We start from the raw sequence: 72,089 nt of genomic DNA on the forward strand, positions 1-72,089 counted from the left end.
CCGCACGGCGCCATCTATACACAGCAGGGGGCCGCACGGCGCCATCTATACATAGTGGGAGGCCGCACGGCGCCCCCCCCGAGAAAGCAGGAGGCAGCACGGCACCAACTATACTCAGCAGGAGGCCGCACGGTGCCATCTATACACAGCAGGAGGCTGCACGGCGGCATCTATACACAGCAGGAGGCCGCACGGTGCCATGTATACACAGCAGCGGGCCGCACGGCGCCATCTATACTCAGCAGGAGGACGCACGACGCCATCTATACACAGCAGGAGGCCGCACGGCGCAATCTATACACAGCAGAAGGCCGCACGGTGCCATCTATATACAGCCGGAGGCCGCATGGCACCATCTATACACAGCAGGAGGCCACACGGCGCCATCTATACACAGGAGGGGGCCGCACGGCGCCCCCTATACACAGCAGAGGGCCGCACGGCGCCATCTATACACAGCAGGGGGCCGCACGGCGCCATCTATACATAGTGGGAGGCCGCACGGCGCCCCCCCCGAGAAAGCAGGAGGCAGCACGGCACCAACTATACTCAGCAGGAGGCCGCACGGTGCCATCTATACACAGCAGGAGGCTGCACGGCGGCATCTATACACAGCAGGAGGCCGCACGGTGCCATGTATACACAGCAGCGGGCCGCACGGCGCCATCTATACTCAGCAGGAGGACGCACGACGCCATCTATACACAGCAGGAGGCCGCACGGCACCATCTATACACTGCAGGAGGCCGCACCGCACCATCTATACACAGCAGTATGCCGCACAGCGCCATCTATACACAGCAGGAGGCCGCACGGAGCCATCTATACACAGCAGGGGGCCGCACGGCGCCATCTATACACAGCAGGGGGCCACACTGCACCTCGATATACAGCAGGGGGCCGCACGGCGCCCTCTATACACAGCAGAGGGCCGCACGGCGCCATCTCTACACAGCAGGGGGCCGCACGGCGCCCCCCCCCAGAGACAGCAGGAGGCTGCACGGCGCCAACTATACTCAGCAGGAGGCCGCACGGCGCCATCTATACACAGCAGGAGGCCGCACGGCGGCATCTATACACAGCAGGAGGCCGCACGGTGCCATGTATACACAGCCGGGGGCCGCACGGCGCCATCTATACTCAGCAGGAGGCCGCACGACGCCATCTATACACAGCAGGAGGCCGCTACGGCAGCATCTATACACTGCAGGAGGCCGCACAGCACCATCTATACACAGCAGTAGGCCGCTTGGCGCCATCTATACACAGCAGGAGGCCGCACGGAGCCATCTATACACAGCAGGGGGCCGCACGGCGCCATCTATACACAGCAGGGGGCCACACTGCACCCTCGATACACAGCAGGGGGCCGCACGGCGCCCTCTATACACAGCAGAGGGCCGCACAGCGCCATCTATACACAGCAGGGGGCCGCACAGCGCCCCCCCCCAGAGACAGCAGGAGGCCGCACGGCGCCAACTATACTCAGCAGGAGGCCACACGCAGTCACGCATGCAGTCACGCACACAGAAAAACATATACAGACATATACATACACGCATAAACACATTTGAAACACAAAAATACATATAAACAGACATCACACAATGATATCTGCCTACACATACACACACACATACACACACACACACATACATACACACACACACACACACACACACATACATACATACACACACACACACACACACACACTCACTCACCATCCCCTGGCTCCATTCCTCCTGCCTGCTCTGACTTCTCCGTTGCAGCACTGCAGGCCGGGTGTGCACTGCGTGACATCACAGCTAGGAGACACAGCCGCGCACAGGCCGTGTCTCCTAGCAGTGACGCGGCCGGGCCAGCAGATGGAAGTTAACTGCTGCAGTGCTGGCCCGGCCAATGAAGAAGTAGCGGCGGCCGCTGCTGGGGGAGCGGTCCGGGGCCCCCCCTCCCGCCACTGCTACCGGTATGTGCCACGGCAGCCCGCACATATAATGAGTGCAATCCGGCATTAGACACCCCGCCCGAAGCCGCGGGCCCCCTGCAGGCTCGGGGCCCCGGGCAGTAGCCCGGATTGCCCTCATTATAATCCGCCTATGCTCATGACACTCCACAAACAAATCTCTCCTAAAGTTTCTAGGCACAAACAACCTCACATGGGGAGTGTTAGATGGGGCATCATCTTGAGCTTTCAGAATCCCATCTTCCAAAACGGAGTCCAATGCCGCCACCACAACTCCTTTCTGTAAAATGCTCTCCTCCTCCTCGGCACCCACCGTAGGAGAAAAGCTGCGAGATAAAGCATCGGCTTTAACATTCTTAGTACCAGGGATATAAGTAACAGAAAAATGAAACCGAGAAAAAAAAAGTGCCCACCTAGCTTGACAGGCATTCAAGCGCTTGACAGCATCCAGATAGATCAAATTCTTATGATCTGTGAAAACCTGAATAGGAAATCTAGCACCTTCCAAGAAATGACGCCAATGTTCAAATGCGAGTTTATTAGCCAGCAACTCCCGATTTCCAACATCATAATTGAGTTCGGTTTCCGAAATTTTTTTCGAAAAAAAAGCACAAGGATGTACTCCATCTCTGTTCTCCTGAGGTAAAACTGCACCGATCCCCACCGATGAAGCATCGACCTCGACCAAAAAAGGCTTGGTCTCATCAGGCTGCATAAGGATAGGGGCAGAACTGAACCTCTCCTTGAGATACACAAATGCTTCAATGGCCTCAGTAGTCTACTGGACCGTATTCGCACCTTTCCTGGTGAGTTCGGTCAGAGGCTTAACAATTATAGAAAAATTCTTAATGAATTTCCTGTAATAATTGGCGAAACCCAAAAATCTCTGTATAGATTTCAAACCAATAGGCCTAGGCCATTCCTGCACAGCCTGAACCTTCACCACGTCCATCTCAAAGCCCTCGCTGGAGACATTGCAGCCCAAAAAACTCTTGGCATTCTCTTGATGAGCTTCAAGAGGTAGTCACCGGAAATGGTCTTCCAACAATCTTGAAGGAGTTCCCAGAGATGCTTAGCACTTGTTGGCACTTTTGCCTTTACTCTGCGGTCCAGCTCACCCCAAACCGTCTCGATTGGGTTCAGGTCTCGTGACTGTGGAGGCCAGGTCATCAGACGTAGCACCCCATCACTCTCCTTCTAGGTCAAATAGCCCTTACACAGCCTGGAGGTGTGTTTGGGGTCATTGTCCTGTTGAAAAATAAATGATGGTCCAACTAAATGCAAACCGGATGGAATATCATGCCCCTGCAAGATGCTGTAGTAGCCATGCTGGTTCAGTATGCCTTCAATTTTGAATAAATCTCCAACAGTGTCACCAGCAAAGCACCCCCACACCATCACACCTCCTCCTCCATGTTTCACGGTGGGAACCAGGCATGTAGAGTCCATCCGTTCACCTTTTCTGCGTCGCACAAAGACACGGTGGTTGGAACCGAAGATCTCAAATTTGGACTCATCAGACCAAAGCAAAGATTTCCACTGGTCTAATGTCCATTCCTTGTGTTCTTTAGCCCAAACAAGTCTCTTCTGCTTGTTGCCCGTCCTTAGCAATGGTTTCCTAGCAGCTATTTTACCATGAAGGCCTGCTGCACAAAGTCTCCTCTTAACAGTTGTTGTAGAGATTTGTCTGCTGCTAGAAATCTGTGTGGCATTGACCTGGTCTCTAATCTGAGCTGCTGTTAACCTGCGATTTTTGAGGCTGGTGACTCGGATAAACTTTACCTTAGAAGCAAAGGTGAGTCTTGGTCTTCCTTTCCTGGGGCGGTCCTCATGTGAGCCAGTTTCTTTTTAGCGCTTGATGGTTTTTGCAACTGCACTTGGGGACACGTTCAAAGTTTGCCCAATTTTTCACACTGACTGACCTTCATTTCTTAAAGTAATGATGGCCAATAGTTTTTCTTTACTTAGCTGCTTTTTCTTGCCATAATACAAATTCAAACAGTTTATTCAGTAGGACTATCAGCTGTGTATTCACCTGACTTCTGCACAACACAACTGATGGTCGCAACCCCTTTTATAAGGCAAGAAATCCCACTTATTAAACCTGACAGGTCACACCTGTGAAGTGAAAACCATTTCCGGTGACTACCTCTTTAAGCTCATCAAGAGAATGACAAGAGTGTGCAAAGCAGTCATCAAAGCAAAAGGTGGCTACTTTGAAGAACCTAGAATATAAGACATATTTTTAGTTGTTTCACACTTTTTTTGTTAAGTATATAATTCCACATGTGTTAATTCATAGTTTTGATGCCTTCAGTGTGAATGTATAATTTTCATAGTCGTGAAAATACAGAAAAATCTTTAAATGAGAAGGTGTGCCCACACTTTTGGTCTGTACTGTAATATATATATATATATATATATATATATATATATATATATATTGTAATGCAGCGGCTTGCGGCATTACTGTAGTGGTCCAGGGAGTGTGTTTTGACTGACCATGTACCTCCCCCTCAGGTGACTGATCACATGACTGTGACATCATCACAGGTCATGTGTGCACAGAAGGATATATAAATCCTGCTGGTTTGAAACAGAGCAGAGTGTGAGGCCTAGTGTGGCCTGAAGAGAGAGCCAGGCCTGGTGAAGCCTGGTGAAGCCTTGTGTAGTCCTGGAGGGCAAAGGCTGGATCCCTTGGTGTGTGTGGGATGCCAGTAGCCTTGGACGGAGTGAGGCCTGGTGAGGCAAGAAGCCTTGTCCCTGTGTAAGGGACTCTACTAGCCTGAAGGCGAAGGCTGGATCCCTGGGTTTGAGGATACCAGGAGCCTTGGAAGGCAAGAAGCAGCTGACACCCGACAAAGGTAAAGCGGTGTGTTATATGGACATTTGTGGTGCGCTGCTACACATTGGTGCCACAGATCCCAGAGGGGTGCATGTACAGATTTCTCCACAAGAGGCCCTTACAGCATACACACACCTCCATCCTACCACCTCAGACCACCAGAGGGAGCCCTGATAGGGATATATATACGGAGGGTGGAGTTAGGCAGCTCAGAACAGAGTTCCTGCTCAGAGTCAGAGAGAGACAGCTCTCAGTTTCTAGTTCAGACTCAGTGAACTCAGAAAGCTCAGAATAGTAAGCCTAAGGCGTGCCGACGCCGTAAGAGCGGTGAAGAAGCAGATAGCCAGCTGCTAGTGTGTAGCCTAGTGAGGGCCCCGAGTAGGCCGAAGGCTAGTAGAGTGAGTAGCATTGGGGGCAGAGGAGCTTTACCAGCTCACCCCAGAAAACATATACCGGACACCGGGTCCGCGTCTACAGGGCCATATATTCCCCTGTAGAGACAACCGGAATCCCCTGGAAGACTTCAGGTCCCAGGATCACCCAAGAGCTGATACGTACCAGAGCCAGGAGACACGAAGGCCCCGCAAGCAGGGAGTGTGGACTCCAAGAGAAGGCCCTACAACAAGGTCAGCCGGTGCAGGACAGAGAACAAGTTAGGCCTATCTCCAGGCAGGTCAGAAACTTACCAAGCAAAGGCAAGAGACAGGTGGCCCTACACCCGCTCACTGGGGAGAGTCCTGATATGCACCCCTCACCCTACAGTGCTCCAGATTGTGCCTTGAATACCACCAGTAAAAGGTACTGAAGTGACTATTGTGTGTGTCCCTGTTCTTACTCTGACCCGGCTGGGTCCCCTCTGTCCTGCAACCCCTGCTTCCACGCTGCACTGAGGCCCTGCTCCACCTGTGGGGAGCCATACCATCTTAGCTGCCAGAACACCGGCCTCAGAGGACTGCTGCAGCGCTGGTGGTCCTCACCAGAAACCGCAGGTGGCATCACGAACTTTCATTATCCCCTTTTTTAGAAGAGACCCCAGGGTACGGGCCCGGGAGCCGACTATCGCGACATCCCCTAACACCAGGCATCAAGGCCCTGGCGCCGAGTTGTCCCCATCCCCTGGGTGCTACGTGCTCTTCAAACTGGCGTCATGAACAGGATTGCGTGCCCGCGGCAACGGAGGAAGTTGTGCCCGTTGCCACCGGGTACTGTGCGCCTTTAACAAAAAACTGTATATTGACTGTGGCAAAGATTGCCGCCATTGTTACGTCACCGCGCGAGAAGAAGGGCGTAACCACGGTAAACTTGGAGGCATACCTGGAGAAGCGTGCGAAGCCCGAGACACGCCCCACGCACTGATGCAGCGTCAGGTCCTGGCAGGAAGCCCCAGCGAGCGCTCTGACGGAGGACGTAAAGCGACAAAGGTCCTAGCGAAAGACCGTCACCTGTGGAGCTGCAGCCTACAGAAAAGAAGGTAGGCCACGGTTCGCTACGGGGGCGCCAGGATGTCGCAGCGGCAGTCCGATGCCGGGGCCCAGGCTGACAGCCCCGATAACCCACCCGCGGGCGCCGCCGCGCAAGACGGAGCAGCCGCTCCATCACCAGGGCCTGTAGCCCCTATCGTACTCATGACCCTACCGTACATACCTTGAGCGAAGTGGCTCCCCCAGTGCAGCGGCAAACCAGACACCCTGTCTGAATTCAAGCTGAAAATTTGAAGCATACTGGACATGTACTCTATGACGGGCAAACAAAGAGCCTCTGTTGTTTTGGGACAATTGACTGGTGCTGCGGAGAGGGAAGTAGAGACTTGGTCGACCGCAGACCAGGAGTCAGTGTCCGCCATCTTTAAAAAGCTACAGACTGTCTTTGAGGACCGCACTGAGACAGACCTCCGGATGAGGTACTACAACTGCTCTCAGAAACCGGAGGACAGTGTTCGGGACTATGCCTGCCGTTTACAAGGGGCCCTGCGAGCTCTGAAACAGGTTAGTCCAACCAGCATAACTGATGAAAGTAAAATGCTAAAAGAACAGTTTGTCCGGGGGCTGAGGCCCCAAGAGGAGAGCAGGACTGTGCGTTGGTGGTCCTTGGATCATACAGATGCTACCTTTGACACCCTTAAGAACATGGCTATAAAGGGACTGCAACCCCTGGAAACAGCAGATACTGCTATCCAACGTTACCAGGGTGTGGCCACTCCAACGCCCGTAGCATCCACCTTTTCCCCGCTGGCCACTGAAGCCAATGTGCAAGCAGCACCCCCTAGTGAGCTGGACAGTCTGCGCTCAGAAGTGCGCCAGCTGACTAAAAACCTGGCCACTGTGATGAGAGCCCTGCAGCTACAGATGGAGCCTGAGACGGAGGGAAGGATCCTGCTAACCAACTGCCCTGAGGATGTCCCCTGGATGAGAGGGCGGAGGAGGACGCCGCCGCCCCGAAGGAGGACAATGCCGCCCCGGAGGAGGACAACGCCACCCCGTGGAAGGACCAGCAACCAGCGCCACCCTCAACGAGAGTTTGTCTGCTACCGCTGCCAGAAGGCAGGCCACACAGTGCGCAATTGTCCTTTAAACGAGCAAACCCTGGGTCCGAGGGCCAACACCCAGGAATAGACTCAGCAGGCCCCTCAGACTGGCACAGCAGGTTCGTGGGAGGAAGACCTTTCCTGTCCACAATCCTGGACATCATTGGGATACCTACCCTGCTGGACACTGGCTCTCAGGTAACCATAATGCCTGATGCCCTTTACAAGAGATTCTGGTCCATGGACAATCTCCAACCCCCAGATCCAGATCTCTCCGTTTATGCCTCCAACGGCCTCCCTCTTAACCAAGTTTGGGTTAAGGATGTGGCAGAAAAGGTGGGGAGAGTGGAGCTGAAGGACCAGGGACTCATTGTAGTAGAGACTATCTCTGATGAGAATGGACTGTATATGGTACTAGGCACTAACATTGTTGGTAACTGTTTGGAGGAAGTGTTGTTTTTGCTCCAACAGCTCGTTAACGCTGCCAGAACCGGGCTTGAGGAGAGCGATCCAGAAAGAGATCCGAGCCCTGATGTACCAGCAGCAAGTAAAGCTATCCGGTGGTGAAATTGGTAATGTGCGGGTAACAGACCCGATACCCATTGTGATTCCCCCAATGAGTGAAATGCTTATTTGGTGTAGAGCAGCATTAGGTCTCAAAGAACAGAGCTACCAGGCGGTAGTAGAATCCCTTAGCTCAAAGCACAGACCTACACTCTTAACTGCCAGAGGGGTAGTGGATGTACGCAATGGGAGGGTGCCCATCCGTCTTCTCAACTATGGGGAAGACGAGGTCAGATTACCACGTTATGCCACTGTTGCCAAGTTACACGCTGTAAATAACAACTCCATTCCTTAACCTCCCCAGACCAAGTGGAGGATAATGACCCAGCAACCCAGGTGGAGGATTGGTGTCAACAGATCCATGTTGGGACAGACACCACGCCTGCCCACGAGAAACAGGGGGTACACCGGGTGGTACAGGAATACGCACAGGTATTCAGCAAGCACCCACCCATCAAAGAACGTTACAGGCCTATACCTCCAGCACACTACCAGAAAGCCAAGGAGATGTTGCATGACATGAAGAAGGCAGGGGTAGTAAGGGATAGTTGTAGTCCCTGGGCAGCTCCCCTAGTGCTAGTCAGGAAGAAGGACGGAACCATGAGAATGTGTGTAGATTACAGACAAGTAAATCGCGTTACACATAAAGATGCATACTCTTTACCACGTATAGAGGAATCCCTGGCTGCCTTGAAGTCTGCAAATTACTTTTCCACCCTTGACCTCACTAGTGGGTACTGGCAAGTAGCTATGGCTGAGGAGGATCGGGAGAAGACGGCATTTACAACCCCGATGGGACTCTATGAGTTCAACAGTATGCCGTTTGGACTCTGCAATGCCCCCAGGATGTTCCAGAGATTGATGGAGTGCTGCCTGGGACACCGCAACTTCGAGACAGTGTTACTATACCTGGATGACGTGATAGTGTACTCCAAGACGTATAAGGACCACTTGAAGCACCTGGCGGAGGTATTTGAGTCGCTTTCCCGGTATGGGATGAAGCTGAAGCCCTCAAAATGCCACCTGCTCAAGAGAAAGGTACAGTACCTGGGGAACATTGTCAGTCCAGAAGGAGTAGCACCAGACCCGGAGAAGGTCACTGCCATCCAGAAATGGCCGGAGCCAAAGAACCTCAAGGAGGTGCGTCAGTTCCTGGGACTAGTAGGATACTACCGGAGGTTTGTGAAAGATTACACCAAGAAAGCAGCGCCTCTGCAAGACCTCTTGGTAGTACAGTCCCCCAAAGGCAGAAATCCCCCGTTCCACTGGGGTAAAGAGCAAGCTGAATTATTCAAAGAGATGAAGGAGATCCTGACTGGCGAAGAGATCCTAGCCTACCCTGACTACAGCCAACCGTTCCTGCTGTATACTGATGCCAGCAATGAAGGATTAGGAGCTATCTTAAGTCAGAAGTAGAATGGCCAAGAGAAAGTGATCGCATACGCAAGTAGGAAGCTCCGTCCGACTGAGAGGAAGCCAGAGAACTATAGCAGTTTCATGTTAGAGTTCCTGGCCCTGGTCTGGGCTATCACTGAACGGTTCAAGCACTACTTAGCCTCCAGCAAGTTCACTGCCTACACTGACAATAACCCCTTGACCCATCTTGAAACAGCCAAGCTAGGAGCCATGGAGCAACTGTGGATGGCTCGGCTGTCAAACTACCAATTCACAATAAAGTACCGGGCGGGCCGCAAGAATTCCAACGCCGATGCCCTGTCTAGGATGCCTCACCAGTCAGACACTGAAGAAGAAGTGGATGACCTGGAAGAGATTGAACTACCTGCCTTTCACCGCAATGGCATGATCCACGAGCAACGAGCCTCCGTGTGGCAGCATGGAAGACGTTAAACCCTTTGCCTCACCACAGCTGGAAAGAGACCCAGGACAGCGACCCGGTTGTCAGCCGTATTAAGGAGCTGATAACCCAAGAAGGTTCCTCCCTGGAGAAGGATGCATCTCTTAAAGCAAAACAGCTCTGGATCGAGAGGAGCCGGCTGTTTATCTATCGGGAGAAGCTGTGCCGGAGGTATGTCAACCCAAAGACCCATGAGATGGTATGACAGATAGTGGTCCCCAAGACAGACATCTGTGACGCCCTCCCTGAGCGAAGAGGTTACTCGGTACCAGGCCAATGTATGGTGGTGGTGGGATGTCGTCGTGGCCGTGACCCGGTCCATGCCCAGGGCTGTCACATGAACAATGGTCTTATTTGAGTGTTAAAGTTTGACTACGACACCTGTGGTGTCTGGTGAAGGCCACCAGTGCTGCAGCAGTCCTCTGAGGTCGGTGTTATGGCAGCGGTGTTGGTATAGCTCCCCACAGGTGGAGCTAGGCCTCAGGGCAGAGTTTGTGGAACAGTGTGGAGGGAATTGTGGGTGCGGTGCCGCTCAATAAAGACAGACAGAGGCAGTAGATGAAGTCATCCCGGTCTTTTACTCACGTTAATGAACGGGGCAGCTGCAAAGCTTCTCTCTGCCTCTTGCAGCGCACTGAGGCCCCCAGGTAGGGGTTCGGCACTCTACGGGTAGATCAGGAGCACCTATCAAGACCCCGCTCCAGAATGTTCCTTTTTGGTAGTAAGTTCTCCCACTGAGTCCTTTGCTGACAGTATGTGGTGTGAACGTGGTGTAAGGCTGGGTCCCACTGGATAAACGCAGGTGGTGAGGGACAGGTGGCGACTCCGCTCCGTCTGTATCCCCCTGGGAAACCTCTCAGCCTCCGGACTTCTCCAACAGTGGCATAAAGTACAAAGTCAGATATCGGGGGCCGGTCACCCCTTTTGCGGCAGGAGTCCCTCTGACTAGGCCAGAGTGAAGAATACAGGTGGCGGCTCCGCTCCATCCGTATCCCCCTGGGATCCTTTCGCTTGTGGAGCCTCTCTCCTCTGCTCCCCTCCAAGCCCTTCTTAGTTCAGGACCCTGACCAGGGTAGGGTGCTCTAGTTACCTCCACCCTGCCCCTCGTCTCAAGGCCAGAGAGTGAGGGCCGTGACTCTTCAGCCAGCTACAGACACTTGCTGAGTCCCAACTGAAGACCTCACAATCAAACACCTTGAACTTAAGATGGCTGGCTATTTTATATGCTCCTATTAAGTGCTTCAGTAAGTGTGTCCTCCACTCTCACCCACTACATGGTTCCCCCTCACTTTGGTTCTCCCCATCTCCACTATCCCGGCCCCGTTCAGCACCCTGGTGCTATATGGCCCCCTACAGAACTGGAGTGGTGTAGTGTTGAATGCGAAGGTGGGGTCCTGTATGATGCTCCATCCTTACCTGTAGGAGGAGATACCACACCTCTTTATGAGGTGCAGTACCTCTGTGGCGACCGAACCCTCAGGGGCGCCACACATCCAGATGGTGTTGGAGGCCTACCACGATCAGGTGGGACACTTTGGCTGGAAAAAGCTAGAGACCCTGCTGAATTGTCGATTCTACTGGGTGGGAATGTGCAGCTCCATGGAGAGGTGGTGCCGAAACTGTGGACCCTGTAGCCTCAGAACAAAAGACTACAGCAGTCAGAAGGCACCCCTACAACCCATCAAGATGACTCGGCCCTTAGAGATTGTGGCCCTGGACCATGTCAAGCTGGCACCCAGCAGGTCAGGGTACTCCTATGCCCTGACCATGGTGGATTACTACTCACGTTTCCTGGTGGTCGCCCCCGTCAAAGACCTGACGGCAGAGACAGCAGCAAAGACGTTCCAAGCATATTTCTGCAGACCCCATGGATACCCTGAGCAGGTGCTGACGGACCAAGGCCCAGCCTTTGAGGCCGAGCTGTTCAAAGAGTTCTGCCATCTGTATGGGTCTAAAAAGATAAGAACTACACCGTACCACCCCCAAGCCAATGGTCTCTGTGAAAAGAAGAACAACATCGTCATCGACCTGCTGAAGACCTTACCACTTGAGGAGAGAAATCAGTGGCCAGACCTACTACCTGACCTGGTAGATCTGTACAATCACATACCTGTAAGTTCCACCAATTGCACTCCAGCTTATCTCATGCGAGCAAGACCAGGAAAGTTGCCCATGGACCTGGAGCTTGGTGTTGAAGAACCAGAAGCAGATGTGACCACTGAGGACTGGGACACGTCCAGACAGGAGCAGTACAGAAGAGTACAAGCCTGTGTCGAATACAGTCTCACTCGGGTGAGAGACAAGCAGGGAGCCCAATACAATAGAGGTGCACCAGCAGAACTCTACACACCTGGAGAGGTAGTGTTAAAAAGAAAGAGAAGAAACCACAAACTTGATGACCAGTGGGAGAGAGAACCCTACACTGTGTTGAATTCAAGATTTGATTATAAAAAGACTTGTCTGATTAGCAAATACGGGAGAAGAACAACTGCAACGGTATCTAGAGACCACCTGAAGTTGTGTCCAGACCTGCTAAAGCCCCAAGAAGAAGTGCCTCTTATCATACCGGAGGAGCCTAAAGAAGCAGTAATACACACTGAATTAGGAGATTTCCCGGCAGATTGGCCTCAACTAGGAGGAGCAGTGATAATACCTGTGCTCCACTTCTTCCAACAGCCAGAAGGTCTGTGACGCCTCGCTCCCTGGCCCTACCCTGAGAGATGGGGGTACTCGGAACCGGGCCTCCTGGTGTACGGTGGACGCAGTCGTGGCCTAGGCCCGGTCCAAGCCCAGGGTCGTCACAGTAAAAGTAAGGGCCAGGAGGGACGGTGGTAATCGAGTGGATGTAATGACTACGCCACCTGTGGTGCCTGGTGATTCGCCACCAGAGCTGCGGCAGTCTTCTGAGGCGCGATGTCTTGGCAGCAGAAGATGGTACTACTCCCCACAGGCGGAGTTGGGCCTCAGGGCAGAGAAGACGGATCAGGGGGGTCGTAGTGGGTACTGCGGTGTGGTGTCGCGCTGAAATGAGGAACCGGAGGCAATGGATGCAGTCTTCCAAACTTTACTCACGTTGTTAGGTGTCAGCTGCAAGGCTTCTCCTTGCTCCTCACGGCGCGCTGTGGCCACCAGGAAGGGGTTCAGCACACTCCGGGTAGTTCGGGTGCATCAATCAGGACCCCCTGCACCAGAGTGTTCCTAGACCTTCCCACTAGGTTCTCTCCTGTCCGTATGTGGTGCGTGTTACAAGGCTGGGTCTCCCTCTGGCTATACACAGAACAAGGGTATGTGTGGCGACTCCGCTCCGTCCGTTACCCGGCGGGATCCTCTAAGCCTCCGGGCTTTTCTGACTAGGACATGAAGTAGCAAAGCCAGATATCGGGGGCCGGTACCCCTTTTGCTGCAGGAGTCCCTCTGACTAGGCCAGAATAGTGAGGACAGGTGGCATATGCCGCTCCGTCTGCATCCCCCTAGGATCCTTTTGCCTGTCGAGCTTGTCTCCTCTGCTCCCCTCCAGGCCTTCTTAGGTAGGGACCTTGACCGGGTAGAGACAGCCGTTAACTCTGGCCCACTTCTCGCCTCAAGGCCAGAGAACGAGGACCATGTATCTTCAATCAGCTGCAGGTTCCACCGGAAAGCCACGTTCAGTGACGAAGACCACAATCAAAGGACCATGAACCTAAGATGGCCGTTGATTAAATATGATTGAATGAATGTAACCTAAAGTGCGTCCTCCACCCTCACCCACTACATGGTTCCACCTATCTTTTGGTTCCCCCCATCTCCTCTATCCTGGCTGGGGCAGCACTATGGTGTCTTAAAGCCCCCCTCAGGACGGGAGTGGTGTAGTGTTGAATGGATGGCTGAGTCCTGAGAGGTGCTCCACCCTTACCTCGGAAAGGACATACCACACCTCAGTCTGAGGTGCAGTACCCCTGTGGCGACTGAACCCTCGGGGGCGCCACATTCCCCCCTGGTGAAACACAGCACGTCCGCGGGCTGAAAAGAGAGCAAAGCATTGGTACAGACTTTTTAAATTTTTGCATAACAGTAAAACCATCTTCCCTTTATGGGAGGCTCAATTCTTGAACGTTGCAATAATATATATACAATATAAATATAGAAAAATATTAAGTGACATTATGCATGTATAAAAGACATTATGCACACATGGGAGACATTCAAGAGACATTATGCAAGTAGACAGTTCTGTAGAAAACATTGTAGAAAAGAGTCAGTTCAGCAGCATGAGCGACCTGTCCCAAACCCTCAACGTAGGCCCTGGGGTGGCTGTAGGGCATGGAGATCCTGGGTTGGACCTCCAGGAGAGCCACTGCAGACAGGTTTTGCTTCCGAGGTCTGAGGTAGTAGTAGAGCGGTTTTGCATAAAACCAATAGGGAGCACCTAAAGAGATGCAGAGCTATTTACAAAGTGAGTCTGTCTACTGCTTAGCGTCTGCAGGGACAAATGTCTCTTTAAATCAGGAGGAAAAACAACATAACAACTTAAAACAGTAACTTAGTCAACAGGGAAGTACATCCTCCGGGGCTGCTCAGAAACGGTATCCCCACTTAGGAAAAGGCTCATTCTTGAAACCTGAGCCTGACCGGTCCTCTGTGGGCAGGGGAGTGGGGGCATCCCCTTTGAACACCCTGTGGACGTCCAGGGCATACCACCCATGCTCCCTGTGGTGGCGGGTGTAGGACACCAAGTCGCCCGGGTACAGGTTCCAGTCAGGGTGGCCTTGCTCCAGTTGCGGCTCGACGTCCCGCCGATTCACGAAAATGTGCCGGTGGAACTGGGAGCTGCGAATGAAGCCCCATCCGGCCTCCTAGTGGAATTTGACTATCAGGCCTTCCTCCCGGGGGCTTGGACGGGCGACCTCTGCCTGGCGGGCCTGTGACTTTGAGGCCTTGGTCCGCACGTCCAGACGCTCACAGCGGACCTCCGTTTGGCGTCACTCTTTATCAAATTGGAGGAGCTGCCTTCTGCACATCTCCTCCCTCCTCCGCGCTGCAGCCCGGGTCTCCTGGGGGAAGCCCATCAGGTCCCCCCCTGGTTGTCCCAGGCCATCTCTTCCGCCGCCGGGCAGGTGACCAGGGGCGCGGGTAGCGGCGTCAGCAGGGGTTGCTGCTGGTCCTTGACCAGTACGGACCAGTCCGGCTTGGAGCTGGGAGTCTCCTCAGTAAGGGCAGGAGGTTGGCCGGGAGTCGGGAGACACAGCAGGCCTCCGGTGGTGGCGGTAACTTGGGCCTCCAGCTCCGGAGCTAGAAGCTGCTCCCACTGGATGGCGCCCGGGGACAGGGGTGTCGGCAGGATACTCAGGAGAGGTACAGTACGCCCTGCGCCTGGGACGGGGATTTCTTGCTTACCCGCTCCTGGGCTGCACGAGGCCTCCTGGGTTTCCTCTGTCTGGGCTACGGTTCCGCTGGAAAGGCTCGCAGAGCTCTGGTGGTGGGCCCAAATCTTGCGGAGCACCTCCTCTCGCCACTCCCCAGAGACCAATCGTTGCGCCTCTGCGATCCTCCTAGTGAGGTCCTGCGCTTCGTCGCGGAGGAACTCGGCTTCATCCGGGGTCAAGTGGATTCCTCCCATGCCACGGAAGGTAGCAGCTTGTGGGCCAGCACTGGAGGTTTCGGGAGAACTCTCCTCGGCCGCGTCCATCACTGCTGCAGGGTGCGACGAGTCTTGGATTGTTGCGGCCACACCTCGCTGTTGCCTTCGTCTCCTCCTCTTTTCGGGGTGGCTGGCTGACAGGCACTCCCAGGGACATCCCATCCGCTTTGATGGACATTACCTTGCGGAGTGTCTCCACTGCAGGGGGCGGTCTGCACTTTTGGCGCCATGAGGGAGCCAGGCCCACGATGGACGGTGCTGGGTTGCTGTCCTTTCTGCACATAATGGCGTCCGTTCTTCTTGGGCGGACGCAACATGGAATGTGAAACGACAGTCTTTCTGTAAAGGCGCACAGTACCCGGTAGCAATGGGGACAACCTCTTCCGTTGCTGCGGGTACGCAATCCTGCCGACTACGCCAGGTCTGTGATGCCTCGCTCCCGCTCGCTGGCCCTACCCTGAGAGATGGGGGTACTCAGAACCGGGCCTCCTGGTGTACGGTGGATGCAGTCGTGGCCTAGGCCCGGCCCGTGCCCAGGGTCGTCACAGTAAAAAGAAGGTCCAGGAGGGACGGTGGTAATCGAGTGGATGTAATGACTACGCCACATGTGGTGCCTGGTGATTCGCCACCAACGCTGCAGCAGTCCTCTAAGGCGGGATGTCGTGGCAGCAGAAGATGGTACTACTCCCCACAGGCGCAGCAGGGCCTCAGGGAAGAGAAGACGGATCAGTGGGGTCGTAGTGGGTAGTGCGGTGTGGTGTCGCGCTGAAATGAGGAACGGAGGCAATGGATGCAGTCTTCCAAACTTTACTCACATTGTTAGGTGTCAGCTGAAAGGCTTCTCCTTGCTCCTCACGGCACGCTGCGGCCACCAGGAAGGGGTTCAGCACACTCCGGGTAGTTCGGGTGCATCAATCAGGACCCCCTGCACCAGAGTGTTCCTAGACCTTCCCACTAGGTCCTCTCCTGTCCGTATGTGGTGCGTGTTACAAGGCTGGGTCTCCCTCTGGCTATACACAGAACAAGGGTACGGGTGGCGACTCCGCTCCGTCCGTTACTCGGTGGGATCCTCTAAGCCTCCGGGCTTTTCTGACTAGGACATGAAGTAGCAAAGCCAGATATCGGGGGCCGGTACACCTTTTGCAGCAGGAGTCCCTCTGACTAGGCCAGAATAGTGAAGACAGGTGGCATATGCCGGTCCGTCTGCATCCCCCTGGGATCCTTTTACCTGTGGAGATTGTCTCCTCTGCTCCCCTCCAGGCCTTCTTAGGTAGGGACCTTGACCGGGTAGAGACAGCCGTTAACTCTAGCCCGCTCCTCGCCTCAAGGCCAGAGAACGAGGACCGTGTATCTTCAATCAGCTGCAGGTTCCACTGGAAAGCCACGTTCAGTGATGAAGACCACAATCAAAGGACCATGAACCTAAGATGGCCGTTGATTAAATATGATTGAATGAGTGTAACCTAAAGTGCGTCCTCCACCCTCAACCACTACATGGTTCCCCCTATCTTTTGGTTCCCCCCATCTCCTCTATCCCAGCAGAGGCAGCACTATGGTGCCTTAAAGCCCCCCTCAGGACAGGAGTGGTGTAATGTTGAATGGATGGCTGAGTCCTGAGAGGTGCTCCACCCTTACCTCAGAGAGGAGATACCACACCTCAGTCTGAGGTGCAGTACCCCTGTGGCGACTGAACCCTCAGGGGCGCCACAGACCCTCCACAGCAAGTTGAACCTTTAAGTGCTGCAGAAGAGCCAGCCCCAGAAGAATCCCCGGACGAAGGATCCCCGGCAGGAGAAGAGCAAGAAGGACCAGCCAATGGTACACTTGCCAGGCCCAGAGAGAGGTTAAGGCAGATTTACAATTCCCTCACATGTAGAGCCAACCGGGTAGCTGAAAATACAGATACCACACAGGCCACTGCACTACGCAGATCAACACGTAACACGAGAGGTCAACCCCCTGTCAGATATACTGAATAGTTAAACTTCTGACAAGTGTAGATAGTTACCCCTGGGGTATTGTATAATATTGTATTATATTATATTGTGTGTCATATTGTGTCTTTTCCTATGTATGCATATTGACTTATATTTTTCCCTAATGGACAATTCAAGTGATATGGACACTTACCCCATTTACTTCCCATTACCCGTATGGGTACTTAAGAACTCTGTGGCTGAGGACTTTGTACAGCTCGAAAACCTTTGGCCTGTAAATATTTGCACTCCCTGGAGTGCCCCTTTGAGCAACCTCTCCGGAAGAGACTTGGACTTTCAAGGTTGCTTATTGCACTGTATATATCTATTTATTACTTACCTATGTTTATATGCAACGTTTAAAAACTGAGCCTCCCATAAAGGGAAGAATTGTTATGGTTATTGTTATTGTTTATAAAATTTACTTCAGCCCGGGAGTGCTGAGCTTTGCTTGGGGGGGAATGTGGCGCCCTGCTGCGCATTGGTGCCACAGATCCCAGAGGGGTGCATGGACGGATTTCTCCACAAGAGGCCTTTACAGCATACACACACCTCCACCCTACCACCTCAGACCACCAGAGGGAGCCCGGATAGGGATATATATACGGAGGGTGGAGTTAGGCATCTCAGAACAGAGTTCCTGCTCAGAGTCAGAGAGGGACAGTTCTCAGTCAGTTTCTGGTTCAGACTCAGTGAACTCAGAAAGCTCAGAATAGTGAGCCTAAGGCGTGCCGACGCCGTAAGAGCGGTGAAGAATCAGTCAGCCAGCTGCTAGTGTGTAGCCTAGTGAGGGCCCAGAGTAGGCCGGAGGCTAGTAGAGTGAGTAGCACTGGGGGCAGAGGAGCTTTACCAGCTCACCCCAGAAAATATATACCGGACACCGGGTCCGCATCTACAGGGCCATATATTCCCCTGTAGAGACAACCGGAATCCCCTGGAAGACTTCAGGTCCCAGGATCACCCAAGAGCTGATACGTACCAGAGCCAGGAGATACGGAGGCCCCGCAAGCAGGGAGTGTGGACTCCAAGAGAAGGCCCTACAACAAGGTCAGCCGGTGCAGGACAGAGAACAAGTTAGGCCTAGCTCCAGGCAGGTCAGAAACTTACAAAGCAAAGGCAAGAGACAGGAGGCCCTACACCCGCTCACTGGGGAGAGTCCTGATATGCACCCCTCACCCTACTGTGCTCCGGATTGTGCCTTTAATACCACCAGTAAAAGGTACTGAAGTGACTATCGTGTGTGTGCCTGTTCTTACTCTGACCCGGCTGGGTCCCCTCTGTACTGCAACCCCTGCTTCCACGCTGCCCTGAGGCCATGCTCCACGTGTGGGGAGCCATACCATCTTAGCTGCCAGAACACCGGCCTCAGAGGACTGCTGCAGCGCTGGTGGTCCTCACCAGAAACCACAGGTGGCGTCACAAACTTTCATTATCCCCTTTTTTAGAAGAGACCCCAGGGTAAGGGCCCGGGATCCGACTACCGCGACATCCCCTAACACCAGGCATCAAGGCACGGGCGCCGAGTCGTCCCCATCCCCTGGGTGCTACGTGCTCTTCAAACTGATATAGTTACTTTGCTGAAGGCTGTAACTTGAGCCAAGTGGGCATGTCTGCCACTGGAAAGGTCTCCTGGATGTTATGTGTATAACCATGCCGGTGAGCCACTCTGTTATATGCAGTTATGAAGTGTAATAAACTGCTGGATGTCATGTTACCGGAAAACGTGGCATGTATGCTTTAATTGACTCGGTGAAGCGAGTGTCCCCCAGCGGGATGAATAGCGCTACCTTACATGAGATTATATATATATAATCTCATGTAAGGTAGCGCTATTCATCCCCCAGTAGCCTTGGACGGAGTGAGGCCTGGTGAGGCAAGAAGCCTCGTCCCTGTGTATGGGACTCTACTAGCCTGAAGGCGAAGGCTGGATCCCTTATATACATACAAATATACCATACACATGAAAAAAATAATAAGGCATACTCATCATATAATTATATGCATACTCATACTCACTTAGGGCTTGTCAAAAAAACACTCCTAAAGTGAGCTTTCACTCAATAAAAAAGACTGAAGTTTGTAGTGCATTTAATATTTAACTTTTGTCTTTTAGGTTACAGATGAAAAAATGCAGAAAAAAATGTTAAATAAGAAAACTTGCTGGTTGATGTCCACTATGCTGATAGCGCATTGTCACAGCATGGGTTGCAAGCACCAGGACAAGACAAGTATGTCCCCCCCTAACTATGAACCATCAGCACTCCTTGAGTCCTTTCCAAAAGCCCAGTATTGCACATGTATTGCAATTTAAGGAAAATACTGATTTAATTATACTTTGCATTTTCATCTCTTAATTTTTTTCTACTTTTTGCGGAAATCAGATATCAAATTTTAAAAATATAAAACTTTATACATTATTTTATTTGATTGCTTTTTATTTTCTTATTATATTTTTTATGTAACAATTTTATTACATTAGCCTTATTCCTAACCCTAACCATAATCCTAATCCTATCCTTAACCCTATTCTTAACTTGATCCCTAACCCCAGCATTAAGCCTAGCTCTAGCCCTAACCATAAGCCTAATCCTAAACCAGTCCCTTGCCTTACTTGTAACACAAGTTCGGGTGAGAAAACATATAAAACTATAAACGCAGCTCTAAGTAATAAATGAAGACAGTATTGAGCGGCAAAGCGAATGCCCAACCAACACTACTTATGCAGAGCACAGAAGAAGAGATGAGTTTGCCATGAGCGGCTGCTGCTCTCTACATAAGCAAAGATGGAAATTACAATGCTTAGTATAATGAAATGAGGTTTGTCATATAAATTTCTGCCTATGCAGAGCACAACAGCCTATGGCAAACTCATCTCGAGTGCTTCACTCTACATAGGCAGAGACTGAGACAACAGAAACTCAGTAGCGAATGAATGAACATTGGTTATATGCACAGCACATGATTATAGTGTAGCACCCTGAGGATTCGGCTGCTACAGGGGTATTGCACCTCAACCCAGAGGTGTGATATTCCACTCCCGGGTAAGGATGGAGTGTGGAACTGAGCTCAGTAGGCTGCATGCACTACATACATCCCATTTCCGAGGAACAGGCCGACGGTACTCCCACTTAGAAATGTGCAGGTACGACCGAGTCTGTTCCTGGCTGGAGTGGGAGGGGGGTGGTACATCCCAAGTAGTGTAGGGGCAGATAGGGGGAGCAGCCTGGGTAAAGATAGGAGCTCATTGGGTGCTGGTCACCTGAGCTCACACATAGAGGGTGTATATAAGGTGGGCACCAACTAAGAACAGGGTCAGTCTGTCAGAGTAAGAAGCAGAGGAGCAGAGCAGCCCCAGAGAGAGAGAGAGGAGAAAGCAAGAGAGACCCAGAGGGGGAAACAGAAGAGAGGACTCTGAGACCCCAAATCCAATCCACGGGTGAAGAGTCGGCATCAGGGTACCGGAACCCAAGCTGGTGGGGGCAAAAACACACCCCAGCCAGAGACCGGAGGCCGTGGGCAGCGTCTGCCACGGCCACCCACCACATCCACCACGAAGGCATACCACGTGGAGGGTCAGGGAACCCAAGGCCAAGGGTCTCCCAACAGAAGGCCCGAGGGAGCTGGACCTGGGTGGATCACTAGTGGGGACGGCCAGAGAAAGGACAGAAGGAGAGCTCAGGGTCACGCTCCGGACTTGCTTGGGGGTTGGCTGGATCCAGGACCTGGTGGATGCAGCACGGCTCGGGAGGTCACTTGAAGCTGGAGTGACCGGAACATCAGCAGTGAGTAAATACCCTAAACTGCATAACCCGACTCTGTCTTCATTTAACACCTATGCTGCACCACCACAACCCCCATCCTCTGCACCTGACCCCCTGAGGCTATACCCCACCCGTTGGGGGTTATACCATCAAAAGCTGCACCTACACCATCAGCCTCAGCGGACCCTGCTGCAGCGGCGGCCATAGTGACCGCAATACAACGGGTGGCGTAGTCGACATTAAGAACTTATTAACATCTGTAGGACTGCCACATACAACTGAGTTTGACACCCTGGGCACGGACCGGGTCACAGCCACTCGGAAGACTACAACTCCCATCTGATCCGGCTCCGGATATTCCCCCTAAAGAATATGGCCCAGGGGGCGCGTCAACTTTGGCGTAGTCGGCAGGATTACGTGCCCGCAACAACCGGGTACTGCGTGCCTGAAGAAAAGAACGAGTTTACCTCAAAAAGAAGTCTCCTGCCGGTTCCGGAGGGTCCCCGCCATCGGACTCCATCACCAGTCGATTCCAGCCGGTTGTCCGCCATTAACAACTTTTTCCCGCCATCTGCAGAGTTTCCCGCCACTGGGAAGCGATTCCCGCCATTTCTAAAGGTTTCCCGCCTTGGAAGAGCGGACGCCATTATGGGCGTGCCAGAGGGTGGCGGGAGGCCACCTCCCATCGTGGGCCAGGACCGAAAATGGCGCCAAAAGTGGAAACCGCCCCCACCAACAGAGACTGTGATGCTAGAGGTGTCTGTCAGCGTGAAAGAACTGCCCCTGGAGCTGACAGTCACCAAGTGGCCCCGGGACCGCCCTCGAGGGGGGAGGAGACGAAAGGAGAGAACAAAGATGGGTGCCGCCTGGAGCAGTCTAGAGCGAGCGCACCCGGAGGCAAGAAGCCTGAAGAGTATCGGAGGAGCTTACCCGGAGATGGCGAGAAAGCAGAGCAGCACCGGCCCGCTGGCCAGGAGCCTGCTGGAGACGACTGTAGGAGAGCAGAGCAGCACCGACCCGTTGGTCAGGAGCCTGCTGGAAACAACGACCCCACTAGGCCTAGTGGAGGTCCTAGCACAGCTCCCCCGAGACCGGAAGTGTGCACAGACCGCTCTGGAGGGCCTCGCAAGGAGGATGGCCCGGGTGCAGCGAGAGACGTTGGCGGAGTGGAGCCGTAAGATGGCCCAGCAGACCGAGACCTGTCAGCGGAGCACGCCACCTGAGACGAGGAGACAGACCGCCTCTGAGGATGGCGCGGGAGGACTGAAGGCCGGAGACGGCGCCGAGAAGGGAGCCGAACGAGTGGAGGCAGGTAAAGGGGACGTCTATACCCCAGACCGGGAAACCGCGTACCTGCCCCAGCTCCCCGTCGCAGAGCCCGAAGTCTATCCTGCCGTGCCCGTCGCTGCAACGTCACCGCCGCAGACTAGGCCTCAAACGGGAGCCGCGACCCCTGTGACGTCACACGCCTCGACCCCGAGCGTGACCAAGCAGGAAGTACCACCAGCCTGGTCGCAAGGCCTAGTACCCCCGGGCGCCGCAATACCAACAGCGCCCCCTACCTCCGCGGAGCCCCCGGCCTGGTCGCAGGGCCAAGTAGCCCAGGGCGCCGCCGTCCTTACGGTGCCCTTTACCTTCCAGATACCCCAGGCCTGGCCGCAAGGCCCGGGCAACCCGGGCGCCACCACCACCGCGCTCATAAGACCAAGAGTGCCGCATCTGGGAGAGGACCTGTACGCCCAGCATACGTGCCCGGATGGGCAGCCATTTATATGGCCACCGGAGTTCCGGAGAGAGAGACCCCTGGATGAACCCCTGATCCCGGCTCCAAAGCCCGTAAAGAGGATCTCGCCCCCGCTAGCGGAAGCACAGTTTGAGTGGGACCCCACCGGAGAAGATCTTATGGGGTTCACTCAAGAGACTCGGGCAGCTGCAGCGGAGCGTGCTGAGTGCTGCCGCCAACAGCTCGAGGACTTCGAGAGGGAGCGGAGAGAGAGGCGGGTCCGGGAACAGCTAGCTCAAGTAAAGAGCGCGGAGCAGAAGAGCCGGGCCAGGAGAGACCCCCGTGCAGCGCATAGTCCCCGCACCAACGGGACTGTGATAAAGTTTAACCTGCAGCATGGGTGGGGCTTCATCCGAGACCACCACACCCTAGGCGACGTCTTCGTAACCAGGAGAGACGTTGAGTCCCACCTACCGGAGGGACACAGAGGTCGTGACCTTTACATCGGGGACGAGGTCACCTTCACCCGGCACAAGTGTGCCAAAGGTCCCTACGCCCTCCATGTGCATCGCCTGACGGAGGAAGAGCTGCGGTGTGAGGAGGAAGAGCAAGAGGACCCGGACGGGTCTGAAGCCAAAGGTAACCATAAAGCAAGAGCAGGAGGACGCCGTCGCTAAGGACAGCGAAGCAGAAGCTGTATATAGTTGCCCGTCGGGGCACCGTGAACTGAAACCGTGAACTGAAACCGTGAACTGAAACTGAGTACTGAAACTGAAACTGTTGTTGTTGCTAATATAGTCCCCGTTGGGACCAGCAAGTGTGAACTGTTTACCCGTATTTCCCTTAATCCCACTGACCGAGGACTGAGAGCGGTCATTCCTCCCTAATACCTGGCCGAGGACTGAGAGCGGCCATATCCTTGTATATAGTTGCGCGTCCTAAAGCGCCCCCTACCGGTTTTTATAGGAAAACCAGTTTTCCAGAGAGACTGTCGCACTTTACCCGGTCACACGTTGCACAGTGACCGGAGGAGGAGCCAGAGGCGACGAGAAATGTTTTAAATTGAGATATATATATATAATGTTTTATATGCTTTATATGTTTTATATGTTTATGCAAAAATTTGTATGTTTTGGTGTTATTTATGTCTTACAGCCCGAGGACGTGCTGTGATTTACCAGGGGGGAATGTAGCACCCTGAGGATTCGGCTGCTACAGGGGTATTGCACCTCAACCCAGAGGTGTGATATTCCACTCCCGGGTAAGGATGGAGTGTGGAACTGAGCTCGGTAGGCTGCATGCACTACATACATCCCATTTCCGAGGAACAGGCCGACGGTACTCCCACTTAGAAATGTGCAGGTACGACCGAGTCTGTTCCTGGCTGGAGTGGGAGGGGGGTGGTACATCCCAAGTAGTGTAGGGGCAGATAGGGGGAGCAGCCTGGGTAAAGATAGGAGCTCATTGGGTGCTGGTCACCTGAGCTCACACATAGAGGGTGTATATAAGGTGGGCACCAACTAAGAACAGGGTCAGTCTGTCAGAGTAAGAAGCAGAGGAGCAGAGCAGCCCCAGAGAGAGAGAGAGGAGAAAGCAAGAGAGACCCAGAGGGGGAAACAGAAGAGAGGACTCTGAGACCCCAAATCCAATCCACGGGTGAAGAGTCGGCATCAGGGTACCGGAACCCTAGCTGGTGGGGGCAAAAACACACCCCAGCCAGAGACCGGAGGCCGTGGGCAGCGTCTGCCACGGCCACCCACCACATCCACCACGAAGGCATACCACGTGGAGGGTCAGGGAACCCAAGGCCAAGGGTCTCCCAACAGAAGGCCCGAGGGAGCTGGACCTGGGTGGATCACTAGTGGGGACGGCCAGAGAAAGGACAGAAGGAGAGCTCAGGGTCACGCTCCGGACTTGCTTGGGGGTTGGCTGGATCCAGGACCTGGTGGATGCAGCACGGCTCGGGAGGTCACTTGAAGCTGGAGTGACCGGAACATCAGCAGTGAGTAAATACCCTAAACTGCATAACCCGACTCTGTCTTCATTTAACACCTATGCTGCACCACCACAACCCCCATCCTCTGCACCTGACCCCCTGAGGCTATACCCCACCCGTTGGGGGTTATACCATCAAAAGCTGCACCTACACCATCAGCCTCAGCGGACCCTGCTGCAGCGGCGGCCATAGTGACCGCAATACAACGGGTGGCGTAGTCGACATTAAGAACTTATTAACATCTGTAGGACTGCCACATACAACTGAGTTTGACACCCTGGGCACGGACCGGGTCACAGCCACTCGGAAGACTACAACTCCCATCTGATCCGGCTCCGGATATTCCCCCTAAAGAATATGGCCCAGGGGGCGCGTCAATAGCTGTCTCCAATAATTAGCTGCTCATTTCCTTTCATCTTGATCACTGCTTATACATAGCACTGAAGTCGAAATGAGTTTATCATAGACTTTTGCGCTCTGCATAGGCAGCAATCAAAACAAACATTATTGCACTTAGCTTTATCATTTCAGCCGCTGCATAAGTTGAGTACAGGAGTGGATTAGAAACTCATTTTGCTTGCTTTGTTCGCAGCCACTCGATGCAAATAAAGTAGAGCTCTCAACTCTTTCTCAATAAATACAATGGTCAGATATTTAGTTCATTGATTTTCATGTGGATAAATAATACAGCATATTGTTAAAATGGGCCGTAAAATCCTAAAATTATCTGTGAGATAATACTGAAGTGATGGAAAATAGAAAAAATAAAGTTTAAATCAACTAATTAAATATAGTAGAACAGAAACAGATTTAATTTTATTACAACCCTTGTATCAAACTGATACAGTCCAATACTTATACTGTAGCATACACCTTGGAATCTTATTGGTCAGTTACTGATCACATGACCAGTGCCATCCAGGTGCCCGTGCGCTCAGTTGACAGTTGAGGAAAGTGACAGTTGAGGAGTTGACTGGTGATAGTGAAGAAGCTGTCTAGGATTGTGAGCAAAACGTTAATATGGAGAAAGAGGAGGTTGAAGGGAGGAAGAGAGTGAGGAAAAGAAGACATTTGGACTCATCGGCAGATGAGGAGTCTTCAATCAAAAAACCCCAAATGAAGGGAAATAAGAGGAAGAAACCAGACTCAGGACGGAAGATGTCTCCCACCCCAGAAATGGAGCGAGTGGATGAAGACGTCATTGCCCAGAGTGAAGAACTGAAGAAGAGAAGACATTTGGACTCATCGGCTGATGAGAAGTCTTCAATCAAGAAGCCCAAAATGAAGGGAAAAAAGAGGAAGAAACCAGACTCAGGACGGAAGATGTCTCCCACCCCAGAGATGGAGCGAGTGGATGAAGACGTCATTGCCCAGAGTAAAGGACTGAAGAACAGAAGAATCAGCCTGGACTGTTCAGAGGAAGGAAAGACACCATCAATCCAGGCTAATAGCCAGAAGAAAGAAGACGTGGGAGGCTCAGGTAAGTAGAGAAATGTAACTAATAATTATAAGGAACATTATTGTACATGTTTATACCTCCACATGTAATCCAGGGATAAAGTCAGCAAAATGATTCCAAATCTACCTTTATAATGAAAAATTATCAAAATCAGTTTTATATTAGAGCAGATGATTACAGGGGTTGTAGGCAGTTTACCAAAACAAAGTGGTCAGAGTTATCTGTTCCCAAATCATGGTGAAATGTTCTTATCATTGTGTAATGTCCAGGTTCAGTTCTGCTGAGATTTACCACAAGACATGGAAACTGCTGACACCTTTTTAAAGGGAATCTGTCAGATGTTTTTTTTACCCTATCTGAGAACAGCATGAAATAGGGACCGAGACTACTCATTGGGCTACATGGTATAATTTTGATAAAATCACAGTTTTATCTGCTACCGATTTACCAGTTCTCTGAATGCTGAGCTCTGCATAACCCTGCTAACAACACTGATCGGAAGCTTTGTGTATGTGTACCCCATGCATAGGCAGAAAGCTCCCGATCAGTGGTGGGGGGTGGGTTATACATAACTCATGAATATGGATGACTACCTGACAGCAGTCCTCTAGAGATAATCTCCTGCTGATAAAGCTGTGATTTTATCAAAGCTTCAGCAAGCAGCCCAATAAGTGACACATTTATCTCTATATATTATATATCTATACAGTATATCTCTATATACTGTATATTATAGCTCAGATTACTTGTCAAAACCTTGGAGACATAGTCCCTATAAATGCTACAGTGCCTGAAATAAAATAAAAACACATACCTCCTGGACAGTGATGCCAAATTACTTTTTATTTTTTCTGGACAGCTTATCAAACAATCATGGACGGACAATATTTTGACAGACACATTGGAAAACCATAATAAATCATTACGATTATAAGCGACACATGTCTACAGCCCATAATTCTGATAATAACATCAGCTGCTTTATCTGTACACTGTAAAATAATGACAATTACAGTCAAAATCATCTGTATAAGTTTCTTCAAAAAAATCACGGGCACCTTACTTTTTTTTACGAACAGGTCTAAAAAAGTGTCCTATTTTTTAAGGACTGTCCTGGAATTTCTGGACGGTTGGCAAGTCTGCTCCTGCAATGGCGCTATTCCAACGTTGTTGGCGCTGAGGAAAATATGAAGTGTTTTTACTTTATTTGTTGCACTCTAGCATTTCAGAGGAGGTTGATCAGTAGTGGAAAACCCCTTAAGTGACTTTCTCTGCAGAAAACTGTCCCAAAAGTTACCAAATTTGTGCAAATGTTAGAATATTGCAATCTCCTTCTCTACTCCCCTCTTATCTCCTCTTCCCACAATCGCATACAAGATTTCTCCCGTGCATCCCCCCTACTCTGGAACGCTCTACCCCAACATATCAGACTGTCGCCTACCAGGAAACCTTCAAAGGAACCTGAAGACCCTCCTCTACTGACAAGCCTACAACCTGCAGTAACCCTCGCTCCACCATACTGCTGCATGACCAGCTGTACCCTCACCTACTGTATCCTCACCCACCCCTTGTAGACTGTGAGCCCTCGCGGGCAGGGTCTTCTCTCCTCCTGGACCAGTCGCCGACTTGTATTATTCAAGATTATTGTACTTGTCTTTACTATGTATACACCTTCTTACATGTAAAGTGCCATGGATTCAATGGCGCTATAATAATAAATAATAATAATAATCCTAGTGATAATTGTAGAGGATTGTCCATCTCTTAGGAGGTTTATTTCATGAGCATTGCAGTTTCTCCTCAGCACCATACGCCGTACATCTAGAAATTCTTGTGTACCTGCTGTAGCGGATGTGCCATGTCTGCGTTATCCGCCATATTGAGGTCTTCTCCTATATGGTTCCTGTAATGCAGACCACATCATCCATATTGCTAGATTCTCATCAATTGTCCTTGATCCCATCTCCTGACAGCAGTGGTAGATCAGTGACATAGAGCTGCAGTCCCCTGATGTGTAATGCAGGGTCTCAGAGCCTCATTTATCAAACTGTTCATTACATTGTCTTTGTTGCCCATAGCAACCAACCAGAGCTCAGCTTTCATTTCTCAACCTGCTTTGGTAAAAGGAAAGCTGATCTCTGATTGGTTGTTATGGGCAAAATACACACTCCTACTGTAAGGCTGTGTGCACACGTTGTGTTTTTGCTGCGTTTCTTTTCAGTGCAGATTTGTCACAAAACCTGAAGAGTTTCCTGATGCCAGCAAAATGAATGAGAATCCTGAAGTCTCATGCACCCGTTGCTTCTTTGTGACGTAACCCCTTCACGTCGCAGATAATTTCCGTTTTTGTGATTCTATTTTTCCTCCCTTTCTTCCCAGAGCCATAACTATTTTTCTGTCCACACTCACGTATAAGGGCTTGTTTTTTGTGGGACTAGTTTTACTTCTGAATGAGACCATTCATTTTACCACTAGTGTACTCGAAAATGGGAAACAATTCCAAATGTGGTGAAATTGTGGAAAAAAACGCAATTTGGACATTGCTTTTTGGGAATTGTTTTCATGGTGTACATTTTGCAGTAAAAATTTCCTTGCAGTATTATTCTCCTCATCAATGCAATTACAGCGATACCCAACACATCCAATTTTTTTAGGGGTGAAAAAAAAAAATCAGAAGTCCCCCCCCCCAAAAAAAAATAAAAATTATGGGTTGTCGTCATTTTCCGAGACCACTAACATTTTGATTTTTCAGTCGATGGAGCTGTCTGATGACTTTTTTTGCGATGTAAGAAGACATTGTTATTAATACCATTTTGTGATCAATGTCACTTTTTGATCGCTTGTTACAGCATTTTTGTGGAATTGCAGAGACTAAAAAAATGAAACCACATATGTGTATTTTTTATTTTAATCTCTTTACTTTCAATGGGGGAAAAGAGGTGATTTGAATTTTTATTTTATTTTTTTTTTATTTGACCAACTAATAGCATATCAAACAAAGGGTGAATAAATATTATTTGCATATAAAACCCTTAAAATGTAACCTTAATTAAAAATAATTACAATTATCCATAGAAACAAATATCCCGAAGATCAAAGTGAAAAATAATAAATGTGCAAAACTAGTGATATAAAAATACAAAAGTATGTGGATGATACACAATATACTGTATCAATGGGAACTAGTCTGCTCCTTTTTTCACCTATGATGACCCTTCCTGACCGCAAGGCTTGGCACCCGAAAATATAGTACGACAATGACGCCCCACTCACAAGTCGTCTATCCCTCAAAGTACCTATAAGTGTAATCAACAGTGAGCAATAGATAAGGGCACCTCGGCGTCAGAGACACTTAGGACAGGTGAGTACATGGATTTTATTATTTTATTCTTATTTTTACACAGGGACACTGCGGAAGCCGACTACTACTACCCTCATCATTTTCCCTGCCGGGGCTGATCACAGCGCCGGCAGGGAACCAGGATGAGGGCAGCTTTCAGCACCTGGTGCTTGGGAACAGCGCTAACTGTACCGCTGATTCACAGGCGCATGTAATCCTGATGCGGCACATGGGTGCCACACGTGTGACACACACGGGACACGGATATATCCGGTACCGGTAATATATATGGACGTGTGAAACCGGCCTAATAGTGAGCAATATATTAGGGCTAATATGATAATATAAACCTAGAAAACTATATCCATAAATTAGGCAACAAGAGTATATTGTAAAATATGTATCTCTTTATTAAATCAATTAAAAACACAAAACATAAATGAATGTAATAAAAAATAATGAGGAGAGGAAAGAACGAGGTGAAAAGGAATAAAATGATGTTATAGGGGGAGGGGATGAGTATGCACTCCATGCTACATACAGAGAATACCAATTACAAAATGTCCATATATGATAAATTGCATAAAATAATATTATACATTATATGATTAAATTTAAAGTGCATATACGAAATCTTAATGTCATAACTTCATTGACCCCACTGAATAATATCAATATCATTTTATTTTTAATAAATATAGACCAAAAAAAAGATATATTGCACAAACAAGTATTATATTAAGTCTAAAGATTTAATGCTTAGATTATATATACCTATGTGCAAAAAAACTGTTGTTCATCCAATGGATATAACCCAAGAAATATGCATAATGCATGTTATATATATGTCTGCATGTCCAAACGTAATTCCACTGTTAATGCACAAAAATCTGCTATTTATAAAATGGATTTTATCCAAAAAGTGCATTGTGCATGTTATATATATGCATGTGCATATCCAAATATATTTAAATTATTTACGCAAAAATACAAATGTATGTATGTAAGGAACTATACATATCCAAACCACATGGTGAACAGTAAAAGTGATCACCATGTAATATCAAATGTCATAATGCAAAAAATAATCAAAGAGCAATAAGATCATAGTAAGTTTCATTTGTGCATATGAATAGGTACTGACCAGAGGCACATCATCACCCTCTCAACCTGCTCCAACGCACGTTTCGCTACCGCTTCGTCAGGGAGTGAGGTGGAGGAGGAAGGGGCGATGTTTTATAGGGGGATTACAGCTGTGGTTACTTACAAATCAAGGGTGCCATGTTATCAGGCGCCATTACTGTCCCTCGCGTCCGGATAGCTGTCCTGTCTGCGACCGGATGTGCATCACCGAAGCGCGACCAAAGGTCGCAGTTCAATGACCAGACCCCAGTATCGGACGCGAGAGCACACCGGAGCATGCGCAGTGTGGCGCACAGCAACCCTGCAGCCATAGTAGAAAAGGCCAAAAGTGTGGTTCAACATCAAAGCCGAAATATAATTAGAACAGCAAAATAGAACTGTATGACATACAGAAAAAGATCTCTATATAACATAGTTAATGTGCGCGCACACAATATAATGCCATATATAATGTGTATATGTCAAAGTGAATAAACACACTATAAACTCTCACCATGTATATGATACAGGTGAATAATTTGCTTAAATACTCTGTGCAGCACATGCGTAATATAACACACAGCGCCAGCGCAGCCAGTTTAAATCAGAGCAAAGATGGAGACAAACCAACCATAATATAGTATGACTGTATGTATTAAAATGTTGATTCTTGTACAATCCCACAAAAATATGACATCTACAAATGAATATATCTAATTACCTTGTGTATGTATAGAGGTGAATGAATATACTAGCAGCTATTTATATGTGATAATTTAATATCCTTAATTCAATGTATAAGTGTATGTAAGTGATAGTTATATATGTGTATATACGAAAATTAAAAAAGCATAAAATATAATAAGAATATATATATGAAAAAGAGACGTGATCATGATAGAGAGGATAATACAAAAAATATATATCCAATGTTATACTTAGTGACGGAATTCATGTGAAACTGTATGGCTGTTTGGTCGATGATGATGATGATACAAAGAGTCCTCCAGTCTGAAAGAGATAATAAAAATTAGTATCCACATATGTCCCATAAAAATACCTCCACAAACTCATAAACCACCATTTATATATACAATAAAACCAATAATACATGTATATATTATATTATTCAATCAAATCCACTATGACTATATAGATTATATGATTCGATTGATAATAAGGACAAGACACTGAAAATGAGAATATACCAAAAAATCCAAGTGTATACTTAAAGAAAACTCGAAAAACCCCACTGTTCGTTTAAACCTCTGAGGGTCATACTTCTTCGAGTGGTGATCCATTTACATTCAATCTGGGCCAGTTTTTTGGCTAGATTTTCCCTCCTATTCCCAGGATACAGATGGTCAATCCCTTTGACACGTAAGAGATGCCATTGATGAGGGTGGCAACCCCGAAAGTGTCTCGCCAAAGGTTTAAGTTTAGAAATAGCACCCACCTCATCTTGAGAAATTTTCTCGCTGCTCTAATATGTTTGATGTGTTACAAAGTATGTACCCTCAGCTCCTGAGTTAACATATCAATATACAAGAGTCCACAGGAACATGTGGCTTGGTAGATGACCATAGATGTTCTACAATTGATGAAATGCAGGATCTTGTAAATCTGCTCACACATCGAATCCTGAAAGGTATCCGTTTTTTCAATATATCTGCCCACTTTGCAGTTGCCACACTTCCATGTGCCCCATTTGGGGCCCTTTGAGGCAAAGATATATGAAGACGTATCATGTACATGATGATTATGAACCAATATATCACGTAGTGTCTTATTACGTTTAGCCGTAATTAATGGACGATTTGATAGAAAAGGAATTATTGTCTGATCCTGTTGGAGAATTGGCCAAAATTTGGAGATGATATTGGTCATCTCCTTCCACCTTGAATGATAATTCTTGATTGATCGAACATGCCCATAAGATTCCTTTTTCCTTTTAGTAATGAGAAGAGATTGTCTATTGGTGTGTTTGGCCCGATAGTAGGCCTGTTAACTATTTTACATTTCGTTCCCACGATGTAATATCACATGCCTGCTCTTCAAAAGCTTTGTCTTGGTCACAAATACGATGTGCCCTAATAAATTGTCGGTCGGTATTGCCCGTATTACATGTGCCAGATGTGATTTGGCATGCAAGAAAGCATTGACACTAGTTTTCTTGCAATAAATATTTGTATGCAACTGTCCATGGTCATCAACACGAATATCCAAATCCAGAAAATCACTTTTCTTTAGCTCAATGTGATGGGTTAGTTTAATATTCCATGCATTTGTCATTGAGATGTTTTAAGAATTTTTCAAGTTCCTCACAGGAGCCCTGCCAAATAAACAACACATCGTCTATGAATCTCATCCAAGATATCACTGATGCCAATGACTTATGTTCAATGTTTGGGATGTATTCACGCTCCCAAAATCTCAAGAAGAGATTGACGTAAGACAGAGGCATATCTAGGTGTGGCGCAGTCGGTTCGATGTGTCTTCTTTGCCGGCGGCTGCGTTCTGCCACCCCCCAGACTGGGAGTCGGCAGTTCTCTGAGCAGAGACCGCGCTCAGAGTAGCTGCATTGTGCCGGCTCCCAGTGCTGAAGCTCTGACCTCAGGTCATGTGATCACGCTGCTGATGTCGCTCACCGGTGGGCAGCTGCAGAGGCGGCCATTGGTGAAACCTGCTCTGTGCTTCAGAGCTGAAGACACCGAAGATGGAATAGAGGTGAAGATTAATTGTGGGGGGTGATTTATAGTATGGCTGAGGGCTGATTTGCTGTGGGGGGTGATTTATGCTATGGCTGGAGGGGTGATTTACTATAGGGGGTGATTTATGGTATGGCTGGGGGGTGATTTATGGTATGGTTAGGGAGTGATTTACTATTGGGGGTGATTTATACTATGGCTAGGGAGTGACATACTATGGGGGTTGATTTATGGTGTTGCTGGGGGGTGATTTACTATGGGGGGTGATTTATGCTATGGCTGGGGGGTGATTTACAATTGGGGTTGATTTATGCTATGGCTGGGGGTGATTTATGGTATGGCTGGGGGTGATTTACTATGGGGGGTGATTTATGGGATGGCGGGTGATTTACTATGGGGGGTGATTTATGGTATGGCTGGGGGGTGATTTACAATTGGGGGTGATTTATGCTATGGCTGGGGGTGATTTATGGTATGGCTGGGGGGTGATTTATGGTATGGCTGGGGGGTGATTTACTATGGGGGGTGATTTACTATGGGGGGTGATTTATGGCATGGCGGGTGATTTACTATGGGGGGTGATTTATGGTATGGCTGGGGGGTGATTTACTATGGGGGTGATTTAGGGTATGCTGGGGGGTGATTTATGGTATGGCTGGGGGGTGATTTACTATGGGGGTGATTTAGGGTATGCTGGCGGGTGATTTATGGTATGCTGGCGGGTGATTTATGGTATGGCTGGGGGGTGATTTACTATGGTGGTGACATAGGGTATGCTGGAGGTTGATTTATGGTATGGCTGGGGGGTAATTTACTATGGGGGGTGATTTATGGTATGGCTGGGGGGTGATTTATGATATGGCAGGGGGGTGATTTACTATGGGGTTAATATATGGTATGGCTGGGGAGTGATTTATGGTATGGCTGGGGGGTGATTTATGGTATTGCTGGGGAGTGATTTATGGTATGGTTGGGCAGGATTTATGGTATAGGGGTTATTTATGGAATGACTGGGAGGTGATTTATGGTATGGCTGAGGGTTAATTTATGGTATGGCAGGGGGGTGATTTACTATGGGAGGTGATTTGTGGTACAGCTGTGGAGTGATTTATGGTATGGCTGAGGGTAATTTACTATGGGGGTGATTTATGGTTTGGCTGGGGGTGATTTACTATAGGGGGTGATTTATGCTATGGCTGGGGAGGTGATTTACTATAGGGGGTAATTTATGCTATGGCTGGAGGGGTGATTAACTATATGGGGTGATTTATGGTATGACTGGGGGGTAATTTATGGTATGGCTTGGGGGTGACTTACTATGGTGGGTGATTTATTGTATGGCTGGGGGGTGATTAACTATGAGGGGTGATATATGGTATGGCTGGGGAGGTGATTTACTATAGGGGGTGATTTATGCTATGGCTGGGGGGTGATTTACTAGAGGGGGTTATTTATGGTATGACTGGGGCGTAATTTATGGTATGGCTGGGGCTGATTTATGGTTTGTCAGGGGAGGATTTACTATGGGGGTGATTTTTGGTATGGCTGGGAGTGATTTATGGAAAGGCTGGGGGTGATTTATGGTATTGCTGGGGGGTGATTTACTATAGGGGATGATTTATGGTATGGCTGGGGGGTGATTTACTATGGGGCTAATTTAAGGTATGGATGGAGGGTGATTTATTGTATGGCTTGGGGGTGATTTACTATGGTTGGTGATTTATGGAATGGCTAGGGGTGATTTACTAAGGGGGTGATTTATGATATGGCTGGGGGTGATTTACTATGGGGATGATTTATGGTATGGCTGGGAATGATTTATTGAAAGGCTGGGGGGTGATTTATGGTATTGCTGGGAAGTGATTTACTATAGGGGATGATTTATGGTATGGCTGGGGTGTGATTTACTATGGGGGTAATTTAAAGTATGGCTGGGGGGTGATTTATGGTATGGCTAGGGGGTGATTTACTATGGAAGGTGATTTATAGTATGGCTGGGCAGTGATTTATGGAATGGCTAGGGGTGATTTACTAAGGGGGTGATTTATGATATGGCTGGGGGTGATTTACTGTGGGGGTGATTTATGGTATGGCTGGGGGTGATTTACTAAAGGGGATGATTTATGGTATGGCTTGGGGATGACTTAATATGGGGGGTGACTTATGGTATGACTGATGGGTGATTTATGGTGTGGTTGGGGGCTAATTTACTAAGGCGATTTATAAAATTGGCTGGAGGTGATTTACTATAGGGGATGATTTATGGTATGGGTGGGGTCATATATGTATGACTAGGGAGTGATTTACTATGGGGCAATTTATGGTATGGCTTGGTTTTGACTTTCTATGGGGGGTGACTTATGCTATGGCTGAGGGGGTGATTTACTATGGGGGCGATTTATGGTATGGCTGGGGGATGATTTACTATGGGGGATTACTTACATTATGGCTGGGCGGGTGATTTACTATGGGGGGGTGATTTATTGTATGGCTGGGGGGTCATTTACTATGTGGGTGATATATGCTATGGCTAGGGGGTGATATACCATTGGGGGTGATTTATGGTGTGTCTGGGGGTGATTTACTATAGTAGGGTGAATATGCTTTGGCTAGGGGGTGATTTACTATGGAGGCTGATTTATGGTACGGCTGGGGGGTCATTTATGGTATGACTAGAGGGTGATTTACTATGGGGGTGATTTATGGTATGGCTGGGGGTGAATTACTATAGAGGGTGATTTGTGATATGGCTAGGGGTGATTTACTATGGGGGTGATTTATGGTATGGCTGGGGAGTGATTTATGGTATGGCTGGGGGGTGATTTATGGTATTGCTGGGGGATGATTTACTATAGGGGATTATTTATGGTATGGCTGGGGAGTGATTTATGGTATGGTTGGGGGGGATTTATGGTATAGGGGTTATTTATGATATGACTGGGGGGTGATTTATGGTATGGCTGAGGGTTAATTTATGGTATGGCTGGGGGGTGATTTACTATGGGAGGTGATTTATGGTACGACTGGGGAGTGATTTATGGTATGGCTGAGGTTGATTTACTATAGGGGTGATTTGTGGAATGGCTGGGGAGGTAATTTACCATAGAGGGTGATTTATGCTATGGCTGGGGGGTGATTTACTATAGGGGGGTTATTTATGGTATGGCTGGGGCGTGATTTATGGTATGTCAGGGGGGGATTTACTATTGGGGTAATTTATGGTATGGCTGGGGGGTGATTTATGGTATGGCTGGGGGTGATTTACTATGGGAGGTGATTTTTGGTAAGGTTGGGGGTGATTTTTAATATGACTGGGGGTAATTTACTATGGGAGGTGATTTATAGTATGGCTGGGGGGTGATTTACTATGGGGGGTGATTTATGGTATGACTGGGGGTGATTTAGTATAGGGGATGATTTATGGTATGATTGGGGGGTGATTTACTAGGGGGGGTGATTTATGCTATGGCTTGGGGGGTGATTTACTATGGGGGGTGATTTATGGTATGGCTGGGGGGTGATTTATGGTATGGCTTGGGGGGTAATTTACTATAGGGGATGATTTATTGTATGGCTACAGCGTAATTTAGTATTGGGGGTGATTTATTGTATGGCTGGGGGGTGATTTGCTATGGGGGAGTGATTTATGGTATGGCTGGGGGTTAATTTACTATGGGGAGTGATTTATGGTATGGATGGGGGGTGATTTACCATGGGGATAATTTACTATACAGGGTGACTAATGGTATGACTAGGGGTTGATTTAGTATGGAGGTGATTTATGGTATGGCTGAGGGGTGATTTAAAATGGGGGGTGATTTATGGTATGGCTGTGGGGTGATTTACTATGGAGGGTGATTTACTATAGGGTAATTTATTGTATTTATGGGGGAGATTTATTGTTTGGCTGGGGGCAATATACCATGATGGGTGATTTATGGCATGGCTGGGGGTTGATTTATGATATGGCTGGGGGAAGATTTACTATGTGGGTAGATTTATGCTATGGCTGGGGGGAGATTTATTGTATGGCTGGGGGAAGATTTATTGTCTGGGTGGGGGGGATTTACAATGGGGGGGGATTTATACTATGGCTGGGTAGGTGATTTACTATGGGAGGTGATTTATGGTATGACTGAGGGGTGATTTATAGTATGGCTGGGGGGTAATTTACTATGGGAGGTGATTTATGGTATGGCTGAGGGGTGATTTATGGTATGGCTGGGGGGTGATTTACTATGGAGGGTGATTTACTATAGGGTAATTTATTGTATTTATGGGGGAGATTTATTGTTTGGCTGGGGGCAATATACCATGATGGGTGATTTATGGCATGACTGGGGGGTGATTTATAATATGGCTGTGGGAAGATTTACTATGGGGGTAGATTTATGCTATGGCTGGGGGGAGATTTATTGTATGGTTATTGAAGATTTACTATGGGGGGAGATTTATTTTATGGCTGGGGGAAGATTTAGTGTGGGGGCGGATTTATTGTATGGGTGGGGTGGATTTACAATGGGGGGTGATTTATGCTATGGCTGGGGAGGTGATTTACTATGGGAGGTGATTTATGGTATGACTGAGGGGTGATTTATGGTATGGCTGGGGGGTGATTTATGGTATGGCTGGGGGATGATTTATGGTATGGCTGGGGGATGATTTACTATGAGGGGTGATTTATGGTATGGCTGGGGGGTGATTTACTATGGGGGTGATTTATGCTATGGCTGCGGAGTGATTTACTATGGGGGTTATTTATGGTATGGCTGGGGGTGATTTATGGTATGGCTAGTGAGTGACTTACTATGGGGGGTGATTTATGCTATGGCTAGGTGGTGATTTACTATGGGGAGTGATTTATGGTATGGCTGGGGGTGATTTATGGTATAGCTGGGGGGGGTGATTTAATATGGGGGGTGATTTATGGTAAGGCTGGGGGGTGATTTATGGTATGACTGGGGGTCATTTACTATAGGGGATGATTTTTGGTATGGCTAGGGCGTAATTTACTATTGGGGTCATTTATGGTATGTCTAGGGGGTGATATACTATGGGGATGATTTATGGTATGGCTTGTGGTGATTTACAATGGGGGTTGATTTATGCTGTTGCTGGGGGTTTGATTTACTATAGGGGTTAATTTATGGTATAGCTGGGGAAGATCTATCTTATAGCTAGGGGGTGATTTACTATGGGTGGTGATTTATGGTATGGCTGGGGTATGATTTACTATAGACAGTGATTTATGGTATAGCAGGGGGTGATTTACTATGTTTTTTTTTATGGTATGGCTGGAGGGTGATTTACTATGTGGGGTGATTTATGCTATGGCTGGGGGTGGTGATTTACTATAAGGGGGTGATTTATGGTATGGCTGGGTGGTAATTTACTATTGGGGGGTGATTTATAATATGACTGGGTGGTGATTTACTATGGGGGTGATTTATGGTATGGCTGGGTGATGATTTACTATGAGGGGTGATTTTCTATGGGGGGTGATTTATGGTATGGCTTGGGAGTGACTTTCTATGGGGGTTGATTTATGATATGGCTGGGGGAAGATTTTCTATGGTTGTAGATTTATGGTATGGCTGGGGAAAGATTTAGTGTGGGGGGTGAATTATGGTATGGGTGGGTGGGATTTACAATGGGGGTGATTTATGGTATGGCTTGGGGGTGACTGTTATGCACACGCCCGGGCTAAGCGGCGTGTGCGTGTGATTAGTAGTGATTCCACTGGACCGTGCCGGAGAGTGAATGCCTGGAGGGGCGTGACTAAGTATTCACCCGATCCGACCAGGGTCGCACGACGGCATACGACGCCAGTGCACCAAGGAGGAACCGAGCAGAGGGACCAGGTGCTACTCCAGGACAGACCCCGGACACGGCTGTTGACCCACACAGGGGAATACAGGAACAGGCTGGTAGGCTGGCACACAGACTGGTGGGTATAGGCAGGCACGACTGGTATGCAGGCAGGCGGGTATGCAGACAGGGAGGCACTAGCAGGTAGGAACACAGGCGGGATAGGACCCAGTACACACCGGGACTCAGGAACAATGCAGGCAGAGGGTTACAGGCAAGCACAGCTAGAGTGCAGACAAGGCTGAGCAGGGAGGACAGGGCTCTGTTCACACGGAACAGACAGGAAGGGAAAGACAGAGCCAGATACTCACACAGTACTTGCAGAGACAACAAGCAGGAGTTAGGTACGAGTTCAGACTCTGCAGAAAAAGGAAGGGAACGGACATAGAGGCAAAACAGGTAAAGGATAGGAGAGAGTTCAGACTGGAACTGAGTGTACGGAGGAGACCGACACTGCAGCAGGATACAGGAGCGGGTCTGGGAATACTGCCCCCAGAGAGGCGGGACGAACAGGCAAGGAGCGTGTTCAGACAGGACAGACAAGATACAGGAGCGGGTCTAGGTAATCGGCCCCTAGAAGGCGGGAGGAACAGGCTAGGAGCGTGTTCAGACAGGACAGACAAGATACACAGAAAGGACTCAGTTAAGACACGGGAACTAATACCGCAAAGCAGGAGACATACAGGACTCAGTTCAGACACGGGAGCTGATACCGCAAAGCAGGAGACATACAGGACACAGTTCAGACACGGGAGCTGATACCGCAAAGCAGGAGACATACAGGACTAAGTTCAGACAGGCCTGGAAATACAGCCTCCAGGAAAGGCAGACAAGGAAACAAAGACGGGACCTGGCACCTTCAGAGTGCAAGCACACACTGAAGGAAACACTATGCTCAGGCAGGGATAGAAGGGAGCTGCTGAGCTATATACCAAGTGACAGACAGCAATAGGCTGAGGACGCACAAGGGGTGTGACCCACAGCAGGTACAAAAGGCAGGAAGTGATCGGGCGCCGCCCTTAAGCAGCAGAAACAGACACAAACAGACAGCATGGAGGGAAGCCAGAGAGACATTCTGGACAGGAGATCAAGTGCGCCCTCTTGCACAGTGGGAGATGGACCACCATGCAAGGACGCCGCCAGGTATGTTACAGTGACTTACTATAGGAGCTGATTTATGGTATTGCTAGGCTGTGATTTACTATGATGGGTGATTTATGGCATGGCTGGGGGGTAATTTACTATGGGGGGAGATTTATTGTATGGCTGGGGGAAATTTTTTTGTATGGGTGGGGGGATTTACAATGGGGGGTGATTTATGGTATGGCTTGGGGTGACTTACTATGGAGGGTGATTTATAGAATGACTAGGGGTGATGGGCGGCACGGTGGCGCAGTGGTTAGCACTGCAGCCTTGCAGCGCTGGGGTCCTGGGTTCAAATCCCACCAAGGACAACATTTGCAAGGAGTTTGTATGTTCTCCCCGTGTTTGCGTGGGTTTCCTCCGGTTTCTCTGGTTTCCTCCCACACTCAAAAGACATACCGATAGGGAATTTAGATTGTGAGCAGTGACAATAATGTACTGTATGTAAAGCGCTGGGGAATATGTTAGCACTATATAAAAATAAAAAGATTTTAAAAAAAGAAGATTATTTACTATGAGGGGGTTGATTTACTATGGGGGTAATTTACTATACAGGGTGATTTATGGTATGGCTGAGGGGTGATTTACTTTGGGGATAATTTATGGTATGGCTTGTGGTGATTTACAATGGGGGGTGATTTATTATAGGGGGTAATATATGATATGGCTAGTGGAAGATCTGTGGTATGGCTAGGGGTGATTTACTATGGGGGATGATTTACTATAGGCAGTGATTTATGGTATGGCTGAGAGTGATTTACTATGAGGGGTGATTTACTACTATGGGGGTGATTTACTATGGGGGGTAATTTATAGTATGGCTGGGGGGTGATTTACTATGGGGGTGATTTATGCTATTGCTGGGGGTGTAACTTACTATAGGAGTGATTTATGGTATGACTTGTGGTGATTTACAATGGGGGGTGATATATGCTGTTGCTGGGGGGTTGATTTACTATAGGGGGTAATTTATGGTATGGTTGGGGGAAGATCTGTGGTATGGCTAGGGGGTGATTTACTATGGTGGATGATTTATGGTATGGCTGGGGGATGATTTACTATAGGCAGTGATTTATGGTATGGCTGGGGGATGATTAACTATAGGCAGTGATTTATGGTATGGCTGGGGGTGATTTACTATTAGGGGTGATTTATGGTATGGATAGGGGGTGATTTTCTATGAGTGTGATTTATGGTATGGCAGGGGGGGGTTATTTACTATGGGAGGTGATTTATGGTATGGCTGGGGGTTGATTTATGGTATGGCTAGGGGATGATTTACTATGAGGGGTGATTTATGGCATGGGTGGGGAATGATTTACAAAGAGGGGTGATTTACTATAGAGGGTGATTTATGGTATGACTAGGGGGTGATTTACTATGGGAGGTGATTTCTAGTATGACTGGGGGGTGATATACTATGGGGGGTGATTTATGGTATGACTGGGGGGTGATTTACTATGGGGTGATTTATGGTATGGCTGGGGGTGATTTACTATGTGGGTGATTTATGCTATGGCTGTGGGGTGATTTACTATGGGGGGTGATTTATGGTATGACTAGGGGGTGATTTATGCTATGGCTAGGGGTGATTTACTATGAGCGGTGATTTACTATAGAGGGTGATTTTTGGTATGGCTAGGGGTGACTTAATATGGGAGGTGATTTATGGTATGGCTGTGGGGTGATTTACCATGGGGGAGTGATTTATGGTATGGCAGGGAGTAATTTACTATAGGGGCTAATTTATAGTATGGCTTGGGGGTGATTTACTATGGGGGTGATTTATAATATGACTGGTGGTGATTTACTATAGGGGGAGATTTATTGTATTTATGGGGGAGATTTATTGTTTGGCTGGGGGCAATTTACTATGATTGCTGATTTATGGTATGGCTGGGGGGTGATTTACTATGGGGGGTGATTTATGGTATGGCTGAGTTGTGATTTACTATAGGGAATGATTTATGCTATGGCTGGAGGTCATTTATGGTATGACTAGTGGTTGATTTACTAAGGGGATGATTTATGTTATGGCTTGGGGGTGACTTATTATGGGGGGTGATTTATGGTATGACTAGGGGGTGATTTACTATGGGGGTGGTGATTTATGCTATGGAGGGGGAGGTGATTTACTATAGGAGGTGATTTATTGTATGGCTAGGGGGTGATTTACTATGGGTGGTGATTTATGGTATGGCTAGTCGGTGATTTACTATGGGTGGTGATTTATGGTATGACTGAGGAGTGATTGATGGAATGGCTTGGGGGTGATTTATGGTATGACTGGGGGGTGATTTATGGTATGGCTGGGGGGTGATTTACTATGGGGTTAATTTACTATTTAAGGTCATTTATGGTATGGCTGGGGGTTGATTTACTATGGTGGGTGATTTATGGTATGGCTGGAGGGTGATTTACTATGAGGGGTGATATATGGTATAGCTGGGGAGGTGATTTACTATAGAGGGTGATTTAAGCTATGGCTGGGGGGTGATTTACTATAGGGGGGTTATTTATGGTATGACTGGGGAGTAATTTATGGTATGGCTGGGGCTGATTTAGGGTGTGTCAGGGGAGGATTTACTATGGGGGTGATTTATGGAATGGCTGGGGGGTGATTTATGGTATGGCTGGCGGTTGATTTACTATAGGGGGTGATTTATGGTATGGCTGGGGGGTGATATACTATAGGGGTGATTTATAATATGACTGGGGGTGATTTACTATAGGGGATGATTTTTGGTATGGCTAGGGCGTAATTTACTATTGGGGGTGATTTATTGTATGGCTGTAGGGTGATTTACTATGGGGGGTGATTTACCATGGGCGTAATTTACTATACAGGGTGATTTATGGTATGGCTGAGGGGTGATTTACTATGGGGGGTGATTTACTATAGGGGGTGATTCATGGTATGGATAGGGGGTGATTTACTTTGGGGATAATTTATGGTATGGCTTGTGGTGATTTACAATGGGAGCTGATTTATGCTGTTGCTGGGGGTTGATTTACTATAGGGGGTAAAATATGGTATGGCTAGTGGAAGATCTGGGGTATGGCTAGGAGTGATTTACTATGGGGGATGATTTATGGTATGGCTGGGGGATGATTTACTACAGGCAGTGATTTATGGTATGGCTGAGAGTGATTTACTATGAGGGGTGATTTATGGTATGGCTGAGGGGTGATTTACTACTATGGGGGTGATTTATGGTATGGCTGGGGGTGATTTACTATGGGGGGTGATTTATAGTATGGCTGGGGGGTGATTTACTATGGGGGTGATTTATGCTATTGCTGGGGGTGTAACTTACTATAGGGATGATTTATGGTATGGCAGGGGTCATTTGTGGTATGACTAGGGGGTGATTTACTATGGGGATGATTTATGGTATGACTCGTGGTGATTTACAATGGGGGGTGATATATGCTGTTGCTGGGGGGTTGATTTACTATAGGGGGTAATTTATGGTATGGTTGGGGGAAGATCTGTGGTATGGCTAGGGGATGATTTACTATGGTGGATGATTTATGGCATGGCTGGGGTATGATTTACTATAGGCAGTGATTTATGGTATGGCTGGGGGTGATTTACTATTAGGGGTGATTTATGGTATAGATAGGGGGTGATTTACTATGGGTGTGATTTATAGTATGGCTGGGGGGGGGTTATTTACTATAAGGGGTGATTTATGGTATGGCTGAGGGGTAATTTACTATTGGGGGGTGATTTATATTATGACTGGGTGTGATTTACTATAGGGGATGATTTATGGTATGGCTGGGGGGTGATTTAATATGGGGGAGATTTATGGTATGGCTGGGGGGTGATTTACCATGGGGGTAAGATACTATACAGGGTGATTTATGGTATGGCTGGGGGTGATTTACTATGGAGGTGATTTATGGTATGGCTGAGGGGTGATTTACTATAGGGGATGATTTATGGTATGGCTGGGGGTGATTTATGGTATGGCAGGGGTGTGATTTACTATGGGGTGATTTATAATATGACTGGGGGTGATTTACTATAGGGGATGATTTTGGGTATGGCTAGGGCGTAATTTACTTTTGGCGGTTGATTTATTGTATGGATGGGCGGTGATTTACTATGGAGGGTGATTTATGGAATGGATGGGGAGTGATTTATGGTATGGCTGATGGGTGATTTATGGCATGGCTGGGGGTTGATTTATGGTATGGCTGGGGGGTGATTTACTATGAGGGGTGATTTATGGCATGGGTGGGGCATGATTTACAATGAGGGGTGATTTACTATAGAGGGTGATTTATGGTATGACTAGGTGATGATTTACTATGGGAGGTGATTTATAGTATGACTGGGGGGTGATTTACTATGGAGGGTGATTTATGGTATGGCTGGGGGGTGATTTACTATGGGGGGTGATTTATGGTATGGCTGGGGGGTGATTTACTATGGGGGTGATTTATGGTATGGCTGGGTGTGATTTACTATGTGGGTGATTTTTGCTATGGCTGTGGGGTGATTTACTATGGGGGGTGATTTATGGTATGGCTGGGGGATGATTTATGCTATGGCTAGGGGTGATTTACTATGAGGGGTGATTTACTATAGAGGGTGATTTTTGGTATGGCTAGGGGTGACTTACTATGGGAGGTGATTTATGGTATGGCTGTGGGGTGATTTACTATGGGGGTGATTTACCATGGGGGAGTGATTTATGGTATGGCAGGGGGTGATTTACTATAGGGGGTAATTTATAGTATGGCTTGGGGGTGATTTACTATGGGGGTGATTTATAATATGACTGGGGGTGATTTACTATAGGGGGAGATTTATTGTATTTATGGGGGAGATTTATTGTTTGGCTGGGGGCAATATACTATGATGGGTGATTTATGGTATGGCTGGGGGGTGATTTACTATGGGGGTGATTTATGATATGGCTGAGTTGTGCTATACTATAGGGAATGATTTATGCTATGGCTGGAGGTCATTTATGGTATGACTAGTGGTTGATTTACTAAGGGGATGATTTATGTTATGGCTTGGAGGTGACTTATTATGGGTGGTGGTTTATGGAATGGCTAGGGGTGATTTAATATGGGAGGTAATTTATGCTATGGTTGGGGGGATGATTTACTATAGTGGTTGATTTATGGTATGGCTAGGAGGTGATTTTTTATGGGGGGTGATTTATGGCATTGCTGGGGATTAATTTACTGTGGGGGGTGATTTATGGTATGGCTGTGGGGGAGATTTATTATGGGGGGTGATTTATGGTATGGCTAGGGGGTGATTTACTATAGGGGATGATTTATTGTATGGCTGGGGGATGATTTACTATGGGGGGTGATGTATGGTATGGCTAGGGTGATTTACTATGGGGGTGATTTATAATATGGCTGGGGGGGTGATTTACTATAGGGGGTGATTCATGGTATGACTAGGGGGTGATTTACAATGGGGGTGAATTATGCCATGGCTGGGGGGTGGTTTACAATAGAGGGTGATTTATGGTATGACTAGGGGGTGATTTACTATGGGGATGGTGATTTATGCTATGGAGGGGGAGGTGATTTACTATAGGAGGTGATTTATGGTATGGCTAGGGGGTGATTTACTATGGGTGGTGATTTATGGTATGGCTAGGCGGTGATTTACTATGGGTGGTGATTTATGGTATGACTGAGGATTGATTTATGGTATGACTGAGGAGTGTTTGATGGTATGGCTGGGGGGTGATTTATGGTATGACTGTGGGGTGATTTATGGTATGGCTGGGGGGTGATTTACTATGGGGGTAATTTACTATTTAAGGTCATTTATGGTATGACTGGGGGTTGATTTACTATGGTGGGTGATTTATGGTATGGCTGGAGGGTGATTTACTATGAGGGGTGATATATGGTATGGCTGGGGAGGTGATTTACTATAGAGGGTGATTTATGCTATGGCTGGGGGTGATTTACTATAGGGGGGTTATTTATGGTATGATTTGGGAGTAATTTATGGTATGGCTGGGGCTGATTTATGGTGTGTCAGGGGAGGATTTACTATGGGGGTGATTTATGGAATGGCTGGGGGGTGATTTATGGTATTGCTGGCGAGTGATTTACTATAGGGGCGTGATTTATAGTATGGCTGGGGGTGATTTACTATAGGGGCGTGATTTATAGTATGGCTGGGGGGTGATTTACTATAGGGGTTATTTATAATATGACTGGGGGTGATTTACTATAGGGGATGATTTTTGGTATGGCTAGGGCGTAATTTACTATTGGGGGTGATTTCTTGTATGGCTGTAGGGTGATTTACTATGGGGGGTGATTTACCATGGGGGTAATTTACTATACAGGGTGATTTATGGTATGGCTGAGGGGTGATTTACTATGGGGGGTGATTTACTATAGGGGTGATTTATGGTATGGATAGGGGGTGATTTACTTTGGGGATAATTTATGGTATGGCTTGTGGTGATTTACAATGGGGGGTGATTTATGCTGTTGCTGGGGGTTGATTTACTATACCGGGTAATATATGGTATGGCTAGTGGAAGATCTGTTGTATGGCTAGGGGTGATTTACTATAGGGGATGATTTATGGTATGGCTGGGGGATGATTTACTATAGGCAGTGATTTATGGTATGGCTGAGAGTGATTTACTATGAGGGGTGATTTATGGTATGGCTGAGGGGTGATTTACTACTATGGGGGTGATTTATGGTATCTCTGGGGGTGATTTACTATGGGGGGTGATTTATAGTATGGCTGGGGGGTGATTTACTATGGGGGTGATTTATGCTATTGCTGGGGGTGTAACTTACTATAGGGGTGATTTATGGTATGGCTGGGGTCATTTGTGGTATGACTAGGGGGTGATTTACTATGGGGATGATTTATGGTATGACTTGTGGTGATTTACAATGGGGGGTGATATATGCTGTTGCTGGGGGGTTGATTTACTATAGGGGGTAATTTATGGTATGGTCGGGGGAAGATCTGTGGTATGGCTAGGGGGTGATTTACTATGGTGGATGATTTATGGTATGGCTGGGGTATGATTTACTATAGGCAGTAATTTATGGTATGGCTGGGGGTGATTTACAATGGGGGTGAATTATGCCATGGCTGGGGGGTGGTTTACAATAGAGGGTGATTTATGGTATGACTAGGGGGTGATTTACTATGGGGGTGGTGATTTATGCTATGGAGGGGGAGGTGATTTACTATAGGAGGTGATTTATGGTATGGCTAGGGGGTGATTTACTATGGGTGGTGATTTATGGTATGGCTAGGCGGTGATTTACTATGGGTGGTGATTTATGGTATGACTGAGGATTGATTTATGGTATGACTGAGGAGTGTTTGATGGTATGGCTGGGGGGTGATTTATGGTATGACTGTGGGGTGATTTATGGTATGGCTGGGGGGTGATTTACTATGGGGGTAATTTACTATTTAAGGTCATTTATGGTATGACTGGGGGTTGATTTACTATGGTGGGTGATTTATGGTATGGCTGGGGAGGTGATTTACTATAGAGGGTGATTTATGCTCTGGCTGGGGGGTGATTTACTATAGGGGGGTTATTTATGGTATGACTGGGGAGTAATTTATGGTATGGCTGGGGCTGATTTATGGTGTGTCAGGGGAGGATTTACTATGGGGGTGAATTATGGAATGGCTGGGGGGTGATTTATGGTATGGCTGGGGGTGATTTACTGTAGGGGGTGATTTATAGTATGGCTGGGGGGTGATTTACTATAGGGGTGATTTGTAATATGACTGGGGGTGATTTACTATAGGGGATGATTTTTGGTATGGCTAGGGCGTAATTTACTATTGGGGGTGATTTATTGTATGGCTGTAGGGTGATTTACTATGGGGGTGATTTACCATGGGGGTAATTTACAATACAGGGTGATTTATGGTATGGCTGAGGGGTGATTTACTATGGGGGGTGATTTACTATAAGGGATGATTTATGGTATGGATAGGGGGTGATTTACTTTGGGGATAATTTATGGTATGGCTTGTGGTGATTTACAATGGGGGGTGATTTATGCTGTTGCTGGGGGTTGATTTACTATAGGGGGTAATATATGGTATGGCTAGTGGAAGATCTGTGGTATGGCTAGGGGTGATTTACTATGGGGGATGATTTATGGTATGGCTGGGGGATGATTTACTATAGGCAGTGATTTATGGTATGGCTGAGAGTGATTTACTATGAGGGGTGATTTATGGTATGGCTGAGGGGTGATTTACTACTATGGGGGTGATTTACGGTATGGCTGGGGGTGATTTATGGTATGGCTGGGGGTGATTTACTTTGGGGGGTGATTTATAGTATGGCTGGGGGGTGATTTACTATGGGGGTGATTTATGCTATTGCTGGGGGTGTAACTTACTATAGGGGTGATTTATGGTATGGCTGGGGTCATTTGTGGTATGACTAGGGGGTGATTTACTATAGGGATGATTTATGGTATGACTTGTAGTGATTTACTATTGGGGGTGATATATGCTTTTGCTGGGGGGTTGATTTACTATAGGGGGTAATTTATGGTATGACTAGGGGGTGATTTACTATGGTGGATGATTTATGGTATGGCTGGGGAATGATTTACTATAGGAGTGATTTATGGTATGGCTGGGGGTGATTTACTATTAGGGGTGATTTATGGTATAGATATGGGGTGATTTACTATGTGTGTGATTTATGGTATGGCTGGGGGGGTTATTTACTATAAGGGGTGATTTATGGTACGGCTGGGGGATAATTTACTATTGGGGGTGATTTATATTATGACTGGGTGTGATTTACTATAGGGGATGATTTATGGTATGGCTGGGGGGGTGATTTAATATGGGCGTGATTTATAGTATGGCTGGGGGGTGATTTACCATGGGGGTAAGTTACTATACAGGGTGATTTATGGTATGGCTGGGGGTGATTTACTATGGAGGTGATTTATGGTTTGGCTGGGGGGTGATTTACTATAGGGGATGATTTATGGTATGGCTGGGGGGTGATTTAATATGGGGGTGATTTATAGTATGGCAGGGGTGTGATTTACTATGGGGTGATTTATAATATGACTGGGGGTGATTTACTATAGGGGATGATTTTGGGTATGGCTAGGGCGTAATTTACTTTTGGGGGTTGATTTATTGTATGGATGGGGGGTGATTTACTTTGGAGGGTGATTTATGGTATGGCTGATGGGTGATTTATGGCATGGCTGGGGGTTGATTTATGGTATGGCTGGGGGGTGATTTACTATGAGGGGTGATTTATGGCATGGGTGGGGGATGATTTACAATGAGGGGTGATTTACTATAGAGGGTGATTTATGGTATGACTAGGGGGTGATTTACTATGGGAGGTGATTTATAGTATGACTGGGGGGTGATTTACTATGGAGGGTGATTTATGGTATGGCTGGGGGGTGATTTACTATGGGGGGTGATTTATGGTATGGCTGGGGGATGATTTATGCTGTGGCTAGGGGTGATTTACTATGAGGGGTGATTTACTATAGAGGGTGATTTTTGGTATGTCTAGGGGTGACTTACTATGGGAGGTGATTTATGGTATGGCTGTGGGGTGATTTACTATGGAGGTGATTTACCATGGGGGAGTAATTTATGGTATGGCAGGGGGTGATTTACTATAGGGGGTAATTTATAGTATGACTTGGGGGTGATTTACTATGGGGGTGATTTATAATATGACTGGAGATGATTTACTATAAGGGGAGATTTATTTTATTTATGGGGGAGATTTATTGTTTGGCTGGGGGCAATATACTATGATGGGTGATTTATGGTATGGCTGGGGGGTGATTTACTATGGGGGGTGATTTATGGTATGGCTGAGTTGTGATTTACTATAGGGAATGATTTATGCTATGGCTGGAGGTCATTTATGGTATGACTAGTGGTTGATTTACTAAGGGGATGATTTATGTTATGGCTTGGGGGTGACTTATTATGGGGGTGATTTATGGAATGGCTAGGGTGATTTAATATGGGAGGTAATTTATGCTATGGTTGGGGGGATGATTTACTATAGTGGTTGATTTATGGTATGGCTAGGAGGTGATTTATTATGGGGGGTGATTTATGGCATGGCTGGGGAGTAATTTATTATGGGGGGTGATTTATGGTATGTCTAGGGGGTGATTTACTATAGGGGGTGATTTATGGTATGGCTGGGGGGGAGATTTATCATGGGGGGTGATTTATGGTATGGCTAGGGGGTGATTTACTATAGGCGATGATTTATTGTATGGCTGGGGGATGATTTACTATGGGGGGTGATTTATGGTATGGCTAGGAGGTAATTTACTTTGAGGGGTGATTTATGGCATGTTTGGGGGTAATTTACTATGGGGGTGATTTATAATATGGCTGGGGGTGATTTACTATAGGGGATGATTTATGCTATGGCTGGGGGGGTTATTTACTATAGGGGTGATTTATGGTATTGGCTGGAGGGTGATTTACTATGGGGGGATTTATGGTATGGCTGGGGTGTTATTTACAATAGAGGGTGATTTATGTATGGCTAGGGGGTGATTTACAATGGGGGTGAATTATGCTATGGCTGGGGGTGGTTTACAATAGAGGGTGATTTATGGTATGACTAGGGGGTGATTTACTATGGGGGTGGTGATTTATGCTATGGAGGGGGAGGTGATTTAATATAGGAGGTGATTTATGGTATGGCTAGGGGGTGATTTACTATGGGTGGTGATTTATGGTATGGCTAGGCGGTGATTTACTATGGGTGTTGATTTATGGTATGACTGAGGAGTGATTGATGGTATGGCTAGGGGGTGATTTATGGTATGACTGTGGGGTGATTTATGGTATGGCTGGGGGGTGATTTACTATGGGGGTAATTTACTATTTAAGGTCATTTATGGTATGACTGGGGGTTGATTTACTATGGTGGGTGATTTATGGTATGGCTGGAGGGTGATTTACTATGAGGGGTGATATATGGTATGGCTGGGGAGGTGATTTACTATAGAGGGTGGTTTATGCTATGGCTGGGGGTGATTTACTATAGGGGGGTTATTTATGGTATGACTGGGGAGTAATTTATGGTATGGCTGGGGCTGATTTATGGTGTGTCAGGGGAGGATTTACTATGGGGGTGATTTATGGAATGGCTGGGGGGTGATTTATGGTATTGCTGGCGGGTGATTTACTATAGGGGCGTGATTTATAGTATGGCTGGGGGGTGATTTATGGTATGGCTTGGGGGTGATTTACTATGGTGGGTGATTTATGGTTTGGCTGAGGGGTGATTTATAATATGACTGGGGTGATTTACTATAGGGGATTATTTATGATATGGCTAGGGCGTAATTTACTATTGGGGGGTGATTTATTGAGTGGCTGGAAGGTGATTTACTATGGGGGTGATTTATGGTATAGCTAGGGGGTGATTTACTATGGGATGTGATTTATAGTATTGCTGGGCAGTGATTTATGGAATGGCTAGGGGTGATTTACTAAGGGGGTGATTTATGATATGGCTGGGGGGTGATTTACTATGGGGGGTGATTTATGGTATGGCTGGGGGGTAATTTACTATAGTGGGTGATTTATAGTATGGCTTGGGGTGAGTTAATATGGGGGGTGACTTATGTTATGACTGATGGGTGATTTATCGTGTGGTTGGGGGTGACTTACTATGGGGGTGATTTATGGAATGGCTATGGGTGATTTACTATGGGAGGTGATTTATGCTATGGCTGGGGAGGTGATTTACTATAGGGGGTGATTGATGCTACGGCTGGGGGGGTGATTAACTATAGGGGGGTTATTTATGGTATGACTAAGGGGTGATTTATGGTATGGCTGAGTGGTGATTTACTATGGGGGGTGATTTATGGTTGGCTGGGGGTGATTTACTATAGGAGGGGATTTATGGTATGGCTGGGGGGTGATTTACTATGGGTGGTGATTTACTATGGGGGGTGATTTACTATGGGCGAGTGATTTATGGTATGGCTGAGGAGTGATTTACAATGGGGGTAATTTATGGTATGACTGGGGGTGATTTATGGTATGGCTGGGGGTGATTTACTATAGGGGGTGATTTATAGTATTCCTGGGGGGTGATTTACTATGGGGGTGATTTATAATATGACTGAGGGTGATTTACTATAGGGGATGATTTTTGGTAAGGCTAGGACGTAATTTACTATTGGGGTGAGATTTATTGTATGGCTTGGAGGTGACTTTCTATGGGGGTTGACTTATGCTATGGCTGGGGTGGTGATTTACTATGGGGGGTGATTTATAGTATTCCTTGGGGGTGATTTACTATGTGGGTGATTTATAATATGGCTGAGAGTGATTTACTATAGGGGATGATTTTTGGTGTGGCTAGGACGTAATTTACCACTGGGGGGGTGATTTATTGTATGGCTGGGGGTGATTTACTATGGGGGATGATTTATAGTATGGCTGGGGGGTGATATACTATGGGGTGATTTATGCTATTGCTGGGGGGGTGGATTTACTATAGGGGGTTGTTTTATGTTATGGATGGGGTCATTTATGGTATGACTAGGAGGTGATTTACTATGGGGATGATTTATGGTATGGCTGGGGGTGATTCACTATGGGGATGATTTATGGTATGGCTTGGGGGTGACTTTCTATGGGGGTTGACATATGCTATGGCTGGGGGGGGTGATTTACTATGGGGGCTGATTTATGGTGTGGCTGGGAGGTGATTTACTATGGGGGATGACTTATGTTATGGCTGGGGGGTGATTTACTATGGGAGGTGATTTATTGTATGGCTGGGGGGTGATTTACTATATAGCTAGGGGGTGATATACCATTGGGGGTGATTTATGGTATGACAGGGGGTGATTTACTACAGGAGGGTTATTTATGCTTTGGCTAGTGGGTTATTTACTATGGGGGCTGATTTATGGTATGGCTGGTGGGTGAATTACTATAGAGGGTGATTTATGGTATGGCTGAGTATTAATTTATGGTATGGCTGGGGGGTGATTTACTATGGGAGTTTATTTATGTTTCGGCTGGGGGTGATTTACTGTGGGGGTGATTTATGATATGGCTGGGGGGTGATTTACTATAGGGGGTGATTTAAGGTATGGCTGGAGGGTAATTTATGGTATGGCTGGGGTGTGATTTATGGTATGTCTGGGGTGATTTACTATGGGGGTGATTTATGGTTTGGCTGGGGGGTGATTTACTATAGGGGGTTATTTATGGTATGGCTGGGGGGTGATTTACTATGGGGGTAATTTATGGTATGGTTGGGGGGTCATTTATGGTATGGCTGGGGGGTGATTTACTATAGGGGGTTATTTATGGTATGTCTGGGGTGATTTACTATGGCGGTGATTTATGGTATGGCTGGGGGGTGAATTACTATAGAGGGTGATTTATGGTATGGCTAGGGGTGATTTACTATGGGGGTGATTTACTATGGGGGTGATTTATGGTATGTCTAGGGGTGATTTACTATGGGGGTGATTTATGGTATGGCTGGGGTGTGATTTATGGTATATCAGGGGGGATTTACTATGGGGATGATTTTTGGTATTGCTAAGGGGTGATTTACTATGGGGGGTGATTTATAATATGACTGGGGGTCATTTACTATGGGAGATGATTTATATTATGGCTGGGGGTGATTTATAGTATGGCTGGGAGGTGATTTACTATGAGTGGTGATTTATGGTATGGCTGGGGGGTGATTTATAGTATAGCTGAGATGTGATTTATTATGGGAGGTGATTTATGGTATGGCTGGGGGGTGATTTACTATGGGAGGTGATTTATAGTAGGGTGGGGTGATTTACTATGGGGGGTGATTTATGGTATGGCTGAGTTGTGATTTACTATAGGGGATGATTTATGGTATGATTGGGGGGTGATATACTATGGGGGGTGATTTATGCTATGGCTTGGGGGGTGATTTATGCTATGGCTGGGGCTGATTTACTATGGGGGTGATTTATAATATGACTGGGGGTGATTTACTATAGGGGATGATTTATTGTATGGCTAGGGAGTAATTTAGTATTAGGGGTGATTTATTGTATGGCTGGGGAGTGATTTATGGTTTGGCTGGGGGTTGATTTACCATGGCAGTAATTTACTATACAGTGTGATTTATGGTATGAATAGGGGTTGATTTAGTATGTAGGTGATTTAGGGTATGGCTGAGGGATGATTTACTTTGGGGGGTGATTTATAGTATGTCTGGGGGGTGATTTAGTATAGGGGATGATTTATGGAATGGCTGAGGGGTGATTTACTATGGGGGGTGATTTATAATATGGCTGGGGGTGATTTACTATAGGGGGGTAATTTATGGTATGGCTGGGGGAGATCTATGGTATGGCTAGGGGGTGATTTACTATGGGGGTTGATTTATAGTATGGCTGGGGGGTGATTTACTATGGGAGTGATTTATGGTATGGCTGGGGCGAAATTTACTATGGGGAGTGATTTATAATATGGCTGGGTGTGATTTACTATAGAGGATGATTTATGGTATGGCTAGGGCGTAATTTACTATGGGGGGTGCTTTATAGTATGGCTGGGGGGTGATTTACTATGGGGGATGATTTATAGTATGGCTGGGGGTGATTTACTATGGGAGTGATTTATGGTATGGCTGGGGGGTAATTTACTATGGGGGGTGATTTATAATATGGCTGGGGGTGATTTACTATAGAGGATGGATTATGGTATGGCTAGGGCGTAATTTACCATGGGGGGCGATTTATGGTATGGCTGGGGGGTGATTTATGGTATGACTAGAGGGTGATTTACTATGGGGGGGATTTATGGTATGGCTGGGGGTTGATTTACAATGGGGGGTGATTTATGGTATGGCTTGGGGATGACTTACTATGGGTGGTTATTTATGGAATGGTTAGGGGTGATTTACTATGGGGGGGGGGGTGATTTATGCTATGCCTGGGGAGGTGATTTACTATGGGTGGTGATAGATGGTATGACTGAGGGGTGATTTATGGTATGGCTGGGGGATGATTTACTATGAGGGGTGATTTATGGTATGGCTGGAGGATGATTTACTATGAAGGGTGATTTACTATAGGGGGTGATTTATGCTATGATTAAGGGTTGATTAACTATGGTGGTGATTTATTGTATGGTGGGGGGGTGATTTACTATGGGGGTGATTTATGGTATGGTTGGGGGTGATTTATGTTATGGCTGGGGAGTGATTTATGTTATGGCTGGGGAGTGATTTATGGTATGGCTGGGGGGTGATTTACTATAAGGGGTGATGTACTATGAGGGGTGATTTACTATAGAGGGTGATTTATGGTATGGCTGGGGAGTGATTTACTCTGGGAGGTGATTTATGGTATGGCTGGGTGGTGATTTACTACGGGGGTAATTTACTATAGAAGGTGATTCATGGTATGGCTGGGGAGTGATTTATGTTATGGCTGGGGAGTAATTTATGGTATGGCTGGGGGGTGATTTACTATAAGGGGTGATGTACTATGAGGGGTGATTTACTATAGAGGGTGATTTATGGTATGGTTGGGGGGTGATTTACTCTGGGAGGTGATTTATGGTATGGCTGGGGGCTGATTTATGGTATGGCTGGGGGGTGATTTACTATAGGGGATGATTTATGGAATGGCTGAACGGTGATTTACTATGGGGGGTGATTTATAATATGGCTGGGGGCGATTTACTATAGGGGTGATTCATGGTATGGCTAGGGGGTTATTTATGCTCTGGCTGGGGAGTGATTTACTATAGGGGGCGATTTATGGTATGGCTGTGGGGGGATTTATGGTATGGCTAGGGGGTGATTTACTATGGGGGGCGATTTATAGTATGGCTGGGGGGTTATTTACTATGGGAGTGATTTATGGTATGGCTGGGGGGTAATTTACTATAGGGGGTGATTTATAATATGGCTGGGGGTGATTTACTACAGAGGATGATTTGTGGTATGGCTAGGGTGTAATTTACTATGGGGTTGATTTATATTATGGCTGGGGGGTGATTTACTATGGGAGCGATTTATGGTATGGCTGGGGGGTAATTTACTATGAGGGGTGATTCATGGTATGGCTGGGGGGTCATTTATGGTATGACTAAAGGGTGATTTACTATGGGGGGTTATTTATGGTATGGCTGGGGGATGATTTACTATGAGGGGTGATTCATGGTATGGCTGGGGGGTCATTTATGGTATGACTAGAGGGTGATTTACTATGGGAGGTGATTTATGGTATGGCTGGGGGATGATTTACTATGAGGGGTGATTCATGGTATGGCCGGGGGGTCATTTATGGTATGACTAGAGGGTGATTTACTATGGGGGGTGATTTAAGGTATGGCTGGGGGGTGATTTACAATAGGGGGTGATTTATGGTATGGCTTGGGGATGACTTACTATGGGCGGTGATTTATGGAATGTTTAGGGGTGATTTACAATGGGGGTGGGTGATTTATGCTATGGCTGGGGGGTGATTTACTATAAGGGGTGATTTATAGAATGGTTAGTGGTGATTTACTATAGAAGGTGATTCATGGTACGGCTGGGGAGTGATTTATGGTATGGCTGGGGAGTGATTTACTATAAGGGGTGATGTACTATGAGGGGTGATTTACTATAGAGAGTGATTTATGGTATGTCTGGGGGGTGATTTACTCTGGGAGGTGATTTATAGTATGGCTGGGGGGTGATTTACTCTGAGGGGGTGATTTATGGAATGGCTGGGGGCTGATTTATGGTATGGCTTGGGGGTGATTTACTATAGGGGTTGATTTATGGAATGTCTGAGGGGTGATTTACTATGGGGGGTGATTTTTGGTATGGCTGGGTGGTGATTTACAATGGGGTGTGATTTACTATAGGGGGTGATTTATGATATGGCTGGGGTTGTCTTAATATGGACGGTGATTTATGCCGTGGCTGGGGGGTGATTTACTATAGGGGGTGATTTATGCCATGGGTGGTAGGGGGTGATTTACTATAGGGGGTGATTTATGGTATGGCTGGAGGGTGATTTATGGTATGGCTAGGTGGTGATTTACTATGGGGGATGATTTATGGTATGGCTGGGGGGTGATTTAGTATGGGGGTGATTTATGGTATGGCTGGTGGATGACTTACTATATGGGGGTGATTTATAGTATGGCTGGGGGGTGATTTATGGTATGGCTGGGGGGTGATTTACTTTGGGGTGATTTATGGTATGGCTGGGGAGTGATTTATGGTATGGCTGGGGGTTGATTTACTATGGGGAGTGATTTATGGTATGGCAGGGGGGTGATTTCCCCTGGGGGTAATTTACTATACATGATGATTTATGGTATGACTAGGGGTTGATTTACTATGGAGGTGATTTATGGTATGGCTGAGGGGTGATTTACTATGGGGGGTGATTTACTATAGAGGGAGATTTATTGTATGGCTGGGGAAGATTCACTATGGGGGTAGATTTATGGTATGGCTGTTGGGTGATTTATGGTATGGCTGGGGGGTGATTTACTATAAGGGGGTTATTTATGGGGTGGCTGTGGGTGATTTATGGTATGGCTGAGTGGCGATTGATTTACTATGAGATGTGATTTATGGTATGGCTGGGGGGTGATTTACTATGGGGGGTGATTTATGGTATGGCTGGGGGGTGATTTACTATGGGAGGTGATTTATAGTATGGCTGGGGGTAATTTACTATGGGGGTGATTTATGGTATGGCTGGGTGGTGATTTACTATGGGGGTGATTTATTGTATGGCTGGGGGTGATTTACTATGGGGGGTGATTTATGGTATGGCTGGGGGTGATTTACTATAGAGGGTGATTTATGCTATGGCTATGGGTGATTTAAAATGGGGGGTGATTTATGCTATGGCTGGGGAGGTGATTTATGGTATGGCTGAGTGGTGATTTACTATGGGGGGTGATTTATGGTATGGCTGGGGGGTGATTTATTATGGGGGGTAATTTATGGTATGGCTGGGGATTGATTTATGGTATGGCTGGGGGTTAATTTACTATGGGATGTGATTTACAATGGGGATTGATTTATGGTATGGCTGGGGGTGATTTACTATGGGGGGTGATTTATAATATGACTGGGGGTGATTTATTATAGAGTATGATTTATGGTATGGCTAGGGCGTAATTTAGTATTGGGGGGTGATTTATTGTATGGCTGAGGGGTGATTTACTATGGGGACTGATTTTTGGTATGGATAGGGGGGATTTACTGTAGGCAGTGATTTATGATATGGCTGGAGGTGACTTACTATGAGGGGTGATTTATGGTATGGCTGGGGGATGTTTTACTATGAGGGGTGATTTATGGTATGGTTGGGGGGTGATTTACTATGGGGGGTGATTTATGGTATGGGTAAGGGGTGATTTATGGTATGGCTGGGAGGTGATTTACTATGAGGGGTGATTTATGGTATGGCTGGGGGGTGATTTACTATGGGGGGTGATTTATGGTATGGCTGGGGGATGATTTACTATGAGGGGTGATTTATGGTATGGCTGGGGTGTGATTTACTATGGGGGGTGATATATGGTATGGCTTGGGGGTGATTTACAATGGGGAGTGATTTATGGTATGACTGGGGATGATTTATGGTATGGCTGGGGGGTGATATACTATATGGGGGTGATTTATGGTATGGCTGGGGGTTGATTTATGGTATGGCTGGGGGTGATTTATGGTATGGCTGGGGGTTGATTTACTATGGGCGGTGATTTATGGTATGGCTGGGGGGTGATTTACTGTGGGTGATTTATAATATGACTGGGGGTGATTTACTATACGGGATGATTTATGGTATGGCTAGGGCATAATTTAGTATTGGGGTGATTTATTGTATGGATGGGGTTTGATATAATATAGGGAGGTGATTTATGGTATGTCTTTGGTGTGATTTACTATGGGAGATGATTTATGGTATGGCTGGGGGTGATTTACCATTGGGGTAATTTACTATACAGGGTGATTTATGTTATGACTAGGGGTTGATTTACTATGGAGGTGATTTATGGTATGGCTGGGGGGTGATTTACTATAGGGGGTGATTTATGATATGGCTGGGGTGTGATTTACTTAGGGGGTGATTTATGGTATGGCTGGGGGGTGATTTACTTTGGGGGGTGATTTATAGTATGGCTGGGGTGTGATATACTATGGGGGTGATTTATGGCATGGCTGGGGGGTGATTTACTATGGGGGGTGATTTACTATAGGAGTTGATTTATGATATGGCTGGGGGGTGATTTACTATAGGGGGAGATTTATTGTATTTATGGGGGGAGATTTATTGTTTGGCAGGGGGCGATATACCATGATGGGTGATTTATGATATGGCTGGGGGAAGATTTACTATGGGGGTAGATTTATGGTATGGCTGGGGGAGATTTATTATATGGCTGGGGAAGATTTACTATGTGGGGAGATTTATTGTATGGCTGGGGAAGAGTTAGTGTGGGGGAAGACTTATTGTATGGGTGGGGGGATTTAGTGTGGGGGGAGGGTGGGGAAGATTTTGTGTGTGGGTGATTGGTGCGGACACAGAATGGGTAGAATGGGTGCGTGCGCAATATGGGGAGCGAAAGAGGTGAATATATACGGACACATCATGGGGAGCTAGGGTGATGTGTGCAGACACAGTATGGGGAATTAGGGGTGTGTGTGAGGGTAAATATATGAGGTGACAGTATGGTTAGCAGTGGGATGTGAGAGAAGACAGTATGAGGTGGAGGGGGAAATAATGGGTGGAGAAAAGTGAGAGTGGACACAGAATAGAGACTGAGTAGTGTTGGGGGTATAGTATGGGCGGACAGTGTAAGGGTACAACCAGGAAGGGACAGTAAGTCAAGGAGGGGGCGTGTGGTGAGGGGGCACAGTATAGATACTGGGTCCTATAGGGGGGACACCGTGTGAGAGGGCAGTGTGAAGCGGAGGCCCAGTATGGTAAGGTGAGGGAAATGTGGAGGACATGTAGTGACGCGCCCCTGGGCCTGTGTCGCGCTGCGTTGCGCACGCGGGAGCTTACCCGGAGCCGGATCTCTTGAGGGTTGTAGTCTCGTGGCGGTGATCCGGTCCGTGCCCAGGGAGTCAGACTAAGTGGCGCTGGATTAGCGGTAGATGTTGTACGACTACGCCACCCGTTGAATGCAGCTAAGGAGCTGCTGCTGCAGGGCAGACCGCTGAGGCCGGTGGTAGGATTGTGCAGCGTGATAGTATAACCCCCAACGGGAGGGGTATGGCCTCAGGGCAGCCGACGTGGATGATGGGGGTAGCAGGAACCACTCAGAGACGGTACTGTGTAGTTCAGGGTCTTTACTGGTGACAACGATAGACCCTCCCGGAGTACTGGCTAGCGATTGGGGCCTGGTCGGTCCTTGAGCAGATGGGATCTCCCCTGGCCAGGCGGAGTTGTAGGCCTCCCAAACTAACGATACTCTTCTGGCTACCTTGCTAGAAGCGAGTATAAGTAGCCCACGTCCCTGAGTGTACCGTGTGGTGCTCACCCGTATGGCCGGTGACTCGGGGCCTTCTAGTAGCTTCCGCTCCACAACGGCGGTGCTGGTCCCATGCGTGTGACCGTGCCTTCGGGTTTCTTGGCCAGAGGACCTGAAATCCCCTGCCTGACGGATTCTGCTGCTGGGTAGGAGTTAGTCCCCACAGCCTCGGACTCCGGGTCCGGTAAGAAATCTTCTCAGTCAGGGCGAGCTCTGCAGCTGCCAGCCCCTGACTCTTTGTAACACTGCTCCCACAGAGCTCCTGTTGTTTCTTCCTATGCTGCTTCTCTTCTCTACTTCTGGCATGGCCCAGGAGCTGGGCCCAGCCGGAGCCACAGCTCCCTGTCAGCCCTCCTGGCTGAACTCTCCCTCTGAACTCTCTAACCCTGCCTCAGCCCCAGGTTTATATAGGGGAAGTCCTTCCCCTCCCAGGACTGGGCAGGAGGTGTGGCATGCATAGGATTCCTGACCAAGAGACCTCCCACCTGCTCTCAGACATAACATTGCTTGTTACTGTGGAAACCAGACCCCTGGGGTGCCAGAGTAGCATAAGAGGGACAGTGTGGGGGTGATATTTTGTGCAGAGAATATAGTGAGGGGCAATTATTTATTCAGGGGTTCAGCGTAGGGCAGATATTTTTATTCAGGAGCTTCTGCTATCTTTAAGGGCATTGTGTGGGGATGTGCTGCAGAAGACCGGAGAAGATGAAAGTCTACAGAGACGAGCTGTGGATGAGAAAACTCATCATGGCGTTTGGTCAAGATGAAGAAGAAAGAACAATTCCAGAGACAATGTAATCTATCAGGTACCTGGATGTAAATGTTTTTTGTGATTTATTTATGTTAGAAGCATTAAAGGGGTTATTTAAGTTTGTGATGAGTCTGCAGTCATTCTATGTGACTGCAGACTTCTGACTTCTCACAGTGCGCACTGCACATTATCAGGATTCTCTCGTGCCGGCGATTTGTATACTTGCGGTCAGATGCCGACTAAACATGCGTGGCCTCACTCAATGACAACGAATTGAGCGATGCCGGACACGTCTAATCGGAATGTGGCCAGACGTGTACAAGTCACATACTTGTTCAAGGCAGAATCCTAAAAGTGTGCAGTGCATGTTCTGTGAGAATTCAGAAGCATGCAGTCACATAGAGTGACTGCAGACTTTAATCTCAAACCTGGACAAGCCCTTTAATTATACAATGAAGACTTGTAGCCAATCCTAACTGTGTGTAATATACTCGCTGTCAGGATTCAGCTCTGCTTGCAGGTTCCAGCAGCCATCACATGGATACCTCACTCATATGCGATTTTCATACTTACAGTCATGTGACAACTCGCTTCTCTTTCTGGTTCTCTCAGTTTTTCACTGAACATTGAGAGAATTAGGCAGAGCAGCTCATCGGCACGTGACTAAGTGTGCAAATCGCATATGTGCTTGGGGGGAGGGGGGCGCCAAACTGAGCTGTTACCCCGGGTGCCAGAAAGCCTAGATACACCTCTGTGGAAGATGAGGCCCAAGCGCCCATTGCCACTTCTCTCTTCTGTAGGTAATAGTGACCTTTGAATACAAAATAATTATGTAACAAAACATATTCCAAAAGAATCATGAGAAAATCCACAAGAGATTCATCCAAACGCAGTCTGATAGAAAAAACCTATTAGAGGATAATCCATATTCATGTGAAATTCAAGTATATAATGATTCTACATCACGTGATGAGAAACATATCCAATTCAACATGAATATTATCCAATCTCTGTAAAACTTCTGTACTGTCTTTGATGAAAGATGGAAGTTCCATAGCAATAGGTTTTAGATAGTAATCCAAGAATCTAGAAATTGGTTCAGATAGACTCCCATTGCCGGAGACAATGGGGCGTCCCGGAGGGTCTTGTAGACTCTTATGGACCTTGGAGAGCAAGTGTAGGGTGAGAACAGAAGGTTCGTCCACCCGTAATATGATAATAGCGGGACTGAATAAATATCATAACATATCAATTATACTAGTCATCTCCTATTGTCCTCTAGGATGACCCTTCCTGACCACAGGGGTTGGCACCTTAGAATTTGTACAACAATCAGGCCTGGCGCCAGCACCCTGTGTACCCGGGCAAGTGCCGAGCCCTGAGCAGGCAGGGGGGGGGGGCCCACTCGACTTCGGGGCACCCTGCCGCACTATGGGACCCGTGAGCGGAGGAGAGTGCTTACTCAGGGCCCCGGCAGCCGGCACAATACTTACCCCTTTCCGTGCCTCCGCAGCAGCTCCAGTCTCTTCCGCGTACTCTGACTGTGATGTCTCAGGACAAAGGGCGTGGACACACAGTGACATCTTTCCACCTTGCCTTCTCCTGAACCGTCACAGCGGGAAGATGCCGCCAACGCTGGAGTCCAGAGCTGAGCAGCGGCAGCAGGTGAGAAATGTGGTGTGTACTTGGGGCATTATAAGGGGGGGGTGACATAATGCATGGGGCATTATAAGTGGGGGGTGACATAATGCATGGGGCATTATATGGGGGGGAACAGCATGCATGCGGCATTATAAGGGGGAACAGCCTGCGTGGCGCATTATGTGGGGGGGACAGCCTGCATGAAGCATTATATAGGGGGAACAGCCTGCATGGAGCTTTATGTGGGGGCACAGCCAGCATGGAGCGTTATATGAGGGCCAGTATTCTGTATGGAGCATTATATGTGGACCAGTATCCTGTATGGAGCATTATAAGGGGGCCAGTATCTGTATGGAATGTTATATTGGGGCCAGTATTCTGTATGGAGCATTTTATGGGGGCCAATATTGTATCGAGCGATACACCGGTTTCTGAGCTATTGTGGAATTTACTATAGATATCGCTCATGTAATGTAAGTGAATTCTTTGGCCTTGTACTATATATACAGTATATATTTCTCTGCGGTATCTGTGCATCATGAATCGTGGCATGTGTTAAAGGGGCCCACTGAGACTCTTTCGCCCAGGGCCGACAAAAACTTGGAGCCCGCCCTGACGACAATGAAGCCTCCACTCACAAGTCGTCTATCCCTAAAAGTTCCTGAACACCAATAGAGAGGGATAGCACAGGGCTAGTATGATAGTAACAGGATTATAAATATATATATATATATAAATCATCCACTGTAACCACATAGAAACAATGTCTGCAGGGTATGAAAACAATATATAATATAAGACTAAGAGACAATCTCAAGTCCAAAATATGCAGAAAGGTCAGCAAGGCAGCAATATAATATTGTATATGCTTCAATGTCGATATACAGAGGGTACAGAAAGTATTCAGACCCCTTTACATTTTTCACTCTTTGTTTCATTGCAGCCATTTGGTAAATTCTAAAAAGTTCATTTTTTTTATCATTAAAGTACACTCTGCACCCCATCTTGACTGAAAAAAAAACAGAAATGTAGAAATTTTTGCAAATGTATTAAAAAAGAAAAACTGAAATATCACGTGGTCATGAGTATTCAGACCCTTTGCTCAGACACTCATATTTAAGTCACATGCTGTCCATTTCCTTGTGATCCTCCTTGAGATGGTTCTACTCCTTCATTGGAGTCCAGCTGTGTTTAATTAAACTGTTAGGACTTGATTTGGAAAGGCACACACCTGTCTATATAAGACCTCACAGCTCACAGTGCATGTCAGACCAAATGAGAATCATGAGCTCAAAGGAACTGCCCAAGGAGGTCAGAGACAGAATTGTGGCAAGGCACAGATCAGGCCAAGGTTATAAAAGAATTTCTGCATTACTCAAGGTTCCTAAGAACACAGTGGCATCCATAATCCTTAAATGGAAGAAGTTTGGGACCACCAGAAGTCTTCCTAGACCTGGCCGTCCAGCCAAACTGAGCAATCGTGGGAGAAGTCTTGGTGAGAGAGGTAAGGAAGAACTCCAAGAACACTGGGGCTGAGCTCCAGAGATGTAATAGGGAGATGGGAGAAAGTTCCAAAAAGTCAACTATCACTGCAGCCCTCCACCAGTTGGCCCTTTATGGCACAGTGGCCCGACGGAAGCCTCTCCTCAGTGCAAGACATATGAAAGCTCGCATAGAGTTTGCTCAAAATCACACGAGGGGCTCCCTGACTATGAGAAATAAGATTCTCTGGTCTGATGAGATGAAGATAGAACTTTTTGGTGATAATTCTAAGCAGTATGTGTGGAGAAAACCAGGCACTGCTCATCACCTGCCCAATACAATCCCAACAGTGAAACATGGTGGTGGCAGCATCATGCTATGGGGCTTTTTTCAGCTGCAGGGACAGGATGACTGGTTGCAATTGAAGGAAACATGAATGCAGTCAAGTACAGAGATATCCTGGATGAAAACCTCTTCCAGAGTGCTCTGGACCTCAGACTTGGCCGAAGTCCAACAAGATAATGACCCTAAGCACACAGCTAAAATAACAAAGGAGTGGCTTCAGAACAACTCTGTGACCATTCTTGACTGGCCCAGCCAGAGCCCTGACCTAAACCCAATTGAGCATCTATGGAGAGACCTGAAAATGGCTGTCCACCAATGTTCATCATCCAACCTGACAGAACTGGAGAGGATCTGCAAGGAAGAATGGCAGAGGATCCCTAAATCCAGGTGTGAAAAACTTGTTGCATCATTCCCAAGAAGACTCAGGTCTGTACTAGCTCAAAAGGGTGTTTTTACTCAATACTGAGCAAAGGGTCTGAATTCTTATGACCATGTGATATTTCAGTTTTTCTTTTTAATAAATTTGCAAAAATTTCTACATTTCTGTTTTTTTTTTCAGTCAAGATGGGGTGCAGAGTGTACTTTCATGAGAAGAAAAAATGAACTTTTTAGAATTTACCAAATGGCTGCAATGAAACAAAGAGTGAAAAATTTAAAGAGGTCTGAATACTTTCTGTACCCACTGTATATACAAGATATTACATCTCACAAATATGCCCATTGATTCATATGTAAATTCTTAGCCCTTGACCTCAAACGAGAAGTTATCCTGAACTCAGATAGAAGTCACAGACATCTGCTGTCTTCTGCTATGCGCTGCGCACATACGGTGCATAGCAGTGACGTTCAAAGGCCGCCGGCCAATCAAAGCCGCGCGCATCAGCGTTCGGCCACTGATAGGCCGGCGGACATTGAACGTCACTGCTACGCGCCGGGTGCTGATGTCAGTGCGCAACGCATAGCAGTGATCTGAAGAGGCCTCTGGACGGCGGGCTGCAGCCAGCGAGCAGCCTCTGATCGGTCGGCGGCCCTGTAGAAGACCACACCGACATGAAGCTGCAGAGGACGTGGGGAGCACAGGAAGGTATTTTTATTTTAATGAATGGGCAGGGTAGTGAGTGAATGGGGGGGGGGGTGATTCTATGTAGGGGCACATGATGGGGAGAGAGATGCTATATAGGGCACATGATGGGGAGGGAGATGCTATATAGGGCACATGATGGGGAGAGAGATGCTATATAGGGCACATGATGGGGAGAGAGATGCTATATAGGGGCACATGATGGGGAGAGAGATGCTATATATGGGCACATGATGGGGAGAGAGATGCTATATAGGGGCACATGATGGGGAGGGAGATGCTATATAGGGCACATGATGGGGAGGGAGGTGCTATATAGGGGCACATGATGGGGAGGGAGATGCTATATATGGGCACATGAGGGAGATGATGCTATATAGGGGCACATGAGGGAGATGATGCTATATAGGGGCACATGAGGGAGATGATGCTATATAGGGGCACATAAGGGAGATGATGCTACATAGGGGCACATGCGGGAGTGGGTGCTATATAGGGGCACATGAGGGAGACGATGCTATATAGGGGCACATGATGGGGAGGGAGGTGCTATATAGGGGCACATGAGGGAGATGATGCTATATAAGGGCACATGAGGGAGATGATGCTACATAGGGGCACATGAAGGAGAGGATGCTATATAGAGGCACATGATGGGGAGGGAGATGATGCTATATAGGGGCACATGAGGGAGATGATGCTATATAGGGGCACATGAGGGAGATGATGCTACATAGGGGCACAAGCGGGAGTGGATGCTATATAGGGGCACATGAGGGAGACGATGCTATATAGGGGCACATGATGGGGAGGGAGGTGCTATATAGGGGCACATGAGGAAGATGATGCTATATAAGGGCACATGAGGGAGATGATGCTACATAGGGGCACATGAAGGAGAGGATGCTATATAGAGGCACTTGATGGGGAGGGAGATGATGCTATATAGGGGCACATGAGGGAGATGATGCTATATAGGGGCACATGAGGGAGATGATGCTATATAGGGGCACATGAGGGAGTGGATGCTATATAGGGGCACATGAGGGAGACGATGCTATATAGGGGCACATGTTGGGATGGGAGGTGCTATATAGGGGCACATGAGAGAGATGATGCTTTATAAGGGCTCATGAGGGAGATGATGCTACATAGGGGCACATGAAGGAGAGGATGCTATATAGGGGCACATGATGGGGAGGGAGGTGCTATATAGGGGCACATGAGGGAGATGATGCTATATAGGGGCACATGAGGGAGAGGATGTTATATAGGGGCACATGAGGGAGAGGATGTTATATAGGGGCACATGAGGGAGAGGATGCTATATAGGGGCACATGAGGGAGAGGATGCTACATAGGGGCACATGAGGGAGAGGATGCTATATGGGGCACATGAAGGAGAGGATGCTATATAGGGGCTCATGAGGGAGCTGATGCTATATAGGGGCTCATGAGGGAGAGGTTGCTATATAGGGGCACATGAGGGAGAGGATGCTATATGGGGCACATGAGGGAGAGGATGCTATATAGAGGCACATGAGGGAGATGATGCTATATAGGGGCACATGAGGGAGATGATGCTACATAGGGGCACATGAGGGAGAGGATGCTATATAGGGGCACATGAGGGAGATGATGCTATATAGGGGCAAATGAGGGAGAGGATGCTATATAGGGGCAAATGAGGGAGAGGATGCTATATAGGGGCACATGAGGGAGATGATGCTATATAGGGGCACATAAGGGAGATGATGCTATATAGGGGCACATGAAGGAGATGGTGCTATATAAGGGCACATGAGGGAGATGATGCTACATAGGGGCACATGAAGGAGAGGATGCTATATAGAGGCACATGATGGGGAGGGAGATGATGCTATATAGGGGCACATAAGGGAGATGATGCTATATAGGGGCACATGAGGGAGATGATGCTATATGAGGCACATGAGGGAGTGGATGCTATATAGGGGCACATGAGGGGGACGATGCTATATGGGGCACATGTTGGGATGGGAGGTGCTATATAGGGGCACATGAGGGAGATGATGCTATATAAGGGCTCATGAGGGAGATGATGCTACATAGGGGCACATGAAGGAGAGGATGCTATATAGGGGCACATGATGGGGAGGGAGGTGCTATATAGGGGCACATGAGGGAGATGATGCTATATAGGGGCACATGAGGGAGAGGATGCTATATAGGGGCACATGAGGGAGTGGATGCTATATAGGGGCACATGAGGGAGATGATGCTATATAGGGGCACATGAGGGAGATGATGCTATATAGGGGCACATGAGGGAGATGATGCTACATAGGGGCACAAGCGGGAGTGGATGCTATATAGGGGCACATGAGGGAGACGATGCTATATAGGGGCACATGATGGGGAGGGAGGTGCTATATAGGGGCACATGAGGGAGATGATGCTATATAAGGGCACATGAGGGAGATGATGCTACATAGGGGCACATGAAGGAGAGGATGCTATATAGAGGCACATGATGGGGAGGGAGATGATGCTATATAGGGGCACATGAGGGAGATGATGCTATATAGGGGCACATGAGGGAGATGATGCTATATAGGGGCACATGAGGGAGTGGATGCTATATAGGGGCACATGACGGAGACGATGCTATATAGGGGCACATGTTGGGATGGGAGGTGCTATATAGGGGCACATGAGAGAGATGATGCTTTATAAGGGCTCATGAGGGAGATGATGCTACATAGGGGCACATGAAGGAGAGGATGCTATATAGGGGCACATGATGGTGAGGGAGGTGCTATATAGGGGCACATGAGGGAGATGATGCTATATAGGGGCACATGAGGGAGAGGATGTTATATAGGGGCACATGAGGGAGAGGATGTTATATAGGGGCACATGAGGGAGAGGATGCTATATAAGGGCACATGAGGGAGAGGATGCTACATAGGGGCACATGAGGGAGAGGATGCTATATGGGGCACATGAGGGAGAGGATGCTATATAGGGGCTCATGAGGGAGCTGATGCTATATAGGGGCTCATGAGGGAGAGGATGCTATATAGGGGCACATGAGGGAGAGGATGCTATATGGGGCACATGAGGGAGAGGATGCTATATAGAGGCACATGAGGGAGATGATGCTATATAGGGGCACATGAGGGAGATGATGCTACATAGGGGCACATGAGGGAGAGGATGCTATACAGGGGCAAATGAGGGAGATGATGCTATATAGGGGCACATGAGGGAGATGATGCTATATAGGGGCACATGAGGGAGATGATGCTATATAGGGGCAAATGAGGGAGAGGATGCTATATAGGGGCACATGAGGGAGATGATGCTATATAGGGGCACATAAGGGAGATGATGCTATATAGGGGCACATGAGGGAGATGATGCTATATAGGGGCACATGAGTAAGAAGATGCTATATATGGGCACATGAGGGAGAGGATGCTACATAGGGGCACATGAGGGAGAGGATGCTATATAAGGGCACATGAGGGAGAGGATGCTATATAGGGGCACATGATTGGGAGGGACAGGATGCTACATAGGGGTCCATGATGAGGGGGGAGAAGATGGTAATATGTGGTCTGATCATAGTGTGACGGTATTTGTCCCCTTCTATGTGGTATTATTGGTCTTGGTATAGGAGTTTACGTTGTGTTTGGAGGATTCACTTGTTCTCTCTCATATCAATAAGTAGAAGATCCTTTATTTTCAATAGAGATTAATTACATTGACATTTAACCCCTCCCTATCCTGTGTCTATTACACAATAGCAAATATGCACTTAGAGAGGTTCTCCAGTGGAAACACATAATCGCTTAACCTAAGGCCACATTCACACGTTCAGTATTTGGTCAGGATTTTACATCATTATTTGTAAGCCAAAACCATGAGTGGGTGATAAATACGGAAGTGGTGATTTGATTCTATTATACTTTTCCTCTGATTGTTCCTCTCCTGGTTTTGGCTTACAAATAAGTGATGTAAAATTCTGTGAACGTGACCTAAAAGTTATTGATTGGTGGGGGTCTGACTGCTGGGACCTGCACCTATCTGCAGAATGTAAAGTTTTTCTCCCCATTAGACTGGAGCTCAGGGGCAACTCGACCACCGATCCATTCATTCCCTCAGTGGCTGTGAGCTCTGCTCTTGTTTTTTTCTGGAAGCCCCAAAGAGAATAAATGGAGCTGCGGTCAGATATCCCACATGCAGCTCCATTTTAAAATGGGCATAAAAGTGTCCTGTCAGGGATAAAAGTTCCCCATTCTTCTGATCGGTGCGGTTTCCAATGGTCGGATTCCACCGATCAATAAGATATCTCCTACCTAACCTGTGAATTGGTGATAACTTGTTTTCATCAAAGAACCCCTGTAATATAAACTACCAGAATTGTACATCCCAGTTATAATGGTGCACAGTAGATGTGCAGGAGCTGCCTGTGTTTTACAGGCGACGATCCACTATAACAGGGGTAACGGATAACAGGTATTTGCATATAGCTGTAGGGTGGGCCCTTAGAGTCAATTTTCCCTGTGGGCCCCAGATACCCCAGTCCGACCGTGCGCATGTTTCACCCCCACCCTATCAAATCCCCTCGCACTGGTCGACTGCAGGTGTCTTGTTCTAGTGATCATGAGGGTCCCAGAAAAGGTGATAAGTAGAGAATGGATAATTTATTCAAGTGAAGTTGAATTTTACAAAAATCAGTATTCTTTTCCATATTTTTGTAGCTTGTAGGAATTCAGCAAAATGGTGGCCACCATCTTGTTGAACTGTACAGGGCCGACAAAAGGTTAAAAAACGAATGTCTCTGCTACTCATTCTCTCCCGTACGGTCCTCAACACCTGTACTTACCATCAACGTGCACTGATGCCTCTTCACACTAGGTTGGGAGTAGACCCTGGATGTCCCTGTGTCTGGAAGTCCTGGTCTAGAGCGCTCATCGTAAGATCGTGGCGCATGTTGTAACATCATGACTTGCTTCGTGACTCTAGACCAGGACTACCAGCTGCGAGTAGGCCCGGGAAATTCCTGCGCACATGCAAGGACATCCCAGGCCTAGTCACGGCCAGAAGTCCTGTCTTAGTGTGAAGATGACCGGATTCCATCAGTGCACTCTGGTGGTAAGGAGCAGCGACAAGGACCTTGCGGGGGACAGAGAGCAGGAAAGGTGAGAAGTTAGGTGAGTATTAGTTTTTTGGGTTCTTTTTTTCTACATCTTACCTTTACTATGCTTTGGGAGTCTTTCCACACCCCAGTACTCCAGAGCTTAATAAAGGAAATTGAATTTAAGGAGTATAAATTCACTGTAAATCGAATGTCCTGGTAAAATCTATGCGATTTGTCGCTAGTGATAAGTGTCATTATGGAAAAACCCTTTAAATGTTCATATTGTTCAACCTAATCACAACCAAGTGTATAATGGAAATGGAATTATTTTATGACTTCTCCTCTTTAACAGACAAAACTATGTCAGATTGATTACATGAATACTAAGTTTCTTACTAATAAAATCCATTAAGACAATTTATAAAATGAAGTACAAGCTTTACTTAGAACATAAGATTTCCTCAGTCTGAATAATGTCCTGTAAATGTTAGATTTATTGTAATATTTCCTATTTTTCTCCCCTGATAGGATGCAGCGGTGTTCGGCCATCCAGCTCCAGCACAATCTCTCATTCCATCAAAGAGAGATTATTATTCCACCATGTGCTCGGCATCGGAAGCTTTGGAAAGGTCCTGATGGCGGAAGA

Source organism: Phyllobates terribilis, unplaced genomic scaffold (assembly GCF_046119375.1).
Source record: "Phyllobates terribilis strain yellow unplaced genomic scaffold, ASM4611937v1 Scaffold_9__5_contigs__length_417890890, whole genome shotgun sequence".
In the NCBI taxonomy this organism is placed as follows: domain Eukaryota; kingdom Metazoa; phylum Chordata; class Amphibia; order Anura; family Dendrobatidae; genus Phyllobates; species Phyllobates terribilis.